The following is a 72,089-nucleotide window of genomic DNA, read 5'->3' as shown; positions in this document are numbered from 1 at the left end:
GGAGGAGATTTGGTTTGCTACCCAAAACACTCACACTTCGACAGATGGACTGCAGGAGAGCATTTTGACAGGCTACGTTCCTGTCTGGTATGTGGGGGGGGGGGGCGGGGGGGGCTACTGCACAGGATCGAAAGAAGCTGCAGAAAGTTGTAAAATAAGTCAGCACCATCTTGGATACTAGCCTCTGTAGGATCCAATACATCTTCAAGGAGCTGTGCCTCAAAAGGCGGTGTCCATCATTATGTACTGCCAGCACCCAGGACATACCCTCTTCTCATTGCTACCGTCAGGTTGGGGATACAGAAGCCTGAAAGCACACACTCAACAATTCAGGAACAGCTTCTTCCCCTCTGCCATCCCATTTCTGCATTGACATTGAACCCATGAACACTACCTCACTTTTTAAAATTATTATTTCTGTTTTTACACTATTTTTAATTTAATTATTTAATATACCCAATTTCCCTCGGGATCAATAAAGTATGTCTGTCTGATACATATATACTTACTGCAATTGATTTATTTTTATTTTCTATACTATTTTGTATTTCATTGAACTGCTGCCACTAAGTTAACAAATTTCACGAGACATGCTGGTGATAGTAAACCTGGTTCTGAATCTGATTCTATGACAGTCCCACTCCACTTGGCGTATCGGGTTCTTCTGGAGTTTCAGATCTTTCCTGCATCCTCCTCCCACTTCCTAACCAGTAGTTCCAAAACTTCTTTCTGTTTGATTATGCCATACAAATCTAAAATCCTTCAAAACAACACTCTTAGGTTTAGCCGCTCAATAAACAAAGAACTACAACTGGTCAAATGTATGAGTAATGAATAAACGTGATTTAGTTAATAAACTGTGAGACATTTATCTTAGAAATCATCTTCTCCTGTTGCCTCAGGCAGTAATTACTTGCTCCATTGAGTTTATGGTTCTGGCAAAGATACCACTTTATTTATAAACACACAAGGGAAAGAATGACTAAGTACAAAGAATAATGTTATCCTAAGGGGATATTTCTTAACAAGTTTTGCCCTTCGGATAGTTTTAGGTTGGATTATCACCGAATTACAGGTTTGAAGGAAAGAAAGAAAGCTGCAGCAGGAGGGCAGGTCCCACACGTTGACCGTCAACAAAGTGACCACGAGAATGAGGAGGAGGATAACGAGAGTTTGACAGCGGATGAGGACAAGGACGAATGAGGGAAGGAGGACGAAGACAAGCAGGATTCGGATTATCACCAGGCCAGTGATGATGAAGAAGTGGAGGAAGACAACAAAGATGAGAGTTATTGAACAGAGAGCAGCTTCAGCACTTACAGCAGTACTCCAGGAAGAAGGCGGCAGACAAGGGTCCATCAGCCATGATCGCCACTATTTGAAGGGGATGATATTATTCCTCTTGATATTCCAGAATGTCCTGATGATTTATAGGTGGCCACTGAACAGCTGATAAACATTATTGCTATATATGTGGTGTTGAGTAATTTTGAAACAGTCCTGTGACTTTCACTTTTCCGATTTGAAGACTTTTGTGCTGCTGTGGTTGGTCAGGAGCAGTGCACGTTAACTGCAGAAATGCACATTGCTTTATTAAAAGCTGTTTTACGAGAAGAGGATTCCTCTAGTACCACCTTTGGTCCTGCTGACTTAAGAGATAGCATAATTTCTACATTGTATCTTGTAGATGGAATGACATGGCCAAAACTGGTACGGGCTTATTGTGAGAGTGGCCCAGAATACCATCATGTATTGCCTTATCTGCAAAAGGATGACTACCCATATGGACCAATAGAAAATAAAATCAGTTATTAGTTCATCAGTAGTTGACAACGAACATTGCCCATGAGGAGTTAATATCTGAAGGTGTAATCCAGAACGATGGCCACTGAAGTGTTTGTCACAAGCTGGGCGATGTACTTTGCTGTGAAACATGCTCAGTAGTACACCATTTGGAATGTGTGAAATCACCAATTGAAGAGGTGCCAGAGGACAAATGGCCGTGTGAGATAAGTGTGGCACATAAAATGGTTGGGGATTTTGTTAGCGTGCCTGATATCCAGAAAAATAAACCATATGTTTGCCATGAGCCTATTGGACATGAGGGGCACAGAAGGAATTACTGGTTCCTGACAAGAAGGATTATTATTGAGGAAGATAAAGAAGATGGAAAGGCTATAAAATTGTGGTATTAAAGCTCAAAGGTAGAGCTGGCTGAACTTATTGAGTCTCTACACAGAGTACTGGAAGTATGACCTCTGCAAAGTACTGGCAGAAATGTGTGATGAAATTCATCGGCATAGGGAAATTACAGAAGACCTGACCAATAAAGTTTGTGGCAATAATAAATGTTGTCTTCCCACAGCTAATGAAGACATTTTGGAGTGGCCAAAAGCAAAAGAAGCAGAGTTGGAGGAAGTTAAGCGAAAAACAACAGATCAAGCAGAGAAAGACAAGACAAGACAGTGAGGATAACACCCGGATGGATATTGAGAGAAGCAAAGAAACATCAAAAGAGCAAGCTGAAAAGAAGGACAAAGCTAGGAAAGAGACTGAAGAAAATGTTCAGGAAAAAGGCATGGATGACCCCACATCTAGGTGAAGATAACCATAGCTTGGGAAGTTCTGAGACTTTGAAGAATGATGGCAACAGCCAAGTTCCAACTGCAAAGGAAAATAAGGCTTCCCTGTCAAAGGAGAAGGCAGAGAATGAGCTGGCAAACCCTGAAACTGAGTAACTAACAGAGGAGAAGAAATTGGAACCAGTATAGCTCACCATGGAGAGAACAGAAGACAGTGGTGAAAATTCTGCTGACTCTGCTGTCACAGCCAATAAAAACTCTTCCGCCTTTGCTGTCTTCTGATGACAGTAACAGCAAGGTGGATATGTCCATTGAGAATTCCACTCAAGGGGCCAATTACAAGATATCTGAGGATTTGGAGAATATGGAGGTGTCCTCCCAGTCTCCAGGCAATGGTCAGGAAGACCCTGAATTAATGGAGCTAGGAAGTGATAAAACTAAAAGCGAAAATGGAGGCGGAGCAAAGTTAAGATGGCATTAAACAACAACTCCTTTGCCTGCATCTTTGGAAACAGCTCTATTTCCATCTTTGACATCTTGATTTTTCCCTTTCAGGGTTCCTTTGAAGACCCTGACCTGGAGTTGCATGCTAACTACGGTTCTTTGTGGGAATGGGACCCGCTCCCGGGGTTTCAGGACTGGCTGTTGTTCGGCACACTAAGGGTTCGGCCTGAGAGTCCGGCTCAAATTCAGAAGCCTAAGATCTGGGGGCTCTGGAGATGGGAGGATCGAGGGTCAGTGTCACGACAGGAGACCTGTGTGTCATCGGGGGGGGGGGGGGGGTCAGGATATCTGCTGTGGGCCTGAAGACCCGGGATTTTTGCAATCACAGAGCTTGAAAAAAGAGACATAATAGACTTCTTAACATCGTAAACCAGCGAGTTGTTTGTTATGTCTCCCCGCTCGCTGGTCAAGTGGAGACACCTCCTTTTTCCTTATTAGGGAGAGAGAGAAAACCTGTGGGATGTCGAATGCCGGGTGAAACGCGAAGTTTTTGGGGTAACTGCAAGTCTGTGTCTTTGCTATCGCTCTGCTCACGCTTGAGTACTCCGTGGCGGTGTCGATGCTTGCTTTTTTTTGCTGGTGAGGGGAGGGGGGATTGTGCTCACTGCCACTTCCACACGGGAGGGGGGGGGGGAGCTGGGGGGGACTTTGGGCTTTTACGTTTATCTGTTGTTCATTCATTCATTGGGGCATTTCTCTATTTTTGTGGATGTTTGTGAAGAAAAAGCATTTCTGGATGTATATAGTATACATTTCTCTTACATTAAATTGGACCTTTGAACCTTTGAAATGGTGATTCTTCTGAAATGTAAAGGCTCATCTATCCTGACCGGGATGGTCAGTAGGTTACGGAATGCCGACAGCAAGCTGAATCAGCTGAAGAGCGCGTGCATAGGCTGCTGCTGCAGCGCTTGAGGCAAATAAATTACTCAAAGAAGGCAAAGAGCTCCTGGTGGTAATTACTCAAGGGCAAGTCTCTTACTTGAACATTAGGAAAGATTTGGTGATGAAGGAAATTGTGAATAACTTTTTAAAGGTAGGTCAAGAAGGGAAATATTGTGTCTACCAAAATCAATTTAGCACTAGTACCTTGGCACTCAACAAGCGTCAGCATCAAGATGACCATGAAAAACGGAGCCATCTTTTTCACAATTCTGCACGACCCCTGCAGGCGAGTTCAAATGGAGTGGTGCCGGGCATGCATCAAAATCACTCACAATATCTACTTTAAGGTTGACCATTATCCAACTGGAGAATAATATCCCATCTTCATTTCTGCATACGAACTGGGCCTCACATAGATCTAATTGGATAAAAGCTATCCAGATATGCAATAAACCAAGAGAATTTGCACTAGCTCTTGCCATCCTTCAATGTGCAATCAAAACCCTGTTGTTGTGTTTCCAGTCTGGCGAGACTCCTAGGACATACCAGCTTGCAATGGTTGACATCTGTTGAAAGAGAAGTAAAGGAAAGAAACCTCAAAAAAGCATGAGTGAAAATAGGAGGAAGAGGAAGTTTTGCCACAAGCTACCTGGGTGAAATATGACTTCCCTATCAAACATCAAGTGCGGAAACAAAAGGAGAAGAATATTGCATGAAAGGACATTGTGGTTAGATGTGGATTGGCGAAGCTTATACACATCGTTTTGAACCACAGCTACCAGGAAATACTAATATTATTTATAGATGGGCAAAGGAAGGTCTGCTGATAGGTGGATCAGGACTGAATGAAAATGAGAGTCCCTCTGGAGTGAAAACAGAATCTTAAACTTCTGAGAAACACTGTTCAAAAGAACAGAAAATTTTATCTTGTGTGATCTTGTGAATGTAAGTGAAGGGTTTCAACTGAAGACTTGGTAAAAAAGGAGAGCGAAGACATCTAAATTAAATGGATCAGTGGGTAAAAAAGTTTACAATGGAAGTGAGGTAAAGAGAAGAAAAACTGACAAGAAGCCTGAATGAAATTACCCCAAAATTAACAGAAAAATACAACTGAACCGCAGAAATCTGAGGATTTTTAAAACTAGAAGTGAATTTATAAGTGAATTTATAAACTTAAAAGTCATGTCAGAACCTGATTAATTTACAGCAAATTTTGAGTATATAAACACAATCTGCTAATACTCTCTGAATGCTTTTAAATAACCAGTCACAACCAAAATCAAAGACAACTTTTATATATTGGTGAGACCCGACACAGACTGGGAGACTGTTTCGCTGAACACCTACGCTCGGTCCGCCAGAAAAAGCAGGATCTCCCAGTGGCCACACATTTTAATTCCACATCCCATTCACATTCTGATATGTCTATCCATGGCCTCCTCTACTGTCAAAATGAATCCAAACTCAGGTTGGAGGAACAACACCTTATATACCGGCTGGGTAGCCTCCAACCTGATGGCATGAACATTGACTTCTCTAACTTCCGTTAATGCCCCTCCTCCCCTTCTTACCCCATCCCTGACATATTTAGTTGTTTGCCTGTTCTCCATCTCCCTCTGGTGCTCCCCCCACCTCCTTTCTTTCTCCTGAGGCCTCCCGTCCCATGATCCTTTCCCTTCTCCAACTCTGTATCACTTTTGCCAATCACCTTTCCAGCTCTTAGCTTCATCCCACCCCCTCCGGTCTTCTCCTATCATTTTGCATTTCCCCCTCCCCCCACTACTTTCAAATCTCTTACTATCTTTCCTTTCGGTTAGTCCTGACAAAGGGTCTCGGCCCGAAAAGTCGACAGCGCTTCTCCCTATAGCTGCTGCCTAGCCTGCTGTGTTCTACCAGCATTTTGTGTGTGTTGTTATCCCACTGCTGTTCTCCTGCAAATGTATTTATAAAAAAAGCAACAACTGATCTTAAATGGGTGACTGAACCTTAACCATAAATAGAGGACATCCTTCTGAAAAAAAAAATTGAAAACATTTTCATCAATTTACATTGGAAATGCTACACAATAATAAATGTCTGCCTTCCCAGTAGACATATTAAGCAGCAGATTGACTTTTTAAAAATTACCAATTTTTGCTGTATTTTAAGGTGCATAACACTGCACAAGATTGGAATCAAAGTCATTGTGATGCTGAGTGTAATAGCAAGAAAGCGTAATGGTGCAGTGTGTTGAACATCAAAATAACTGTATGAAATTTCCAAGTGTTTATGTGTTCATTGGTGTCTGGTTTACTGCCCTATGATGATGTGCACTCGATGGTGATATCGGAGTTGCTAATGATAAGACTGCTGGTGTGTCCAGCAGGCCAGAACACATACTGTATATCTATAGTAAAACTGAGCCAAAATAATGTCTCGCAGAAGTGGCCAGCTCCAATCCAGACAAAAAGAAAAAGTCGATATTGAGTCTTGAATGTTGTAGTGAACATTAGATATTGCTCCTCAAGCTTGCAGTAGACTTCACTGTAACAATGCAGGAGACCACAGATATGAGGGTCAGAGGGAGAGTGGGATAGAGGATTAAACTGGCTGGTGATCAGACGGAGTCACTGCAGGAGCATTGTAAAGTGAACATCCAGCCTGTACACCAGACAGAAGGAAATGCAAGTGAATTGCGACTGGATCTCTGCAAGGTGGGAAGAGAGGAGGCTGACGGACAGGCGACGCACTTCCTCTAGTTGAAAAGTTAAGTGCTGCAACAGAGCAAGTGACAGGCTGGGTAAGAAGACCATGTCAGGAACACTGTTCAGGGTCCTTACTAATTTTCAGATATCTAAATCAATTAAACTCCAACGTGGAACCAAACAAGGATGTCTGTTGAGTCCTTTGCTCTTTGATTTGGCGCTAGAACCTTTAGCAATTGCCTTTCAAGAGTCTAAAGATATCACCGGTATCTTAAGGAAAGGTGCCATTCATAAAGTCTCGCTTTATGCTGATGACCTATTGCTTTTAATATCTAATGTTACAACTTCTTTACCCTCTATGTTTTGTTTACTGACTAATTCTAGTTAGTTTTCAGGATATAAATTGACTTTACATACGAGTGAATTGTTTCCTTTAAATAATTTGATATTAACCAATATTAACCTTCCTTTTAAAATTGTAAGAAAACAATTTACATATTTGGGCATAACAATCACTAAGAATTATAAAGATCTATTCAAAGAAAACTTTTTAACCTTAATGAATTGGTGAAAAACACACTTTCTAATTGGTTGCCTCTCTCTTTATCATTGATTGGTCAAATTAATTCTATTAAAATTAATATTTTACCAAAATTTATATACCTCTTTCAAGCCATACCTGTTTTTATTCCTAAGTCTTTTTTTGATTCTCTAGATTTGATTCTTTCTTCCTACATATGGAAGAACAGAAAACCCCAATTAAATAAAGCCCACATTCAAAAAAGCAAAAGATTGGTGGCCTTGTTTTACCCCAACTTTAGGTTATATTATTGGGCAATTAACATACAAAATCTTACGTTCTAGTTATATTAATCGTGAGGATTGTGCAATATGAGTCTCTTTGGAAGCCAATTCTGTTCTGAAATTTTCTATTATTTCTTTTCTTGGATCCTCTCTTCCTTTATCTGTAAATAAATTACCTGACAATTTGGTGGTTAAACACACTTCGAGGATCTGGCTACAGTTTAGAAAACATTTTAGTTTATTGAGATTGGATATATCACATTAACCATGAGAATGGCCCAAAATGGGTTTCTTTGCAAGTTAACTCTGTTATGAAATTTTCCATTATTTCTTTACTTGGATCCTCGCTTCCTTTATCTTTAAATAAACTAGCAGACAATGTGGTGGTCAAACATACTTTGAGGATTTGGTTACAGTTTAGAAAACATTTCGGTTTATTAAGATTTTCTCTTTCCAGTCCTATTTTTTCTAATTTTTTAAAAACCATCTACGACCGATCTGATTTTTAGAGATTGGGATAGATTAGGCATTAAACGATTTCAGGATCTGTTTGTTGGAGGGAACCTCTCTTCTTTTGAGCAGCTCTCAGTGAAATATAACCTATCAAATACCCACTTTTCTCGATATCTACAGATTAGAGATTTTTTAAGATCTAAACTACATATATTTCCTACTAGCCTGGATAAGAACATAACAGATGTAATTTTTAATTTGAAACCTTTTGAAAATGGCTCAATATCTTATATTTATGGTCTGTTGTCGGAATTGGGAATGGCTCCTTCAGATAAAATTACAAAAGATTGGGAAAAGGATTTAAAGACTTCATTATCTGATGAGACCTGGATAGTTATTTTCAAAATGGTTAATTCTTCATCACTATGTGCTCGTCATTCCCTCCCACAATTTAAGGTAGTACATAGGGCTCATATGTCTAAAGACAAGCTCTCTCGCTATATTGCAGATATATCTCCTTATTGTGATAGATGTAATAATGGAGAGGCTTCATTAATTCATATGTTTTGGTCATGTTCAAGCCTTGAAAAATATTGGAAAGATGTATTCCAAACTTTTTCTGTACTATTTAAAGTTTGTTTTAAGCCCAATCCTTTAACTGCCTTATTTGGTATTGTTGAGGAAAGAGTTATAATTTTGGAGCCTTCTCATTCACAGGTACTGGCTTTTATTTCTCTTATGGCTAGGAGGATGATCTTGCTTAAATGGAAGGAGGTTGCCCCCCCCCCACACACATTCTCAATGGTTATGTGATGTTATGTCATGTTTAAATCTACAGCAGATTCATTGTTCGATTTCTGATTCTAACCAAGATTTTAAAACGTTATGGGGACCCTTTCTGAACTACTTTAAAAATCTTTGAATTACTATTAAAATATAGATCTGGGCTATTATTATAAGACACTACATGGTAAAGTACTCTTTTCTTTTTCTCTTGTTTTTTTTCAATCAACTTTGTCTTGGTAGGGAGTGTAGATTTTAAAAATAATATAATTAACCAACTAGTGTATTTCATCACTCAATTTATTTTATTTGATTGATTATAAATATGGGATACCATGATTGTATGCATTTTGTGCTATCTTATTTTGATTTATAATAAGTATCCTTATGAACTCTGTATTTGTGTATATGAAATTTAATAAAAATATTGGAAAAAGAAAAGAAAGGAACACTGTTCACTCTGAGCTGTGCAGGTGTGTGGCCAATCAGTAGTTGAAATGCTCCCATGCAAAGAACCTTTGTTGTCACTCTGCTGGAATTGTCTTTGATAGGGTCATAGAAAATACAGTCCATCAGCCCTCTTGATTTCTTTCTTGTGTTCTCTTACGTTTCTTATACTCCAAAATCACCTTATTTGTTCCTACCTGCCTATATCTGCTATGCAACTCCTTTTTTTCCTAACCAGGACCTCAATATCTCTTGAAAATCAAGATTCCTACACTTGCTATCTTTACCCTTTATTCTGATAGGCACATACGAGCTTTGTACTCTCAAAATTTCACTTTTGAAGGCCTCCCACTTACCAAGTACACTTTCGCCAGATAATAGCCCATCCCAATCCCCACTTATCAAGATCCTTTCTGATTCCATCAAATTGGCCTTTCTCCAATTTAGAATCTCAACCCATGGATCAGACCTATCTTTTTGCATACTTACTTTGAAACTAATGGCATTGTGGTCACTGGATGCAAAGTGTTCCCCTACACAAACTTCTGTCACTTGCCCTGTCTCAGTCCCTAATAGCAGATCAAGTATCACACACTCTCTCATTGGGACTTTCATGTATTAAGAAAACTTTCCTGAACACAAACTCTATCCCATCTAGTCCTTTTACAGAATGGAAATCCCAGTCAATATGTGGAAAGTTAAAATCTCCAGCTATAATAACCCTGTGTTTCTTGCTGCAATCTCTCTATAAAATTGATCCTCTAAATCAGTCAGATTGTTGGATGGTCTGTAATGTATCTCCATTAACATATAATATTAATATAATTTAACAATTTTGCTAATTTGATATCTATGTTAATATAATTGTGAAATACCCTGTAATTAACTGTGTTACTGAATGTAATCCATACATTTTCTAAATAATAAACATACCTTGACCTTTCAACTGTGGGTAAATTATTGGAAGGTATTTTAAGGCATCTTCTATATACAGTATAAGTATTTCTTTAGTATTTTTACAGTACAAGTACCAGTTTACCACATCATCATCTCAACCATTGATATAAATGAAAAACAACAACAGATCTGGCACCGATCCCTGTGGAACACCACTAGTCACAGGTCTCCAGTCGGAGACACCACCATCTACTGCACCTTTGTCTTTTCCCATGAAGCCAATGTTGAATCCAATTGACAACTTCATCCTGAATGCCAAACAACTTAACCTTCTGGACCGGCCTCCCATGTGTGACTTTGTCAGACGCCTTGCTAAAGTCCATGTGGACAATATCAATCGCCTTCCTTCATCAACCTTTCTGGTAACCTCTACAAAAAACCCCCATAAAATTCATTAGACACGACCAATCATGTACCATGTTTGCTGCCCCTGTTTAGGTCTGGATCTGAAAATTTGCAGATGACACCAAGACCGAGGGGCATAATGGACAGTGAGGAAGGCTATTGAAGCTTGCAGTGGGATTTAGACCAGCTGGAGAAGTGGGCTGAAAAATGGCAGATGGAATTTAATGCAGACAAGTGTGAGATGTTACACTTTGGGTGGACAACCAGGGTGGGTCTTACACAGTGATCGTTATGGCACTGAGGAGTGTGATAGAACAGGGGCATATGAGAATACAGACCCATCATCCCTTGAAAGTGGTGTCACAGGTAGACAGGGCCATAAAGAAAGCTTTCAGCACATTGGTCTTCATAGATCAGAGCTTTGAGTACAGGGGTTGGAATGTTATGCTGAAGCTGCACAAGACATTGGTGAGGCAGATTTGGAGCATCATGTGTAGTTCTGATTATCTACCTACAGGAATTGTACTAATAAACATTAAAGAGTACAGAGAAAATTTACAAGGATGTTCCTGGGACTTGATCTGAGTTATAGGAATAGGCAAGGACTTTATTCCCTGGAGGACAGGAAAGTGAGCAGAGATCTTGTGCAGGTATACAAAATTGAGGGGTATAGATAGGGTGAATATAAACAGGCTTTCCCCTCAAAATTACGCGAGATTAGAACTAGAGGTCATTAGTTTACGGCGTAAATTGAAATATTTAAGGGGAATCTGAGTGAAATTCCTCACTGGGAAGATGGTGCAAGTGTGTAAACAGCTGCCAGCAGAATGGTAAATGCAGGTTCATCTGTAATTTTCAAGAGAAGTTTGGATAGGTATATGGGCAAGTGGGCTATGGTCTAGGTGCAGGGAGGTGGATCTATGCAGAATACCAGCTTGGTATGGATATGAAGATTGTAGTGCCATCTGAGTGAGGGTGGTGAAAACTTGTTAATGACTGTTGATCTCCGTGACGGAACAGAAAGCAACAGAAAAATCTGTTCTAATCTCTGCTGCCCTCCGACTCTTCGACCACGTACTCACCCACCTATCACCGTCTAGCTAGTCCGTCTTCCCCTCCTCCACCTTTCATTCTTCCAGCCCTGGAGAAGGGTCTCGGCAAGAAACGTCGACTATTTTTTTCATTTTCACACATGCTGATTGACCTGCTGAGCTCCTCCAGCATTTTGCGTGTGTGTGTTGTGCTGGAATTTTTGTGTAAAAAGTTGGTCGCAGGAAATCTGAAATAAAAGTACACTGTATACTGGTCAGGCAACGTCTGCCGTGAACAAAAAAATGAATCACCTTGAGAATTAGTTTTGATGCAAACTGATGCTGGTTATTGTTCTCAGGGCCCGCCCGGATCTCTACCTCTTAAATTTATCTTTGATACATAGTTTTCCAAGCCCTGAAAAGCCTTCGACCTAAAACAATTGCTTTTGTCTTGGGCAAATTGAATTATGCAGCCCGATCTTAATACTGCGAACGCGTATGAAAATGTCACTGTGGTGACAGACTGGCTGGTGCTCCGCGTGGAGTTCCCTAGGCGTGCACTGTCACGGTGCAACACGGTATCACTTTCCCTTTGTTGGCTGGGATCGGTCCCTCCTCCTGGCGGGGCAGTTGGCGAGAGCCGGGGAGATCCGGAAGTGCGGCTCATGGAAATAAAGTCCGAGCCGGTACACGTGAAAGTTAAAGGCCGAGGTGCTGCTGAGTGCGGGCAGCGACAAGGAGCCGCATCGGATCCGGACCATGCCCAGAGCAGGGAAGCAGGAACCCTGGCTGTCCTGACGCTCCGCGCTGAACAGGGACACGACAATGAGCTCGGTTCTTTAGCTGAAGACAGCTCCCTATTTTTCCCCGTGAAGCGAGGTGATGGCCATCACACACGCTGCGGCGGAGTACGTCTTCTCGGACTTTCTCCTCAAGGAGCCGGCCGACTCCAGACTGAAACCGGTGAGGCTGGAGCTGGCCGTGGACAAGCTGGTGACCCTGGTCTCGGCTGGCCTGCCTCTGCTGCTGATCTCCCTGGCCTTCGCGCAAGAGATCTCCGTAGGTAAGGCTTCCACCGCGCCCAGAGCTGGTCACGGCGATGCCCGGGGGCTTCTGCCGCCGCGCAGCCATTCGTGTTGTCTTTTGTTTTGTGGATGGAATCGGAGGAAGGCGAACGACAGACTGGAGGACGGGGGTATCTCCCTCTTCGCCCGGAATCGATCCAGACCTCCGGGCGGACTAAAAGCGTAAGCCCGGCCCCTATGGGCGCCTGCCTTGCAGGCCTGAATGTTTTTAAGGGAGATTATTACCAGCAGAAAACAAATCGGTGCGAATTAGTTCCCCCCAACTAATGCTTAAATGAACTCGAGAGTTGTCGAGTTTAGTTTGACTCTGCTGTAGCTAAGCGAGGGCGATCGCCGGCATTGGGCGCTTGGAATGGGGGTCAGAGGGCGCCTCTCCATCATCAATGCCGTTAGAATTCAGCCAAGTCCGGGGCAGGAACACTGGTCAATGTGCGCACTTAGCCGCTGCCTTACTGTATTACCCAAACACCCATGCCTGGCTTGCACATGTGGGCTCGCTGTTCTGTCAAATACACCGTCATTAACACAAGGGATTCTGCAGATGCTGGAAATCCAGAGCAACGCAAACAGTCGACAGGTCTCGGCCTGAAACGTCGACTGTTTATCCCTTTCCATAGATTTCACCTGACCTGCTGCGTTCCTGTAAAAATTTGTGTTATAATCGTCGTTTGCGTCGGAGGGCGATGCAGGCGATCTGCATTTTGTAGATGCCATATCGATTTTAAACACACTTGTGACACTACCGTCAGTGACGATTAAACATCTACATGTGCCAGACGGGCATGGCCGTTTGGATAATGCAGCCAGGCGGCCGCTAACTACGTAATCTCATTGACGTAGTTTTCCTAGAAGATATTGAGTTTGAGATACTGAAATATTGTACTTGCCAGTTATTTCATTACTCTCACCTCTGACAGTTGAGGGTTCACTATCAGTTTTGTGTATCTGAGGTAAATTAACTAGAATAATTGAGCATGAGCTTTTGAACGGCTTTTATATCTCCCGAAACGGAAATTTGGGATTTTGTAGCTACCATAGAAATGTATTATTTTATTAGTAAGACCCAAGATCCAAATTCCACAGGTGTTATGGTAGAATTTGATCTCCGGTCTCCAGATGGTTCGTCCATCCCCCGGATTACTATTTTAATTGCTGTGCCATCTCTGAGGCTGGATTTATTTCGGGCACCCCTCGCGTTTAGTGGTAAATTACCAATTTAATGGCCAGTGCTTGCTTCATTTGTGGTGTTGACATGTGCGCTGGTGAGAAATTGAACTTTCACTGGCTGCTGGGGCTTAGCTAGGAGATGATCTGCCAGTTGCAAATTATGTGAAGCAGATGGTCCTCAATAGAGAGAGTGCTCTCAAACCTAACCATCCTTTCTAAACAGCGTGTTTCAGCACCTTAAATAGAATTTAGAAAGGCCAATTGGTTGCAGTAATCTCCCATCTCTGACAGATTTTCTGACACATCACGGTGAATGTAGCAAAATTAGATCAAGTTGAGTACACCAGCCACTCTGTAGTTGGGTTGTAATCATCAGTACTTTGTGAATAAATTGAACATTAATTATACAGCATATGAATGGATCCTTGGGTCATGATGTGCTGAACTAATTAAATAATGACACCTACCTAAACTAATCCTTCTGCCTGCACGTGCTCCATATCCCTCCATTCTCTGCATTCTCATGTGCTTGTTTGAGAGCTTTTCAAATGCCTCTATTGTATCTGCCTCCATCACCACCTTCCCAGCAGCAGTGAATTACAGGTACTCACCGTCCTGTTAAAAAAATACTGCCCCTTTGAATTTGCCTGCTCAACTTAAATTTATGCCCTTCATTGTTAGACATTTTGGCCCAGAGAAAAATATACCAGTTGTCAATCAATGCCTCTCATAAATTTATAAACTTTTCTCAGGTCTCCTCTCAGCTTCCTCTGCTCCAGATAAAATGACCCTAGTTTACTCAATGCAAACAAAATGCTGGAGGAACTCAGCAAGTCAGGCGGCATATATGAAGGGGAATGAACAGTTGATGTTTCAGTTTGTTCATCTGCCCTCTAATGATAGATAGATAGATAGATAGATACTTTATTTATCCCCATGGGGAAATTCAGTTTTTTTCCAATGTCCCATACACTTGTTGTAGCAAAACTAATTACATACAATACTTAACTCAGTAAAAAATATGATATGCATCTAAATCACTATCTCAAAAAGCATTTATAATAGCTTTTAAAAAGTTCTTAAGTCCTGGCGGTAGAATTGTAAAGCCTAATGGCATTGGGGAGTATTGACCTCTTCATCCTGTCTGAGGAGCATTGCATCGATAGTAACCTGTCGCTGAAACTGCTTCTCTGTCTCTGGATGGTGCTATGTAGAGGATGTTCAGAGTTATCCATAATTGACCGTAGCCTACTCAGCGCCCTTCGCTCAGCTACCGAAGTTAAACTCTCGAGTACTTTGCCCACGACAGAGCCCGCCTTCCTTACCAGCTTATTAAGACGTGAGGCATCCCTCTTCTTAATGCTTCCTCCCCAACACGCCACCACAAAGAAGAGGGCGCTCTCCACAACTGACCTATAGAACATGTTCAGCATCTCACTACAGACATTGAATGACGCCAACCTTCTTAGGAAGTACAGTCGACTCTGTGCCTTCCTGCACAAGGCATCTGTGTTGGCAGTCCAGTCTAGCTTCTCGTCTAACTGTACTCCCAGATACTTGTAGGTCTTAACCTGCTCCACACATTCTCCATTAATGATCACTGGCTCCATATGAGGCCTAGATCTCCTAAAGTCCACCACCATCTCCTTGGTCTTGGTGATATTGAGACGCAGGTAGTTTGAGTTGCACCATATCACAAAGTCCTGTATCAGTTTCCTATACTCCTCCTCCTGTCCATTCCTGACACACCCCACTATGGCCGTGTCATCAGCGAACTTCTGCACATGGCAGGACTCCGAGTTATATTGGAAGTCTGATGTGTACAGGGTGAACAGGACCGGAGAGAGTACGGTTCCCTGCGGCGCCCCTGTGCTGCTGACCACCGTGTCAGACCTACAGTCTCCCAACCGCACATACTGAGGTCTATCTGTCAAGTAGTCCACTATCCAATCCACCATGTGAGAGTCTACTCCCATCTCCGTTAGTTTGTGCCTTAAGATCTTGGGCTGGATGGTGTTAAAGGCACTAGAGAAGTCAAGGAATGTAATCCTCACAGCACAACTGGCCCCATCTAGGTGAGAGAGTGATTTGTGCAGCAAATACGTGATAGCATCCTCCACTCCCACCTTCTCCTTATACGCAAACTGAAGAGGATCCTGGGCGTGCCTGGTTTGTGGCCTCAGATTCTGTATTATCAGCCGCTCCATGGTCTTCATAACGTGCGACGTCAAGGCAACAGGTCTGAAGTCATTCAACTCCTTTGGTTGTGGTTTCTTCGGTACCGGGACAATACAGGATGTTTTCCACTGTCTGGGTACTCTTCTCTGCTCCAGGCTCATGTTGAAGATGCGCTGTAGTGGTTCTCCCAGCTCAGTCGCACAGGCCCTCAGTAATCGTGGGGAAACTCCATCCGGTCCAGCCGCCTTGCTGGTACAGATCTTCCTCAGTTGACCTTCCACCTGTGCAGCCGTAATAGCACCAGTCTTGCACCCTCACAAAGTCTTCATGTGTTTCCAATGTTGGGGCCGACCAAAATGGAATGCCGTATTCTAGATGTGGCCCAAGCTGGGAGTTTTATATGGCTACAACTATAGAGTGACATTCTATATCTCTACAGATGATATCCAAGAAAGTGAAGTATTTCTATGATAGCTTTCATGATCTTATGCCATTCCAAAGCACCTTTAAGACGAGCACAATACCGTGCCACAGTCTTAGGCACATACCCGAGGGTGCCCAAGATATTTTTTGCACAGTACTGTAGTCATTTTATGCATTGTGCTATACTGCTGCCACAAAGAAAAAAACATATTTCATGACACATGAGTGATGATAAACCTGATTCTTATATGGATCTTTATTGTGGACTGACAGTAACAAGGAGGCAGGGAGAGGGGAATCATGGTTGGAAACAGGGGAAGGGAGTGGGAAGCACCAGAGAGTTATTCTGAAATGATCGACAAGCCAATTGTTTGGAATCAAATGACCCTGCCTTGTGTCTCAGGGTTGGGTGTGTCTGCACCTGCACCACCCCCTACCCTGGCATTCCTCCTCTACCACCTTTCCACACCCTTCCCACAGTGCTCCACCCTTGCAATTTCAAACATTCCTTGTTCCCGCCAGATTTACAAATTTGTTGTCTACTCCACGTTGACAAATACAGTACTGCGCTAAAGCCTTAGGAACCCTAGATATATGTCTGTGTGGCTAAGACTTTTGCATAGTGCTGCAATTCTGATTTATTTCATTTAGTTTCCTGTTTTCCTTCAAGCTATGAGCTCATGCTGTTATTTGTTATATTATTCATGGGAGAGCTTCTTTCTCCTTTTGTCAGCTGCCACCTAATTAGCTTGACAGATTTCTTCCTGATTTGAATTTGAATATCTATTGATAACACTGATTTTGAAGCAGGGCGAGGCATAGGGTTGTGCTCATGGTGAATAGTCCGTTATATAGCCACTAAAGTGAGTCTACCCAAGAGACTAAAAGAGCATTAGGAAAATAATTTATCTGAAACCATTGTAACTTTTTTTCAATAAAAGTAAAAATGTGGTGAGCAGTTAACTAGAATATGCATTAATCATCACCTTGCGTTTCTCTGCACGGATTTCAGAGAACCATAGTGTTCTCCAGTATTGTTCATTCACCATACGGAGAAGTACCCACTGTAGCTACGTTTTCCACAGTTACAGCACTGCATTGGGGCTAGTTAGAATTAGCTACTCTACATAGGTCATCTAGTTCAGGTTTGCTTCTCTACATAGGTCATCTAGTTCAGGTTTGCTTGCCCCTGTACTGAGCGCTGAAGTACAGAGCATGCTGGAGTTTGCTGCTGTTCCTCTCCGCATCTGGTGGCACATTGGGCAGCAGACTTGCCATTTCTTTAGCATTTGTCTGTTTATTTTAATGAGACTCGACGCTCAGCACGGATTGGAAGTGTGCAAGCAGCTGGTTGGATTTGAACCACACCACTGGCCAGCTATGCTGGAGTTTTGTAGTAGGTGTATTTGGCTTTCAACTCTGACCTTCACCTTGCACATGAGTCTGTGGACCTGAGCTGCAGCACCTAACTATAATTTGTATCCAGCCCCTCAAATCTAAACTTGCTTGGCACATCTAGCATTCCCTGAATTAAGTCACAGACCTTAACTGAAAATGGGAAACATTTTTAAAATTTTGATTTGATGAATGATTAATAAAGGTTTTAATGTTCTTCAAACATTGCTTTTTAAATTTTAGATATCTTCCAACTATCTCTGTCTATCTCTGGTTGTAGACTTTGCAAATAGAGGGATCACATGGTCCACAAGTGGGACCCTAGTTTGGTTTGCTTGAGATCTATTCACATCTTGGGTTCTTCGAGTCATAAGGCTACAAAATGTCAGGGGCTATGACTGTGTTCTGTTCAGTGTGATCTGGCCCTTCCTTAAGTAGCAAAATTAATCATCCTTCTCAGCAGAATATAGAAGGCATGTGTCAGGCAGTGCTAGTTACTATCATTCATGTACAGTGGATTCCAGTTATTTGGGGCAGCCGTTTATTTGCAACAATTCTTAAAGGACAAAAACTAATATAGAAAATCGTCTTTCGTCTATTTGATACACTATGTCACTTAACTGGGCAGGAGACTGTTGCAGAACAGTTTCTAGCTAGCGCCAGTCGTGTGCACTTGTGTGGCTGTTAGACAATACTGTGTACATAAATACGTCTGAGTGAGGGAAGAATTTTGGTAAATATCGAGGGTTAAATGTAGTTGCATCTGACTGTGATGCAGATTTCTTGCATGACTTGAAAGGAAAGCATTAGCAAAAACTTGTCATTTGTCATCTGAACCAAAGTTTCCTGCTTTTATTTCCTGTAATTGCAAGATAATTTGCATATCAATATCATTTTAGGAGTTTCAATTTCAAAATGATTGCTTTACTGTAATAATATACATACAAATTGTTTTTTGGAAATTTGTATTCTTTTTTACTTCTAAAGATTTCACTGCACTGATATTGCATAAGTGTTTCTGAAGCAAGTGTTTGGCCGATAACGTGTGCATGAAGTTGTTGGAAGTAGGGGAGGTACTTAATGAATACTTTGCTTCAGTTTTCACTACGGAAAAGGATCTTGGTGATTGTAGGGATGACTGAGATGCTTGAGCATATAGATATTAAGGAAGAGGATGTGCTGGAACTTTTGAAAATCGTTAGGTTAGATAAGTCAGCGGGACTGGATGAGATGTACCCGAGGCTACTTGCGATGATCTTTGCATCATCAATAGGGATGGGAGAAGTACCAGAGGATTGGGGGATTGCAAATGTTGCTCCCTTGTTCAAGAAAGGGAGTAGAGATAACCCAGGAAATTATAGACCAGTGAGTCTGACTTCAGTGGTGGGCAAGTTGTTGGAGATGATCCTGAGAGGCAGGATTTATGAACATTTGGAGAGGCATAATCTGATTAGGGATGGCTTTGACAAGGGCAGGTTGTACTTTAGGGGCCTGACTGAATTCTTTGAGGTTGTGATAAAACACATTGATGAAGGTAGAGCAGTGAATGTAGTGTATATGGATTTAAGCAAGGCATTTGTTAAGGTTCCCCATGCAATGCTCATTCAGAAAATAAGGAGGCATGGGAGCCAAGGAGACCTTGCTTTGTGAATCCGGAACTGGCTTTCCCACAGAAGGCAATGGGTGGCTGTAGATGGTTTGTATTCTGCATGGAGGTCGGTGACCAGTGGAGTTCCACAGGGATTTGTTCTGGGAATGGACCCATCTTCTTTGTGATTTTTATAAATGACCTGGATGAAGAAGTAGAAGGGTGGGTTAGTAAGTTTGGGGGTGTTGTGAACAGTCTGGAGGGTTGTTAGAGGTTACAGCGAGACGTCAGTAGGATGCAGAACTGGGCTGAGAAGTGGCAGATGGAGTTCAACCCAGGTAAATGTGAAGTGGTTCATTTTATTAGGTCCAATTTGAAGACAGAATATAATATTAACAGTAAGACTCTTGGCAGTGTGATCTTGGGGTCCATGTCCATAGGACTCTCAAAGCTGCTGTGTAGGTTGACAGTGTTGTTAAGAAGGCATATGGTGTGATAGCATTCATCAGCCGTGGGATTGAGTTCAAGAGCTGTGAGGTAATGTTACAGCTATATAAGACTTTGGCCAGACCCCCTTGGGAGAACTGTGTTCAGTTATGGTCACCTCACTACAGGAAGGATGTGGACACGAAGTACACTGCAGATGCTGTGGTTAAATCAACACGTATAAACAAGCTGGAGGAACTCAGCAGGTCGGGCAGCATCTGTTGAAATGAGCAGTCAACGTTTCGGGCCGAGACCCTTCATCAGCACTGAAAAAGGAGGGGACAGGGGCCCTATAAAGAAGGTGGGGGGGGGAAGGGGAAGGTGCCAGGTGAAAAACCAATCAGGGGATAGATCAAGGGGTGGGGGAGGGGAAGCATGGAGGGGATAGGCAAGAAAGGTGAAGAAGGAATGTAAGGGGAAAGCACTATAGCCACCCACTTCAACTCTACTTCACATTCCCATTGGAATATACATGGCGCTCTACTGCCATGATGAGGCCAAACTCAGGTTGGAGGAGCAACACTTCATATACTATCTGGGTAGTCTCCAGCCCCTTGGTATGAACATCAAATTCTCCAACTTCCGGTAATTCCCTCCCTCTCCCTTCCCCCATCCCACTTTCACTCTGCCTCCTCTTTCAGCTGCCTATCACCTCTCTCATGATTCTGCCTTCTACTATCCATAGTGCTTTCCCCTTACATTCCTTCTTCACCTTTCCTGCCTATCTCCTCCCTGCTTCCCCTCCCCCACCCCTTGATCTTTCCTCTGATTGGTTTTTCACCTGGCACCTTCCCCCCTCCCCCCACCTTCTTTATAGGGCCCCTGCACCCTCCTTTATCAGTCCTGACGAAGGGTCTCGGCCCAAAACGTTGACTGCATGTTTCATCGGATGCTGCCCGACCTGCTGAGGAATGATGTGGATACTGTAGAGAGAGTACAGAGGAGATTTACAAGGATGTAGTCTGGATTGGAGAGCATACCTTATAGGTTGAGTGAACTCGGCCTTTTCTCCTTGGAGTGACGGAGGATGAGAGGTAATCTGATAGAGGTGTATAAAATAATGAGGGGCATCGATCGTGTGGATAGCCAGAGGCTTTTTCCCAGGGCTGAAATGGCTAACATGAGGGGTATAGTCTTAAGGTGCTTGGAAGTAGGTACAGAGGAGATGTCAGGGGTAAGTTCTTCATGCAGAGAATGGTAGGAGCATGGAATGCACTGCCAACGGCAGTGGTGGAAGTGGAAACAATAGGGCCTTTTAAGAGCCTCTTAGATAGGTACATGGAGCTTAGAAAATTAGAGAGCTAGGTGCTAGGGAAATTCCAGGCAGTTTCCAGAGTAGGTTACAACATTGTAGGCCATAGATTTCTATATTCTATGCCTGTAATAACTTGCCTTGTTTCCAGACAAGATGCACAAATGACAGTTAAAATATCTTTGTAGGGTCCTGAAGAAGGGTCTTGGCCCAAAACATCAACTGTTTATTCATTTCCATAGATGCTGCCTGACCTGCTGAGTTCCTCCAGCATTTGGTGTGTATTGCTACGGATTTCCAGCATTTGCAGAATTTCTTGTGTTCATAGTGATGTTTTGCTGCCTGAACTACACATCATAGGTGACATTGTTTTAAAATGCTGCACCCTGTATTCGTATTTGTTTTTCTAAGAGCTTTAACATATTAAAACTATTCCACAGTAAACTATACAACACTGACTCTAACTTGTGGTCTGTCAAAATTATTTCCGGTTGGTTTCATATGATTTGGAAATAATTCCTCATTTCTTGCATTGTCTGTAAATAATAATGTGATAATAATAATAATAATAATAATAAATAACGTACGGTGGCGTGAACTGTTTAATGCAGGCAGATGTGCTACTCCAATATGATGAAAAGAGGGCCAACTAAATTCTGCATATCGACTATTTAGGGAATACTTCAGATTGAGAGGTCGCAGAATGGCATGAAGGATAGCCAGAGACAGTAATAATAAATCTGAAAGTGCCATTGGACAAGTACTGTGGCATCTGGAGAGAGGAAAGCAGACTATAGTTTAGGTCAACGACTTTTGGATGGCTGAGGTTCTAACGAAAAGTCATTGACTTGAAAATGTTGAGAACTTTACAGCATTTTAACAGTTTTCAATGTGTTAAGTATTTTGCTTTCAAACAAGTCATATCCCAATGGTGGAGATCAGCCAAAGAAAATGGAGGTATGATTTTGACTCTATTTACCCTCAGATTTGGGAGCAAGGAGTTAGCTTTGGGCTTTTCTTTGGTAAATTAACAGTTCAAGCATAACATGGTGGATTGGTGGATTGTGTGGTAGTCAATCACCCCTGAGTACCAGGTCCTGGAGATGTAGCACCATCACAAACTTGGGTAGAATCCGGCTGCGGGGCCTGAAAGTTCTGAGATTTCCATCTCAGCACTTTCAATAGGAGGCAATAAAGTCATTCTTCTACCTTATTTTAACCATTTTGTAGTATTTGAATGGCTTTCTAATTTGTATTATGTGAAGTGCAAACACCATTGTTAAGAGCAATTTAAAGTTTATTTTTACCATACTCTGTTTTAAATATATCAGAGACATATAAAATCTATTGCAAAATTCTTCCAGCTTTGGCACGATGTAAGCCTGTGCCCTCAGCTTTGCCTTCTGTCAAGACCTGTTCAGGGGGGTGGACCCCATGGTCTTAAATCTTAGTGTTTGGCTCCCAGCTCTCTCTACAACCACGGTAAGTGTGGCTACAGGTGGACAGCAGATCTGGACATCATACTCGATACATCTATGAAAACCAAGGGATGGCCAATATTTCAGATTGTGATTCTACAAAGGTCCTGTAATGTGTGGCACCCCTTTGTCTCATGGTTGCTGATTGACCTGTTTGAGCTCCTGCAGCAAGTTTTTTTTGTTCCATTTTCCAGAATCTGTAGAACTGAACATCTCGCTGGCAGTCATCACCAGTACACCTCAAGGGTGCACGCCTAACACCCAACTCTACCCCCTACACTTATGACTGTATGGCCAGGCACAGCTCAGGGTCCATCCATGAAGTTGCTAAAGACACCACTGTTGGCAGAATCTCATATGGTGATGAGGAGATGCACAGGAGTAAGATGGATCAGTTGGTTGAGTGATTTTGCAACAACCTTGTATTCGGTGTCGGTGAGATCAGGGAATTGATTGTGGGCTTCAGGAAGGGTGATGTTTCGGCAACTCATTAGTGTTCATTAAGGGATCAGCAGTGGAAAGAGTGAGCAGCTTCAAGTTCCTGGACATCAACCTTTCAAATGATCTGTCCTGTGCCCAACATATTGATGCAGTAATGTACTTCATTAGTAGTTGAGGAGATTTGGTATGTCACCAAAATCTAGCCAACTTCTGCCGATGTACTGTGAAGGCTGGTAGCGTCAGTGTTTGGTGTAGAGGCCTTAGTGCACAGGATTGAAGAAGCTGCAGAGGGTTGTAGATTCTGCCAGCTCCATCATGGGCACAATGCCCCCACATCAAAGACGTCTTCAGAAGGCGGTGTCTCAAGAAGGTGACATCCATCATTCAGGACCTCCACCATCTGGGACATGCCATCTTCTCATTGCTGTCATCAGGGAGGAGGTACAGGAGCCTGAAGATGTACACTCAGTTTCTACCCCTCTGTCATCAAATTTCTGAATAGTCCATGAACGCTACCCTGCTATTTATTTTTTGCACTTTTTCTTATTGTAACTTATTTTGTCTTGTGGTACACTGCTGCTGCAAAACAAATCTCACGACATGTCTGTAATAATAAACTGGATTCTGATCCTCTCCTGTATCTCCATGCTCAGTCAAATTCAGTCAGGCTCAATGTTCATGTTCTTGTTGACTAATTTGTTCTAAAGTAGGTCATGAAATCAAAGAACCTTAGACTGATATAGCATTCAGAAAGTCCATTCTGCTCAACACAAATAATGCTCATGCTGAACACATTCGACAGGTCGGGAAGAAACAATGTTCAAGAAATGGAAAGGAAAGTGCCATTCAAATCATGTCTGAGGTGGCTTTGCAAATAGCTGATCTCTTTAAATATTTATTTAATTTCCATTTGAAACCTGTTCCAGATTTTGTAATCTGTCATTTACAAATGTATGTGATATTAGTCTCAGTCCATGTAACTGACATCAATTTGCAAATGTAGAAGTCCTAGTAACAATGATTCCCCTTTGCATAGCAAGAGAGCTGGAAGTTGAGGTAGTTTCTTATGTTCTGGGGAACTTGACCAATGATCCTTTGCCAGATTAGAGTAGGTGTGAGGAGATAAGGCATCTAAGAGACTTGGATAAGTATAATTTCATTTTTTTAATATATATTGGTCTAAAACATCTGAAGTTGTTCTTGAATGTTTCAATGATTCACAAACTTTCAACGTTCAAAAAAAGTTTAGTCATTAATCTTATGGTGTCAGTTTGTTTTCCCATTTAAAGTGCCTTGTCTCTGATTAATGAGTCGGTCCCAGCAACCTTGTTTCATTAAGACCCTCATTCCCTATGCAAAGTTGCTTGGGGAACAATTATTGTAGAGTGAATCCTGTCATTTTTGTTGTGTGTTCTTGTGGTGGGAATTGTTTTAGATAAGCTTGTGTTCATTTCAAAGTAAGCAGCGGGCAGCGAATAAATTCTGCTGCACATTTGAGCTTTCCTCCTCATGTGTTTCCTGATTAACACTCTCAAAATGCTGGAGGAACCTTGTAGGCCAGGCGGCATCTCTGGAAAGGAGTAAACCATTGCTGTTTTGGGATGAGACCCTTCATCAGGACTCATTTCCTGATATTTTGTTTGAAGAGAAAGAAAGGTTCCTTGTGCCAATCCGGATTATTACAGCAATTGGGAATGTTGTGTTTCCCTCTCGATCTTGACCCTCCTTTCAATGGGAACAGCATCTTTCATTGTATTTTCTCTCCACCCTTGATTTTAAACACTTAGATTTCCTTGCAATCTACCTGTTGAGAAATAACAAAACTCTCCTATTCCATATGACCAAGGTACCTCATCACTGGAATCATTTAAAGCATATGCTTTTTGCACGCTTTGCATCATTCTGAAAGTCTGGATTTTGAACTGGCCATAATATTCCTCATGTGACCAAACCAGTGTTTTATAATGGTTCGGTATAATTTCCTCACCCTTATAGTCTGCCTTTATTTATGTCTTTTTCTTGTTACTTGTAATGAACTACGTACATTCACTCTTGTACCCATTTTTGAATTTTGGAATTAGAAAAGCAATAGTCTTAATACCAACTCCCTGTGTACTCTGTTGCAGACCTTCCAGTTTGGGGGAAAAGAGCCTTTTATTATTTCCTATTGCTTAATTAATTTTATAATCATGTTACAGCTCCTTTTGTTCTGGGAGCTTCAGTCTTGATGTCAGGTTACTGCTTGACAAGCCATCATCTTATAAATTGGCAGAGCTGACTACAGGGACTTGTGCACTATATTCATATGTTTATATCACAAGGACATTCGTGGCTCTTTATCAACCACATTTTTGAAGTACATATCAGATAACTTAATTCTGTTCGATCACCTGTCTGTTATTTCAGATCAATTGGACACACTTTGACTTTTAACGAACTTATACTGGATTTTTGTAATCCATCCACATTTCATTGATATGACTCTTGCAGTTTATTGTTTTAATGAGGAATTGAGAAACAGAACGTGGGCCTCTGTACCTCCCTCTGCAATTGGATCCTCAACTTCCTAACTGGAAGATCACAGCCTATGCAGGTTGGTGATAATATCTCCTCCTCACTTACAATGAACACTGGTGCACCTCAGGGGTGTGTGCTTAGCCCACTGCTCTACTCTCTCTATACCCATGACTGTGTGGCTAGTATAGCTCAAATACCATCTTTAAATTTACTGATGATATGAGCATTGTTGGTAGTATCTCGGATGGAGATAAGAGGGTGTACAGGAGTGAGATATACCAGCTAGTGGAGTGGTGTCGCAGCAACAACCTGGCACTCAATGTCAGTAAGATAAAAGAGCTGATTGTGGACTTCATGAAGGGTAAGACAAGGGAACATGAACCAGCTCTCATAGAGGGATCAGAAGTGGAGAGAGTGAGCAGTTTCAAGCTCCTGGGTGTCAAAATCTCTGAGGACCTAACCTGGTCCCGACATATCATTGCAGCTATAAAGAAGACAAGACAGCAGCTATACTTCATTAGGAGTTTGAAGAGATTTGGTTTGTCAACTAAAACACTCAAAAAATTCTATAGTTGCATTGTGGAGAGCCTTCTGACAGGCTGCGTCACTGTCTGATATGGAGGGGCTACTGCACAGGACTGAAAAAAGCTACAGAAGGTTGTAAATTTAGTCAGCTTCATCTTGGGCACTAGCCTACAAAGTACCCAGGACATCTTCAGGGAGAGACATCTCAGACATCTTCCTCAGAAAGGCAGCGTCCATTATTAAGGACCTCCAGCACCCAGGGCATGCCCTTTTCTCACTGTTACCATCAGGTAGGAGGTACAGAAGCCTGAAGGCACACACTCAGCGATTCAGGAACAGCTTCTTCCCCTCTGCCATCCAATTCCTAAATGGACATTGAACCCATGAATAGTACCCCACTTTTCTTTTAAATACAGTCGGCCCTCCTTATCCGTGGGGGATTGGTTCCAGGATCCCCCGTGGATACCAAAATTCATGGATGCTCAAGTCCCTTATTTAACATGTATCAGTGCGGTGGTCTTTCGGACCTGGCGGCGCAGCTCTGAATCCGCAATGTTTCTGTTCACAAAAATAATCACGATCGCAATTGAAAATAATGTGGAAGTAATAAAGCAATTGGAAAGAGGTGAAATGCCATCGGTCATTGGAAAAGCGTTAGGCTACAGTCGGTCAATGATCGGAACAATTTTAATGAAGCATGTGAAAGGCCCTGCCTCGTTGAAAGCTACAATTATGACTAAGCAACGCAGTGGTTTAATTATTGAAATATGTATGTTTCTTAAGTGTTTTATATGCATAGAAAGGTAAAATATGTTCTAAAATATGTACTAAGAAAAATGTTTGACTGACTGATGCTAAATAATACCGGATGTACCTGTTCCGACTTCAAATCCAACTTAAAGACGGACACAGGAACGGAACTCATTCATAACCCTGGGACTGCCTGTACTTTTAAGTCATTTCTAGATTACATAATACCTAATACAATGTAACTGCTATGTAAATAGTTGTTATACTGTATTGTTTAGGGAATAATGACAAGAAAAATAGTCTGTACATGTTCAAACGAGTGCTGGAGAGAGAACTTCCGGGTTTTCCTGATCCGTGGTTGGTTGAATCCGTGCATGCGGAATCCGCAGATAAGGAGTGCTGACTGTATATATTATTTCTGTTTTTGCACTTTTTAATCTATTCAATAAATAAATATATAATATATTTTCTGTAATTTATTTATTCTTTCTATATTATCATATACTGCATTGAACTGCTGCTGCTAACTTAACAAATTTCACGACACATGCTGGTGATAACAAACCTGATTCTGATTCTGAGGGAACTGTTCAGGAGCCAAATGAAAAGCAACTGGAATAGGACTGATAGAACTATATGAATATTTTGCATTATAATTTACCAAGGACAAAGACTATTCCAAAGCTATTGAAAATAATGAAGTAGTTGAGATATTGGATGGGCAAGAGATGTGTGAAAACCCAGTAATTCATTGGGTAGTCAAGTCACATTTTCTAAAGTTACTTGGGGAACTAAGATTAGAAATTGTTTCGATTTTGACCACAATCTTCAGTTCTTTCTCCATGGATGCAAGGGTTATGCCAAAGTACGTTCCGCCCTTGTTGAATGAAGCAAGAAAGGTAGAATTCAATGTTGATAGTGGGAAAGGTTCAAGAACAACTTATGAAAGAATATTAGCATTCACTTAAGCCAGCGTGGGCTAATGAAGGAGATTCAGTGCAGCTTTCTTACAGCAATGCTCTTCAAACATTTGGTGTGGACATGGCGAGTGGTGTTGATATAATGCACATGAACTAGTGTTTAATAAAATATCTTGGTCTTATGAAGAGGTAGTACACTTATGGATACAAATTGTATATTTTTAAAATCTGAAAGCCGGAGATCAGCGGTGAATGGGTGTTTTCCAGACTGGAGCAAGAAAAGAATGGGATTCCTGAAGGTTTATCCATTATTTTTTTAATTTAGCAATGTAGCATGGAGTGGACCCTGCTGGCCCTTCAAGCCACGCTGCCTCAGCAAACTTTGACAAACCCGGTTAATTCTAACCTAATCACAGATAATTTACAATGACCAGTTAACTTACCCGGTTTGTCTTTGGACCATGGGAGGAAACGAGAACACCTGGGGAAAACCCATGCAACCCACAGGGAGGATGTACAGACTGCACTGGAATTGAACTCAGATCTCCGGAACGCCCCGAGCTGTAACAGCATCACACTAGCCACAACACTACTGTGGTGTAGTATTGAATTGAGCTGACTTTATTACTTACATCCTTCATGTACATGAGAGTAACAATCTTTACGTTATGTCTCCGTCTAAATGTGCATTGTGCAATTTATAGTAATTTATAATAAATAGTATGTGCAACAGGACAGTGACTATAACATAAAAATACAATTGTATCAGCGTGAATTAATCAGTCTGATGGCCTGGTGGAATGCGCTGGGCTGTCCGCACCACTCTCTGCAGAGTCCTGCGATCAAGGGAGGTACAGTTCCCATACCAGGCAGTGATGCAGCCAGTCAGGATGCTCTCAACCTGGTAGAAAGTCCTTAGGAGCATATCTCCTTAGAAATTAGGAGTTCTAAGTACCACAGTGTCCCTGCTGATTTTTGGTAACAGTTCCAAAGATGTTTGGGTTAGTAGGTTAATCAGTCAGATGAGTGTAATTGGGCAATGCAGACTTGTTGGGCTGGGAGAGCCTATTACTGCGCTGTAAGAAAAGCTAAAATATTACACTGTGAATGTATAAAATTTGCTCATCCTGTCCCCCCTTCCTACCCATGGAGCATTTTGTCTGTTTCTGACATCACATGACATGAGCATTTGGAGATGGCAGAGGGAGTAAGTTTTGTGGAGGGACTGAAGAAGCAAACAATAATCTTTCCAGTAGAGAAGGCTATAAGGAGTGGTGTTTAAAATCACAAGTAATTTAGAGAGAATTACAAAAGATGACTGAAGGGTTGAAATTTAAGGCAGTTGACAAGGAATACTTTTTTTAACCAAATATTTTAGGGTTTGGATTGTATTCTGATTAGAATGTAATGTTGATCTAGTAGTAGCTTTAAAGGGAATTAAATATTTGACAGAGAGATTGAGGAGCGGTTAAGTGGGATTAACTGTAGACATTGAGCAGCTCACCATGGAGACAGACCCATCGACCCATCCCCAGTTCCCACAGCTAGTCCCAGTTTCCTATGTTCGGCTGATTATCCATCTAAACCCTGCCCTGCCAGCCATGGTAGCTATCCACGTGTTTCTTCAGTGATGCTACTGTGCCTGTCTCAACCACTTCCTCTAGCTGTTCATTCCCTATACTCACTACCTTCCGCATGGAAAGAGTTGCCTCTCATGTCCCTTTAATATTGCTTTTACCCAAACCAATGCTCCCTCGTTTTGGACTCTCCGATGCTGGGCAAAGGACTATTACCATCAGCCTATTCCTCTCTTTCTTCCACATTCCAAGGAACAAGGACACAGCCTGGCCAATCACTTCCTATAGCTCAGCCCCTGGGCTTCAAGCCATCATTGTAAATCTTCTCTGCACTCCAGTTTAACCACATCTTTTCTCTAACAGGGTAACCATACTGTACACAATACTCCAAGTACAACCTCATCCCCTACACAACTGTGCAAAGGTCTTAAGGCACATATATAGCTCGGGTTCTTAAGACTTTTGCATAGTACTTCTCAGTGTGGAGCTGAGAGCTAGTTTGTAAGTCTGGCGGGAGCAAAGGATGTTGGGAATGGTGAGGGTGGGACGCCATGGGAGGGGTGTGCACCAGATGGCAGAGGAGTGCCAAGGGCAAGAGGTGGCATGGGTGCCAACACACCAAGCAAGGTCATTTGATTCTCTGGTGCTTCCTGCTCTCTCCCCTTTTCTGAACAATGATTCCTGCTCCATTCCCGCTCTCAGTCCACAATAGAGAATCAGGTTTACCATTATTCACATATGTCATTGTGAATCATCATTCACATGTGTCATTGTCACACTGGGTTTTGGTGAGGGTGACGTGCCCCCATGAAGGTGTGGATTTTAAAGATCAGGTGGCAGGCCACAATCGCTCATTCAGTGCAATGGTGCTTATTGTGTGCCAGAGGTAAAAGAAAAAAAATTAGAAAAAAGTGCAGAAGTATTTACAGTGAAAACAAATGGCAAAATTACATGAAAGAAAATACAGAGATTTACCATCAAATCTTTAGGACTATAGCTCCAAACATCAGTCTGAAGAAGCACGCCACGCCACAGTTGTCCACAAATACATTCATCACAGTGACCTTGTGCAACAAAAGCAATCAAGAACTCACCATTTTCCAGGAGCCAGCACTCTCCCCATCCCCCAGAATAAATTCTTCCAGTGAGCCAGCGCAGTGCAAACAGGGATTCGCCCCACCCATCACTCGGGTTCCCCTCCCTGAAACTGGAACCAACAGCAAACAGGATGTGTCGAAGTATACCACTGTAGCGGATTGTGCACCTGATAAGAATAACGCCAGTACTGCCGGACAGGGAGAATGAGAATTACGGGGCCGCTGGGGCGGGTCGGAGGGAAGAAATTGTTTGTGGCAGACCCACTCTGTCACGTTACCCTCCCCTCTCTACTGGTTTACTCAAGTAGGGTAAACAGGAGTAATAACCAGCGGTGACATTCCGGCTGGGCCGCCCCTCACCGGGCATTCGGGAACTGTGGAGCCAGCTGGACTACAGCTGAGCCATCTGCAGGCTCACGTTCCTGTACCCATGTACGGACATCTCCTGGCTGGGCTACTTAGCTGGCTCTTCAGTACGCGAATGTGGGGGGTGGGGGTGGGTTCTGGCCAGTTTCAACCCAGCCACGGCAACAGAGGACAGCAGCTGTGAGTAAATGTACACTCAATTCGAGACAGCCCCCGCCACGCCCAGCCCCGCCCATCAAGTCAGGCCTTGGACTGGTTGGATGGTTTTAGTGTTTCATACCACAGTTTGCTAAGAGTGGCAACTCCTCTGACCAATTTAATCTTAAAGTCCGGAAGAATCCTTTACATTGGACAGAGGAGTGTGAACGGGCTTTTGCAACTTTAAAGGGGGCACTCTGTGAAGAACCGGTACACATTAGTCCTGATTTGAATACATTCTTCCTGGTACAAATGGACACTTCTGGAGTAGGGATCTGTCCTGGCCCCAAGAGAAGAGGGTAATAAGAGGCCTGTCTTATACCTGAGTAGGAAGCTGCCACCCTGGGAAACTCGGTTGAGAAAGAGGCACTGGCTATCAAGTGGGCCCTAGACAATTACATGGCCAGGAGTTCATTTTGGAGACAGACCACCATGCCTTGCCCTGGATCCAGACCATGAAGGATCAAAATGCTTGCCTTACCTGATGGTATCTAGCCCTGCAGCCCTCCCACTTCACACCCGTCACAGAGCGGGCAGCTCAAGTATCACTGTGGACTATCACTCCCGACTTGGGTAAACCAGAAGAGAGGGGAGGGTAACGTGACAGAGTGGATCTGCCATAAGTAGTCTGCCTATCGTTTCATTTTCTGTATCAAACGTATATATGTTCACATATATTTCTTCTTTTGTGATAGGTACCCAAATCAGTTGTTTCTCTCCAAGTTCATTCTCCTGGCGACAAGCAGCTTATGTTGATGCTTACTGCTGGGCCTCACTGCATCAGCCTTCCCATAAGAATGATTCGGAGCATTTACCACTGTGGCTTCATAAGGTACAATGTTTATTTCAAAGCTTTGTCTTTTAATAAAATTGCGTTTTATTTTGGAATGGCTTTGGTGGACAGACATTACTCAATGTATAAGTTCTCTTGAGAAATCCAAATATTATTTGACTAGTCAGTTTATATATTGGTGAGACCCGACGCAGACTGGGAGACCGTTTTGCTGAACACCTATGCTCTGTCCGCCAGAGAAAGCAGGATCTCCCAGAGGCCACACATTTTAATTCCACATCCCATTCCCATTCTGATATGTCTATCCATGGCCTCCTCTACTGTCAAGATGAAGCCACACTCAGGTTGGAGGAACAACACCTTATATACTGGCTGGGTAGCCTTCAACCTGATGGCATGAACATTGACTTCTCTAACTTCCGTTAATGCCCCTCCTCCCCTTCTTACCCCATCCCTGACACATTTAGTTTTTTTTCTCTCTGCCCATCACTCCGCCTGTTCTCTATCTCCCTCTGGTGCTCCCCTCCCCCTTTCTTTCTCCCTAGGCCTTCCGTCCCATGATCCTTTCCCTTCTCCAGCTCTGTATCACTTTCACCAATCACCTTTCCAGCTCTTAGCTTCATCCCACCCCCTCTGGTCTTCTCCTGTCATTTTGCATTTCCCCCTCCCCCCACTACTTTCAGATCTCTTAGTATCTCTCCTTTCAGATAGTCCTGACGAAGGGTCTCAGCCCGAAACGTCGACAGTGTTTCTCATATAGATGCTGCCTGGCCTGCTGTGTTCCACCAGCATTTTGTGTGTGTTGTTTGAATTTCCAGCATCTGCAGATTTCCTCGTGTCAGTCTTACTCGTTCTGTTTGGCTTCTATCTGCCTTAGAGAACTAGATGTGCATGGATTTGGTCAGTTAAGGGCCAATCCTGCTATCATTTGTAGCAGGACAGCCTTAGGATGATGTACTTGTTTCTTTTTAAAATGGAATTTTAGATGTAGACTGTCCCTCTTTTTCTTGCATTTTAATTGTGGACTTGACTGCTGAAGAACAAGCCACTCCAGAGTTTCTTTAAAATTCCAATCTGGATTAGCAACCAGCTGCTGTCACTTCTTTTAGTATGACTATGATAAACACAAAATTCCTAGCAACTGTTGCCCAGGTAAGCAATGGTTTTTTTAAACAGAGTCAATCTATCTCTTCATGGGTGAAAGCAAACTTCTCTGGACTTTGTTTGGAGCAAACTAAACATTTGAATCTGACCTTACTAACAGAAGTGCAATCGCTATCCTGCTTTACTAGCAGTACAGCTTTGACCTTAACCATTTTCAATTCACGTTGGGCCATTCTACACACTTCTGATTAATAGCTTCCTCACTTGCCTTCTGATAGATCATCTTGTGCCCTAAGTCTTAAATCTGAATGATCACTCTTGCCATCGACACTTTCCAGTTACTCACTGCAGCAGCAATGCATTGAATGCAGAGTATCAGTTCTGGTTGTGAGATTATACAATGTGCCTGTGTCCTTTCAGAGCTGCGGTTTTGCAGTTACACTATTCTGCATGGAAAAACAGTCCATGCAATTGTTTGAAATTCCTCCTACTTTGACGTTAACTAAGGCATTGGCTTGTTTAAAATCCATAGGTGGGTACTGCAATTAATATAACTGTGAGTAACATCGGGTTCATACACCAGTACGGTTGAGCTGTGCAATTTGTTTTTGAGAGGTTTATATCCTAGAGAATTTTAACCCAGCAGTGTTAACAGAAATTGCACACTCTGGTATAATACTGATGTATTAATTTTTTAATGGTGTCTTGCTTAGTACGATTCGAATCAAAGGGCATTCCCCATCTCAAAGATTAATTCCGTGCACCATACATGTTCCTGAGTTTATTCTAACTGTGCGGATCATTTCCCTTTTGGTTTCCATTCACTTACATTGCATCTTCCACTAATTTCATCATCAGGTTGATAAATATTTCATTCTGGAACTCTTTTTGTGTGCTGTAACTGAGGAATAATGCGAGCAAGCTCCTCGGATAATGTGGTCAACATGAACCAATTCCATTATAAAATGTTGCAGTATTTGGAATAACATTTTGATGATATGTCAGTGATGCTGATTAAAAGCAAGGATGTAATGTTGAGAGTTTATAAGGCACCGGTGAGGCCTCACTTTGAGTATTGTGAGCCCTATATTTTAGAAAGGATGTGCTGAAACTGAAGAGGATTCACAAAAATGATTCCAGGATTAAACAGTTTGTCATTTGAAGAGCGTTTGATGGCTCTGGGCCTGTATTTACTGGAGTTCAGAAGAATGAGGGGTGACCTGATTGAAACCTATCGAATGTTGAAAGGCCTTGGTAGAGTGGATGTGGAGAGTTGTTTCCTGTAGTGGGGGAGTCTAAGACCAGAGGACATACTCTCAGAATAGAGGAATTTCTTTAGCCAGGGAGCGGTGAATCTATGGAATTTGTGGCCACAGGCTGCTGTGGAGTCCAAGTCTTTATGTATATTTAAGGCAGAGGTTGATAGATTCTTGAATGGTCAGGGCATGAAGAGATACGGAGGGAAGGCAGGAGATTAGAGCTGAAAGGAACAGCCATGGTGACTCAATGGGCCAAATGGCTTAATTCTGCTCCTTTATCTAATGGTCTTATTAAGCTTGGAATCTCAGATCTAGACTGTCCCTCTCTTTCTTTCTGTTCTTTGCCCTTTAATTATGGAACTGTGGTCTTGACTGCTGAAAAAACAAACTTGCCCAGAGTTCTTTTCTTAATTCATATCTGGATTAGCAGCAGCTGCTGTCACTTCTTCTAGTATGACTAAGATAAGCACAAAATTGCTAGCAACTGTTGCCCAGGTAAACAATGTTTTAGGCATGGTTGCATCATTTTCTTTTTGTCAGATATGTCAAATGGACTCCGCATTTCCTGGATGACTTTTAGTTTGTGTGATCTTTAAATGCGGCAGTGATAGTTTTGGGAATGTTTGGAATCTTGCTGCTTGTCTGAAGTATCCACCAGTTTTACATGCTGCAACATTTTCATTTTTGACTTAATAGAATGTAAGCATTTGGAAGCTTGTGCAATGGATCAGTGATGCATATCACTGCTAAAATTCAATTTTATGCCTTAGCTTCTACTATAAGATTGAAGATATTCTGCTATAAGATACGAGATCTTTTACTGTAAGATTATAAGATCTTCTAATATAAGATATAGTCGTGGGTAGTAATGGGGACAAGGTCCCACTACCTATTAAATACTCCCAATGGCGTGCGCCTCAAATAGCCTCTGACAACCAAGTCCAGCTCCTGGCCTTCACGTGGCTTAGCTACTGAGCCCGGCAGAACCATTTCTACTGACAGGAGAAGGGGCAAAGGCGGGTTACTGGCATTTGTTTCCGGCAGATGGGGCGCATCAGCTGTGGTTGGCAGCTCAGCTAGGAGAAGAAAAACTCTGGTCTCAAATTTCTGCTGCCTTGTGGCTATACCCACTCATGGAGAAGGCTTCGGGAGTAAACCCCAAGGGAAAAATCCAGAACTGGAGTCCTAAGGCAGTCCTACATTGAGTTCAATGCTGACTGACAACTCCTGTGACGCTGCTGGTACCCAACTGTATCAGTCTCTGCCATTCCTTTGGGTTAATCAGATGCGAGGAGAGGAGAGCTTGCTACATGGGCAACAGCTTGCTCTCCATATTGTACTGCCCAGATTTGTGTATCTAGACAGCTAGGACGCAATATCCATGGTCAACACTGACCGATAGAGGCTCTCACTATAAGATATGAGTAAACCTGAATATAACCTCTGCATTGAGGAAGAAAAAGCCTTAATTATATGTTTTGTTTTGTGGCATTGTTGTCCACGTAGGATTCAGAAAATCTTAGATCAGTTGCATTACCATTCTAAATCTTTTTAATTTTGTTAAATGAAGCAAATGTATATTCATATGGCAAAATATAGATCAATATTACTCTTGCTTGGTAACTTTTTTTTGCTCTATGACCACTGGATTGCAGTGGTCTTGTTTGAATGCTTGCTGTACATATGAGCAATTTTGCCTCTACCGTGCTTCACATTATAATGCTTGATTTTTTAAGTAAGGGAAGGTTCTTCATCTACTCCGATCCTTTGACCACTCTACCTTGATGTTATTTATCCTCTTGAGCAGATGAGCAGAATACTCGTAGGAAGCAAGTAGAAGTCCTTACTCAATTCCTTCCTCACCTCAGGAAGCTGGCTGGGCCACACAACCCTGTTCATATCAGTGGTGCTGAGGTGGAGATGGATGGAAGTTTCAGGATCCAAGGTGTAAGCATCACCGATAACTTCTCATGATCCAACCAAGTAATTGCCATAGCCGAGGAACTGCACCAGTGTTTCTGCTTCTCAGAAGGCGAAGTAAATTCGGCCTGTTTCCATTGACCCTCACCAATTTTTATAGGAAGCGTCCTGTCTGAATACATCACAGCTTGGTATGGCAGTTGCTCTGTCCAGGATCACAGGAAATTGCAGAAAGTTGTGGGTGCAGCGTAGCCCATAGTAGAACCCAGCCTTCCCTATACACTTCACACTGCCACAGAAAAGCAGCCAGCATACTCAAAGGCCCCGCCCACTTCAGACATTCTCTCTTCTCCTGGAACGGTCAAAGATCTATCTCATTCTGTCACGTCTGGGTGTGGCAGAAAATTGCTGAGATAGTAATTACTATGGGTTCCTCTTTCAGCACTGTCATTCTACTTCTCCCAGAAATGTGTATGGGTAATACTTTTAAAGCCAGCTGAGAACCTGTTTAGTGGAATTCCCGTTGGATTGGACACTTGTTCCTATTAATACACCCTACTGAGCACAGAGCATCCAGCAAGCATGTGCTTCTCAGTAGAAACACAGACGGCACTTTGTAAGGGAGCACAGACAGATCAGATCCTAAACTATCACTGCAGCCACCCAAATGCATACAGGAAGTGCTGTATCAAAACTTTGTTCCAAAGAGCAGAGACACACTGCAGCACAGCAGAACTAAAGGATAAAGAGGAGAAATATCTCTTTATAATATTTGCACAAAATAGATACCCATAGCCCCTCATATGAAGATGCCTACAAAGTTGACAGTTCAGTAACCAAGAAGCCATCAAATGGGTTGGCCTTCCATACATTTGAAGTATCTTGGAAATGATGGCCTGATTGCTCCAAGAACATAGAATTTTGGTTATGCGTAAGCCAACAGCAACTTTAAGGAGAGTACTTTGCAGACCAAAAGACGAACCTAGCTATTGGACAAGACCAGTGTGGTCTACAAAATCCATTGCGGGGACTGCAGCAAATATTACGCCAGCCAAACTGGGAGAAAACTATCCTCAAGGATCCATGAACATCAACTGGCTCAAGTGGCATGACCAACACTCCCTAGTCTCTACCTGTGGAGGTCGAGAGGGGTACAAATTTAACTGGGCATCTGTGAAGGTCATGGGGCAAGCAAACACGTGGCATGCAAGAGAGTTCCTGGAAGCATGGTTTTCCGTGAACGAATCCGTAAACAGACATAAACTGCGATCCTATTTATGAGCCAATGCGGGCAAAATTCCTGAGCACAACGCACAAAGTTCACCATGCAACCAATCAGCAATGAGATCTCTGCCCTACAGCACAATCAGGATTCAGCAATGACGAACAATCAGCTGATTGATAAGTGTATAATGGCCAAGCATTTGGAGGACACACCATGATTAACAGAGCACTGATTATGTCTCTTCGTATGGTGACAAAACGTTTGCAAGTAAGTTGCCAAGATGTGTGGTGGGAGTGTGGAATGAGCTGCCAGATGAAGTGGTGAATGAGGGCTCACTTTTGACATTTAAGAAAAACTTGGACAGGTATATGGATGAGAGGGGTTTGGAAGGGAGATGGCCCATGTGCAGGTCAGTGGGACTAGGCAGAAAAATGGTTCGGCACAGCCAAGAAGGGCCAAAAGGCCTGTTTCTGTACTGTAATGTTCTGTGGTTCTATGAGAGAACAACTCAAACCAGCCATTGACCACGCAAACCACACATTTTCGGAAATAAATTCACATCCAGCAAAGTTTATCCATTTCTACTAGTACTCAATTTCCATCAAAGGATTTGTGTGTGGACTTCCGGTTGGCAGCCAAATGGAGTAGTCACAGAGAACGTGCGCTGTGTCCTGTTTTCTATTTTCACACTCCTTCTTCCCCCTGTTCTCATACCAAGCTGTTGGACTTTTTTGCCATTCCCCCTGCCTATGACTTCACTCTCTCCACAATGACCTCAGAGTACTAAATCCGGGAAAAAAGATGATTTTGTGGCTGGCTTGACAGTAGAGGCTATCTTCATGCTACTAGACCAACAGTGCGTGGCGTTAGCAGCCAAATTTAAATCTTCTTTCAGCCTGCTGGAAACAAAACTTGATCAAATCCAATGTAAAGTGGAGGACCATGGCCATCGTTTATCCTCTCTCGAGCTCGCTATGGACAACTTGAACCAGTGCGTCAGTGAACTGGAAAACATCTGTTTCAGCTTATGTGAAAACAATACCAAGCTAATGGCTAAAGTTACTAACTTGGAGGGTCGGAGGAGACGGCAGAACCTACGCATCATGGGCTGCCCGAATCTATTGAAGGCAGGCGTCCTGCTGAATTTTTTCCAGTCTGCTTTGTGAGATCTTTGGGAAGGAGAAGCTCCCATCCCCTCCAGAGAATGATAGAGTCCACCGTTCACCAGCAGCTAAACCAGCCCCAGGACAGAGACCATGCCTGGTTATTCTTCGACTTCACCACTACCAGATTAAAGGTCTCCTGGTTAGGGTGGCCCAGCGGAGAGGGAAGTTAGAATACCGCGGGCAGCAGATTCGGGTTGTGGAGGACTATTTTCCCGAAGTTTTGAGCCTGTGAGCCGATGACAGAGAAGTAATAATGGAGCTATACAACTGAGAATTCAGGCCTTCCCTTCTCTACCCTGCACATCTCCACATTACACTTCCCATCGGTGATGAGAAGTGGCTATGCCCAGTAGATGAAGCATGGAAATACATCAATAGCATCCCCACTACACTGGATTCTTCATAAAATATTTTTCCCCATACCCTCTGCCAGGTAACGTTTGCAGTGCTTGGATGGTGAGGTCTGGTCTGACTTGGTCGTGTTAGGTACTGGCTACCATGATAGGTGGAATAATACTCAGTCAGTCTGCTCTTTCTCAAGAGTATTTCCTTTTACCTCCAACTCAGTGAACTCTACAAACTTTCGTGGGAAGAGCACTGGGTAAAGTCTGGTTACTTTTTTCAAATATCAGTTTATATTTCTGTTTTATGGTTCAATTTTTAGAGCCATGTCTAATAAAACTTTTGGGAATTGTTTTATCTCTCAATAAGCACATTGTCAGTTTAGGAGTGTTAAATACTTACTGTTTCCTTTAAATAACAATAACGGAGTTGAATATGCTACGCATGACAGGAAGTTGTACTGTGGGATGATTATTGTTCTTAAGCACTTGCTGCTAGGTTCTGTGGCAGCTGTCTTGTGGGTTGGGAGTGAGGGGAGGGTACTCCAATGCTTGTTTTGTTTTAAGAACCCTGAGAAGTCCTTGTTATACAGGATTTACTTCTGCCCTGTTTCTCTTTGTATTACACTTTTGCCTTAGAGCTGATACCCAAAAACGTGACACCGCTTATGCCTATCAACCTGTATCCCTTTTAAAGGAGAATGGTTAGTCCGTTAAATTTTGTGAGCTGGAATGTCAAGAGGATGAATCTTCCTGTTAAAAGAAGGAAGGTGTTGTCACATCTCAAACAGTTTAATACAGCAGTTGCATTTCCACAAGAAACGCACATTCACAGTTCAGATATTTCCGATGGGCAGGGCAGCACTTTCACTCCAATTTTCAGCCTAAAGCCAGGGAGGATCTCAATTCTCATAAATCAAAACGTTTCCTTCGAGCTCCACAACAAAATATCAGATACAAACGGCTGTTTTGTTATTGCCTCGAGGAAATTATATAACACACTGGTGGTGTTGTTGGCTAACATATATGCTCCTAACTTGGATGATGTGGACTTCTTTGAATGTTTTTTTCTGCGCTGCCTGATGAGTTCATACTCTCTCATACTAGGCGGAGACTTCAACTGATGGTTAGATCCAGTGCTGGATTGAACGTCTCCTATTCCCAGAGTTCTAAGCAAATTTGCCTCATTAATTCAGTCCTCCCTCTCCAACTATGGCATCTCTGATGTATGGCGCTTTCTCCACCCAAGTAACAGAGAATATTCTTTCTTCTCACACGTTCATCACACCTTTTCTAGAGCTGACTACTTTCTAATTGATAATCCGCTGATTCCATCGGTCCGTTCCTGTGTTATTCAGAGCATAGTGATATCAGACCATGCTCCAGTTGTCCTGTCTATAATTCTTACTGGCCTTCCTCAAATAAATAAGCATTGGCATTTTAATTCGACCTTACTGTCAGATAATGACTTTGTAAAATTTATGGAGGACCAGATAATCTTCTTCTTTAAAACCAATACGTCACCTGAAACCTCAAGCCTGGTTGTTTGGGACACTTTGAAAGCATAGCTTAGGGGGTCAAATAATTTCCTACACTGCGGATATGAAAAGAAAGAACCATAAAGAATGACTTGACCTGATCAATCAAATTAAAGAAATAGACCAACAATATGCTCAAATTAAAAATCCGGAGCTGTAAAAAAAAAACCAAGTAGAACTCCAAACTAAATTTGATCTTATTTCCACTCACCCAATTGAACGCCAAATCTTGAAGAGCAAGACACACAAAATGCTGGTGGAACACAGCAGTCCTGACGAAGGGTCTCGGCCCAAAACGTCGACAGTGCTTCTCATTATAGTTGCTGCCTAGCCTGCTGTGTTCCACCAGCATTTTGTGTGTTTTGTCTGATTTTCCAGCATCTGCAGATTTTCTTGTGTTTGCTCTTGAAGAGCACGAGCCGGTTCTTTATTCATGGTGACAAATCTGGTAAATTTTTAGCCAACTAATTAAGTGGCTTCAAAGCCAAACAACAGATCACAAAAATTCGAATGGAAAATGGAAGCATCACCTTGAATCATTCTGAAAGCAACGACACATTCAGGAACTTTTACTCCCGACTTTACACCTGAATCCCCAAATGATAACATTTTGGTCGAGAATTTTTTAAATAGCTTAAATATCCCTACGCTCTCTTGTGATCTCTAAATGAGACAATATCGTTAGAGGAAATATCCTCAGCCATCTCATCACTGCAGACTAATAAATTTCCAGGACCCGATGGGATCCCTGTAGAGTTCTTTAAATCACTTTTGTCACTGCTCTTACCTCAATTAACCTTGGTTCCATTTGATTTATTTAAACAAAGTAAACTACCAGCATCATTTAAAGAGGCATACATCATTCTTCTAGTGAAGAGAGACAAAGGTCTAACAGAGTGCTCCTCATACAGGCCAATCTCTCTGTTAAATGTTGATGTCAAAATCTTAGCTAAAGTTCTGGCCCATTGATTGGAGAATTTCCTACCATCTATTATTTCTGAAGACCAAACCAGTTTTGTCAAAAACCACCTCCCCTTTTTTAACGTATGCCGTCTTTTAAATATCTTATACTCAGCTTCAGTTGGGATCCCTGAATGTGTCATTTCCTTAGACGCAGAGAAAGCGTTCGACCATGTGGAATGGAATTACCTCTTTGCGGTTTTAGAAAATTTTTATTTTAGACCAAGTTTTATCACGTGGATTACACTGTTATATTTGTGTCCCACTGCCTCTGTTTTGACCAACTCTCAGCAATCCCAACCTTTCAATCTCAAACGTGGAACCGGCCAAGCCTGTTACTTTTCAATCTGGCCATAGAGCCACTGGTGATTGCATTCCGCAGTTGTGCAGATCTGAAGGGAGGGAGTTAAGCACAAAGTCTCCCTTTATGCTGACAATCGTTTGTTTTTATATCAAACCTGATCACCTCCTTACGCCCCCCATGTTCTCACTCCTGAACAAATTTAGTCTGTTTTCAGGATATAAACTTAATTTACACAAGAGTGAACTTTTTCCAATAAATGGAGAAGCACAAGCATCAAAGTTCCATAACCTCCCTTTTAAGGTAGTGAATAACCAATTTACTTACTTTGGCATTACAGTAACAAAGAGTTATAAGCATCTTTTTGGAGAAAATTTCACTAATTTGTTAAATCAAACAAAACAGAGCCCAGCACAGTGGTCACCCCTGTCCATGTCCCTGATGGGCCGAATTAATGTTCTCAAAATGAACATCCTTCCTAAATTCTCATACCTTTTTCAATCCATACCAGTTTTCATTCCTAAAGTCTTCTTTGACTCTCTAGACTCAGTCATATCATCCTACTTACAGAAAGCAAGCGTCCCCGACTGAATAAAGTCCATCTTCAAAAATCTAAAAGTGTTGGGGGCATGGCTCTGTCCAGTTTCTGCTTATATTACTGGGCAGCTAACCTACGCTATCTCATCTCTTGGTCTCATTTCCACAACCAATCTGACTGCCCAATATGGGTGGCAATGGAGCTGAAATCTATTAAGAATTTCTCTGTTTCTGCACTTCTTGGATCTGCACTCCCTTTTCTTATGCCTAAACCAATTGCTAATCCTGTTATCTGGTACACCTTGAGAGTATGGGTTCAGTTCAGAAAGTATAGTGGTATCTATGGCTTCTCTCTTTCAAGTCCTATTCTACATAATCACCTCTTCCAGCCTTCTATACATGATCCAACATTTCAAGACTGGTATAGAAAGGGCATCAGGTGCTTTAAAGATTTTTTTATAGACAACTGCTTTGCATCATTTGAACAATTGTCTGCAAAGTTTAACTTACCCAACACTCATTTCTTCAGATATTTGCAAATTAGACATTTTATCAACCCTTTGTTATCAAACTTCCCTGAGGCACCTAACACAAACGTCATTGATACGTTTCTCTGCATGAATCCATTGCGCAAAGGTCTAATATCTACTATTTGTGACAAGCTAGAGGTTCTGAGGCGAGCTCCCCCTTGACAAAATTAAAAATGCTTGGGGGCAAGATTTAAATTTTTCACTGTCAGACGATGTACGGGATTCAGTTCTTAAGTTTAAGTCAACCTCTTTATGTGCCTGCCACCGCCTGTTACAGTTCAGGGTCGTACACAGGGCCCATATGTCTAAAACTAAATTATCTCTCATTTACCCAGATGCGAATCCTGCTGTAACAAATGCAAAAGGGGCAAAGCTTCCCTTATTCACATGTACTGGACATGCCCTAGCTTGGAAAAATACTGGAAAGATGTTTTCCAAACTGTATCCCAAGTACTTAATTACAATCTGGAACCTAACCCTTTGATTGCTCTTTTCAGCATCTCTGGAAAAGGGGACACGCACCTAAGTCTGACCAAACGTCGCACACTGTCTTTTGCCTCTCTTTTGGCCAGGCGCGCAGACTTGCTCAGGTGGAGGGATGCTGCCCTGCCCGCCCATGCTCAGTGGCTTAGGGACATCATGTCCAGTCTATACTTTGAGAAGATCCATTATTCAACTCTCAATTCAGACATAAAGTTCCAAAAAGCGTGGGGACCCTTTCTTGAATTCTTTCAGAATTCCCAGCTAAACTAAAGTTTCATCCCTTCTTCCTTTCCTCTGCACACAACTCCCTGACTTTCAGCATTTTCTGGTAAAACTCTACAAACTCAGACGCATAAACATACAACAGTTTATGTGTTAGGAAAATACACCTTCTCTATACCAATGCAGCTCTGTGGGGATAAAGGTTCTGTTTAATCCTTTTTGCTAATGCAATGATGGCTTGGAGATGGGAATTGGGAGGGGTAGGTCGGGGCAGGGAGGCAACCAAAGGATGATTGTACTATGGGTGCATCTCTTTCATAGATGTGAATTGTACATTTGTTACATTTGTCATGTACTGCACAAACCTCCTTTGTACTATGCTTTCTTGATTTAAAAAAAACAATAAAAATATTGCTGAGAAAAAAGATTTGTGTGGTTTGGGATGAGTCTAAACACTGTTCTTCATGGATTCACTAGTCAAGTCACAATTTATTTGACTGAACATATGATAAAATAATACTGATGAATTATTGTATCTTTCCTGGTTAAAAAATCCCATTTTGATGATTATCCTAAACAATGACTTTATATGCTGTTTAATTTAGGCCAGGTAAAAGGACCTGGAGTCCATAGTAAAAGACTAAATTTAAAGTAGCAAAAGAATCTGAAAAGAGTTTTTCTAATATAGAGTGGGTTTACTATAATGTGTATAAATGTGCAGTTATCCAGTTTGGTTCTGAATTCAGAAAGATGCACACATTCAGGTGCAGCAGCTCGTTAGCAATGCAAATTGCATATTAGTCTTCATTACAGGTCATTGCTGCAGCTCCACAAGGCCTTTGTGAAATTCCATCTGGATGTTTCTTTGTATATTCCATCTCATTTGTTGAAGAATGGTGTTCTCGTGCAACCAAGGTTTATAGGATCAGTTCCTGGGATGGTAGGACTGACGTGAGAAGAAATTGGATTTATATTACGTCGAGAACAGAAGAATGAGAAAGGATCACCTAGAAACCTGTAACATCGATTCTCTAAGATAGCTTGTACTAGTTTACCTTACCCACCCTCCCCCCCCCCACCACCTTCTGGTTTCTGCCTCCTACCTTTCCAGTGTTGATGAAGGGTCTTGGCCTGAAATATCAGCTGTTTATTCCTGTCTGTAAACATAATGGAGGTGTTTCTTAGACTCATGAATGTGTAGAAAATGGAGGCATTTGAACATTGTGTAGGTAGAAGGGATTAGATTAGTTAGGCACTTGATCAATGATTTAATTAGTTTGACCTGGACAACATCATAGCCAAAGGGTTGTTACTGCACTGTACTGTTCTATGCTTTATCTCCCATGTAAAGAACAGGACACAATTCTAAAGGGAGAGGGGGTAAATTTGTATAGTGCATTGAAATTGGCAGAGCAGTTTAAGAAATGGTTAAAAAACATGGTCTTTATAAAATAAAGTATGGAAGGCAAGAACTGGGGTATCATGTCCATTTCTGGGAACCATCCTTTTAAAAAAGATATGAAGTGCAGAAAAGTTTTACTGGATTGCAGGAATGAAGGAGTTGTGTTAGGTTGATAAACTGAAGAAGCTGGTTGTTATTGTTGGACCAAAAGAGTCAAAAGGCGAATCTGATAGATACAGTTATGAAGCATTCACTGCAAAGAACTGTTCTAATTGGTGGCAGGGTCAAAAGTCAGAGAACACAGGATGAAGGTGAATGGTGAAAGAAAGTGACGAGAAAATAATTTTTTCCATAAAGCAAATGGTTAGGGTCCAGAATACATGACACGGCAAGTGGTAGAGGCGGATTCAATCATTGAACCATTGAATTCAAAGGGGACTTTGGTAAGGAAAGTAACTTGTGAAGAGTGCTCTAGAGCATGACTAGTAGGATTGTTTTTGGTATAGAGCTAGCACAGGTTCAATCTGCTGAATGGTGACTATCCAGATGGTAATCTTTCTGTGAGCCTGTCAAGGTTTTGATTTCTTTTTCTGCTCAATCCTTTAACTCAGTATTTACTTTAATTTTATAAATTGTAAACTTGGTGAATTAGACTTCTGATGCAGAAGGTTTTCAGAGCCTTTGAAGAGCTTTTTTTTTCTCATTTTCACTGCTTTGTTCTTTAAAAAAAACTGTAGAATTTTTAGTAAGTGTGAGGCAGCTGACAAATGCAGATTGGACTACTTCTAGCAGACCACCATTAATCTGAAGTGTTTACTCCTGTTGTGCTCCCTAACCTCCTGAGTATTTCCATCATTATCTGCTTTTATTTGCAAACTTCCACCATTTGTAGTTTGCATTTGAAATGTTTTCACACTCACAAAGTTTTTTCTTGCTCTGGTTGTAGGTTTTTCCATATGTACTCCTGCTGGTGGCTATTCTCATGTATGTTCCAGCCATGTTCTGGAGGTTTACTGTGGCACCTCATCTGTATGGTGACTTGACCTTTATCATAGAGGAGCTTGACAAGGCCTATAACCGTGGAATCAGATTAGCACAGCACATTGTCAACACCAGTGGATCAGACACCCTCAGCTGCTTTGAATCCTTTGGAGAACAAAGTGGGTATGTATATAAACATTTATATGGTTGTAAATGTTACAGTTATCCAATGCCTGTGGATTGTCCACCAGAAGCTTTTTCTGTAGTATATATTTTATGAATAATTACATTAATTATTCCTATTTCATACTGAATTGCATGCAAGAGAAAAAATAAATCTCAAAATTTATTTTTCCCCCTGTGGCTTTGTCCTGTTAATAGTTGCTCACATCTCACTGTAGAATTGTAAAAGTCTTGAAACACGTAATTTTATTGTCAAGGACAGAAGAGAAGTAACCAATTGATACAACCTTAGTAATGATCAGCTGATGCTCTTAATGAAACCTTTAAAAGAAAAAATGTGAGCAGCAGCAAATAATTTGGTTGAAGAGCTCCACATTTTAAAAAAATATAAATCCAGCCCAATGTCAACAGGCTGCACAGGTGGGGTGGTTTTTGCGGTGGTCCTTCATTTAGCCCAGGAAGCATTGTAGCCTTTGTTCCCAACATTAATCTGGAGCCTCGCATTACCAAAGAGGCAAATAACATGTATGCTGCATGTTTTGTTAGAAGAGGCAGCCAGAGTTAAAGTAGTACAGAACCTTGAAAACCTGGCTGAAGCTTTTGGAGGCAAGTTAAGATTAGTGATGCAGTAGGTGGCCTCACCTGATTTTTCTCCCCCCAACTGCAGTGATAACAATGTTTTTACGATTGCAATGGGAATGAAGGTATTGAAACATTTCCGAATGTCTCTTGGTTGACGGCCTTGACTTTCACATGCAGAAAATATATTAGAAGTTCAAATTATACCATTTAAAACCTCCTCTGTTCCAATAATAGACAGTTGACTTTGTAAATCACATTACAGGCTACATTTAATTGTTTTCTAGAAATATTTTTAATTAAGAAAGAAAGCATGAGGTGATTCAAGTTGTTAAATATATAATTTAGCAATAGGAGCTCTGAAGCTATTGAACTGATATTATAAATCTTGTTCTTCACTGCATTAGTGCCAGCCGGATCATTAGCCCATTATAAAATCAATCTGGTTTTCTATTGTAATTTGGTGAATTGTTTAACGAAGAATTATTCCATCAAGTTACTGATCCTGAGGTGGTCTCAAACTTACTAACAGGATTCCAGTCCCTGTTGGTTTAATAAAAATACCAAGACTCTGATTGGTGAAGGTAGGATAGAAGAAAGCAGAGTTCTAGATGTTGTTCACATGGATTTCGATAAAGAGTGTGACAAGGTGCCTGATGGTAAGCTCATCTGGAAGATTACGATCCATGGTGACGTAGCCATTTGGATTCAGAATTAGCTTGCCCATCGATGACTGAGGCAATGCAAGGCAAGTTTATTTGTATAGTACTTTTCAGACACAAGGCAGTTCAAGGTGCTTTACATAGAACAAGATATAAAAATCAAACATTACATTTCAAACAATATAAAGAGAATAAAATCACACAAAAATAAAGAAATAAAAGTTACAGTGCAGGAAATTCTAATTAAAAGTTACAGCAAAAAGTAACGTTTTAAGCTCTGATTTAAAAGAGCTTAAAGCTGGGGCAGACTTTAGATCCTCTGGAAGGTTGTTCCAGATACGTGGACCACAGTAACTAAAAGCTGTTTCACCATGTTTAATTTTGACCTTGGGACGGTCAGCAGACCCACCCCAGACAACCTGAGAGCTCAGGAAGGTTCATAACGCAGCAAGAGATCGGAGATGTATTTTGGCCCTTGATTATTCAGCGCTTTATAAACCAGGAGTAATAATTTAAAGTATGGGCTGAGCACCTTTAGCCGAAATCCTTGCAGCTAGAACTGTTTTGGATTATGGATTTTGGAATATATAATGAGATGACTTGGGATCTCATTTCAGACTCTGAATTTCTGTGGTACCAGTGAGCAACCTTTGTCTTACACTTGTTCATTACACATATGTACCTGACAGTAGAAGTTATTACATACCATTAAGATATTGAAAATATAATGTGTGCAGGATGACAAAAACAGCATCAGAAGATTACCTGGATCAGCTGTTAAGCAACAACAAACGGCAGGCTTTCAGTCTCCACCTATGATACCATGTTTTGATTTAAAAGTTCCAATACATATCTGTATTTTACTTTTTTTAATGTTTTATGTAAGGTATAAAAACAATCAGTATCGTAGACTTACTCTGGTGTTAGATTTTCCTGATCAGCAGACGCTTTCAAAATTTAATGCTGTGCCTTTTCTTAAATTTCTGCAACCAGCCTGCTGAATATTCACAATTATCCTGAATTTTCAGTTTGTCGTGTTAGACCTGTGCTTGTTTCACAGTGACGTGTTCACTCTAATGCTGATACTGCATGATTCAGACCTCCATTTTTCATTTTATGCAGTTTTTTTCTATCTTTCATTAACTTCTGTTCATTGCAAATGTGAGGTCAGTTCTCAGAACCGTCTGTGTCGTGCAGAGATCTGCACATTGCCTGGGAACCTTCCCAGCATATAGTGATTTTGCATTTATGACATCATGTCGGTGCTCAAAAACAATTCAGATTTTATAGGTTTTTGGATTTTAGAATTTCGGGTAAGGAGTATTCAACCTGTATTTTGCACTGAGAGGAATGGGTGCCCAGACTGTGAGCTAGGCATGGTAGTGGACATTAATATGGTAGAGATGCATAAGAAGCTCTTAGATAGGTGCGGGTATCTTCAGAGAATGGAGGGAAATGGAAATTGAAGGTATCGGGAATTAGTTTAGTTAGCCGTTTAATTAGTTTGGCATAATATCATATGCCAAAAGGTCTGTTCCTGTTCTGTGTTTGACTATAGTTGACCAAAACATTCTGACTAAGGTGCAGTTCAGTTCTGTGATGGAATGCCCTCTGCTTGTCTGGATAAGTGCTGCTTTAACAGCTCTTAATTGGATAGTACTATTTTTCAGCATGAGTCTTTTGGAAATTGCTCTTTTCTTCTACAATGAAACCTAATAATGACCATTTCAGATCCCTTTACATCACTTTGAAATTTCGAACAGGGTGACCTGTGGAACCTGGACCACATTGTTCTGGGGTGTGTACTGTACACCCAATGGCCCTGGCACAACAATGGTCTTTCACCTGTACTAAATGGGAGGTGAATATTTCTCATCACCACCTGTCATTGTCCCGATTTCTCTAATGCATTGGTGACCTCTCCCATAGCACTCTAATGGTCATCATAAATCCCCATTTCTGCAGCATGCAGCCTGGGTACAAACCCACCCTTTGGCATAACTCCCCTTCAGAATAGTTCTGCTCATTCCTGTGGCTAACAAATTCCCAAACCACCTGTAGGATAGGTAGCCTGCATGGCACATTTTTTTCCAAGGTGATCATTGGTGCCTTGTGTTTGCATTATTCTATCTCATTTCAATGGGGGGAATTCTTGACATTCGCAGGGCATTATTTATCTTGATGGAAATAATATTTATACAAAATGTTTATACCGTCGCACCTGAGTAATACCTTATCCTGTATTGATACATTGCTTGCCAAAGGAAATAGTATGTCTAGTATCTCACAAATGTAAAGAACACTGTAATTTATTTTAAGTGATCTTTTATTTTTTTTTAAATAGTTCCAAGGAGAAGAGAGAGAATTTTTTTCAGTTTCCAGTTGTGGAGCGTTATTTGAAATCGAAAGAAGATTCCTGCAGCATGTTGACAATGTATCTTATACGCAAAGGCCTCGCTCTCACTTTTCTTGTCTTTGCTTGTATCTACTTGGGATATTACATCTCTCTGACCTTCCTTACGGATGAATTCAAATGTTCAATCAAAACAGGCATTTTGGGAAATGAAACAAGCGTACCAGAATTTTTTCAGTGTAAGCTTATTTCAGTTGGAATATTTCAACTTCTGAGTATTGTTAACATTGCTGTGTATATCATCCTCATCCCAGTCACAATGTACAGTATGTCTTTTCCTCTAAGAAACAACCTCACTTTTCTTAAGGTCTACGAGCTTCTACCACAGTTTGAGGTGATCATGGTTCCTAAAAGTTGTTGGAATGACTTAAACCTCTACCTTCTATTTTTGGAAGAAAACATTAGTGAAGTGAAATCTCATAAGTGTCTCAAAGTATTGGAACTCATAAAAACAAAGGAATTGCTGGAGCCTCAATCAGTAATGGAGGCAATGTTGCGTTTAATAGCCCTGGGACAAATCAAGTCAGATATGATAGATGGCTTGTTCAAAACTAAGAAAGCTCCGAGGAAATCAGAGTCTGATGCAGATCTGAATGCAACACAACTGAAAGGTAAGTTTATATTCTCTCTATTCTCCCTCTTAGATGAAGTGTGTGGATTAAAATGGTAGTGTAATCTAGTAACAATACATTAATCATTCATGCAGGAATATGTTTTTATTCCCCACTCTGATCTTTTACCTCTTATTACCTGACTCTTCCTTCCCCTGGGTCCCCATCTCTTTCCCTTTCTCCATTCTTCTTTCTTCTCCAGCCCTTGACCTTTCCCATCCTCCTGGCTTCAATCATCACCTTCCAGCTAGCCTTCTTATCCCCCCCCCCTCAACATTTTTATTCTGACAGCTTCCCCTTCCAGCTCAGTCCTGAAGAAGGGTCTTGGCCTGAAACGTCGACCATCTCTTCATTTCCACAGATGCTGCCTGATCTAAAGAGTTCCTCTAGGAATGTGTGTGTATGGCTTTGGACTTTTATTTGTTGAGGAGCATCTCAAGTTCCTTCATTATTCATATGTGGGGTGTGCTTTCATCCAATTGCCCAAAAGAAGCTGCCAGTGAGCCACAACTTGGAACCATTGCAGTCTATGTGGTGAAGAACTCCTACCATACTAGCGGATGGATAGGGAGTTCCTGCCTTTTGTTCTAGTGACCGTGTACGAATGACAGTGTGTGACTTGTGTTCTCATGTGAGAGCTCCTTCTGTAACGCTGATGGTGATAGAAATAGAGTGACCACTTTTGTGACCACAATATGGGGAAAAAATTAGATTGAGTTTGAAAATGTAATTCAATGCTAAAGCAGGATCCTAAATCTAAACAAGAACTGTAGATGACTGAGTTGGGAGTTGGCTGTTGTTGATTAGAGACCTACAGTGAAAGGTATAACATTGAATAGGCCATGTCTGGTACTTAGAGTTATAAAGCACAGAAACAGGATTTTAGATCCAAGTGGTCCATGCTGACAAAGATACCTATAGAAGTAATAGCGTAGAATAAAATCACTCTGTAAGAGTTTATATTAGTATGTACAAAGGAAAAGACTACCTAGGATAAAAATTTAAACTATCTTCTATGGACATGAAAGTTTTCTTTTGGAGTTTTAATCCCAGAGGCCAATCTATAGCATCAGATCAGGGGTACAGGCAGACTGGACTGGCAGGTGTTTGCCCCTCAGATATTTAAAGATAGGGGATCTCATTGAAACATTCCGAAATGTTGAAAGGCCTGAACAGATTAGATATGGCAAACTTATTTTCCATGATAGGGGATTCTAGGACAAGAAGGCAGGACTTCAGGATTGAAAGATGTCCATTTAGAATTGAGATGCGGAGAAATTACTTTAGTCACAGGGTGGTAAATCTGTGGAATTTGTTACCACGAGAGGCTGTGGAGGCCAAGTCATTGGGTGTATTTAAGGCAGAGATGGATAGCTTCTTGATTAGCCAGGGCATCGAAGGGAATGGGGAGAAGGCAGGAGAGTGGGGATGACTGGAAGAATCGGATCAGTCCATGATTGAATGGTGGAGCAGACTTGATGAGCCAAATGGCCTACTTCTGCTCCTTTATCTTATGGTCTTATATGCTATTGGATTTCTTACAGAGGTGGGTGGAGCTCTGCTGATGTTTCTAATGATGGCAGGCCACTTTGAGACAATTTAATGAGATTGGAGGGGTGAACTGGGCTCCTCACCTCATTTCTCTGTTACTTACTTATTAGGAATGGTAGGACAGAGGTCCCAGAAATAGAAGACACCATGGCTTTTGGTAAACTTGCAGTGCTTTTATCTGCGATTCAGTCTGTGGTAAGCCAGAGGCTTCCTGGTAGGGCTGGAGCATGAAGTCATTTGCAGAACCTTTCTTCTTCTCTTGTTACTCTGTGAATGATTCAGAGAGAGAAATTGTGGTCATGGGACATAGTAAGAGTAGGCCAGCATGCATGCCCTGCTTCATTCTAACACCATCCTGTCATCACCCGGGACTATCCCAAATAACTTAGACATTTTGCATTACAGTTAAATTGTGACAAGTGATACAATATTGAGAATTTATTGCTGGGTAAAATTAATTAATATACTTTGAATTAAAGGAATAGATCCTTTGTAGCAGAAAATGGTGATGAGGGCTATTGAAACATAACTGTTTCACAATTCAGTCTAAAATGTTTTAAAATCTATGCAAGATGATATAAATGTGTATTGCAGGATCATTTATGCCTTTTTGTATTTGGCACTTTAAATGATCATGTCATTAATAGGAATAGGTTTTCATTTACATAGAAACATAGAAAGCCTACAGCACAATACAGCCCTTTGGCCCTCAAAGCTGTGCCGAACATGTCCTTACCTTAGAAATCACTAGGCTTACCCATAGCCCTCTATTTTTCTAAGTTCCATGTACCTATCCAGGAGTCTCTTAAAAGACCCTATCACATCCGCCTCCACCACTGTCACCAGCAGCACATTCCACGCACTCACCACTCTCTGCGTTTTTAAAAAAAAACTTACCCCTGAAATCTCCTCTGTACCTACTTCATATATGTAAATATATATTTACATATATATTTTTATGAATTAACCTGAACTCTACACATTAGCCACCTGATGGCCCTGCAGTAGCATTTTACTTTGCCAGGATTTGCCAATTTAATGAATGAAATTTTGGCAGAGTCTGGACAGGATCTTCTAATCTCACTAAAGGTACTGCTGAAAAGTATTTGATAGGCCAGGCACAGTCCAGCATACCAGAATAGAATTTTTTTTCTCTCTCCGTTGTGGATTATTAACTTCTTTCATTGGAAGTGCTGTTAATTTCAAGTGTTTTTGTCTGAGAAACAATTTGGGAACATGCCATTAAGTCCTTACTTGTGCCACTAACCTATTTACTGTTCTAATGGTTCTGGTGGAATCTATTACACTGCCCTTTCCCACTCTCCTAGATACAAATACCAGTTGCTTTTCCTTCTCTCCCTCATCCTTGGCTGTACTTTGCCACACACCGATCTGGAGTACATTATTCATTTCACAACATACCCGTGTTTTGCTGCGCATCCTCTGTAGGGTTAGGCTCAACTGTGATGAGAAACAGTTGATGTTTCTGATCGATAATGCTACATCAGAACTTGACCTAAGAGGCAGTCAACACCCTGTCAAGAGAAAGGAGTGGAGGTTTTCCAAGAATGAATTTCCGAGAAGAGAAATGTCAACAAATTTGATTGTACGGTGTAAAAAAATAACTGCAAATGTTGAAAACATGAAACAAAGTCAGAAACTGCAGGAAATGTACAATGTACATTGTGGTGGAGGGAGAAACAGCTTATGTTCCAGGGGTGCCCATATTCAAGCACAGCTTCTGCCCCCAAGATAGAATCATAGAGCCTTAGATCTCTCTTTGTCGTTCACCTTGTTCTGATGAAAGACTATGGACATGAAGTGATTTTTTTTTTGTTTCTCTTTCCACGGAGGTTTCCTGACTTGAATGTTTTTAGTGTTTTCTTTTAATTTTAGATCATCAAAAGGCTTCATTTTCTTTACTTTTCTAATCATGTGCTTCCTAACCATCGAAAAAATTCATTGGTTTCTACACAAATTTGTTTTTTTTTTCCTAGATGCTTATGCCTTTTTACAATGTGTTTAGATTTTATGTGCAATGGATCTAATCTTATAGTGGCCAGTAGCTTTTTCAATGGACTCCTAAAATTTGTGTAGCGCACCTTGTCTTAAGTAATTGCAAGGCATCTTTCCTTAATTAACACACATTTTTAATTACTTACAATTTTACATTGATTTATGGATTTAAAGAATTGCAAAGAATTATTTAAGTCTAAGATAGATTAAACTCTAGTTCCCTGGATACGTATTAATTGACCCAGGTATCATGTCAAGTAAAAACTGTCTGATGAATGGGGACCTAAGTGGCACACCCAAGGGTTGCTTGAGGAGCAGAAACCATTAATATTGAAAGAGAAAAGTGTAAATGAAGTGTCTAAAATTGAACCATGTTTATCTTTTGAGGAGTTTTTTAAAAATTTGTTATACAGCAAAGTAAAGAGGACTTTTTTCTCTCCCAAATATTTCTAGTTATAACCAAGCCGGATTCTATAGATGATGGCACCAGATCTACTGATGAAGAACGGGATGAGCCCTCAGCTGTAAGGCAAAGACCTCTGGAATCTCAGACCTACAGTTCAAATTGTTAAGATGTATGGGATTTGCCTGTGTGCATTCTTTTGCAAAAAAACATACTCACCTCATTCGTTTGTGACTATTAGCAAACTGAGTATTTATTGGAGGTTTAATATGCTGTAACTTTATTCCAGTATTTAATTTAATTGTTTACCTGGGAGTGTGTTCATTCTTAAAATAGATGTTTTGTTATTTTTGTATTTCCGTCATTTTTATAAGTTTGTGATGTCAATGTTACAGTAAGAATATTGAGGAAGCTGAAAAGATAACCTGGTTAAAGTTTGCCAGGAAATCGAGAACTTAATTCAACGCAGGCAATGTAACATTTAAAAATGTTTTGATTTTTTAAAAGTTTACTGACATGAATGAAATTATATCATCTCTAATTTCTGAGAATACTTGATAGATGGTGAGTGTTTGGTTTAGAGGTAGAGCACCTACCACAAGTAAAGGTGAACAATTGAATAACTATTACTAAAAAAATGAAACCATATGGATTTTGAACTCTTTTGTTGTAAGTGGCTAAAGGATCTCTCCCATAAAACACTTAAGTTACAGTCTTCCTAGGAAAGGCAATAATAAAGGAACTACCTTGTTAATAATGTAGAAAAACAAACTTTAGAGGCCAAATATAACTTGCATACTGGGAGAATTTTGACAACATCTCACTAAATTACAGGGATATATGAAAACTTACGTGTCTAGTCATGAAGTAAAACTTTATTGTAACACTGCAAGATCTATACAAGTTCATACAGTTCAGTTTCCACTTTTCCTGAACAAATTATTATTATTTTTGAAATTTCACATGCACACATTCCCCAGAGCTTTATTCCCACTCTGATGTTTGCTGGACTATGATTCATCTATTGATTATTGTGAATAGCAGGAAAATATCTGACTCTTACTACAGAATGAAATACCGTCTTGTCAGTAAATTCTGGTTGGATTGGAACTTCCCCATGGATAATTTTTCCATGGAATTTCTATTTCATATAGTGTCTATTTTTTTGTGGATAAGGTTTATAATCAATGTTTTGGAGCCAATTGAATAATTTACAAAGTAGCTAGCAGTGGGCCTTTCCCACTGACAGACTTGCACAGGTTGAGATAATAAAAAACTAAAAAAATGCTCGATTAATTTAGGAAATCGGCATTTAAAGAAAGGTTGTTCTGAAATTTTAGGGCCATTATACACCACAGATCTGTTTCACCAGTATTCCTGTCTTTTATAAATACAGATTTGCAGTTTTTTCCTTTTATTTTTCAAACATTAGGGATTATTATAGTGAATTTTCATGATATTTACTGCAGAATTGAAGAAAAATGTGCCAGTGGTTTTCTATTAAAATTATTTCAAATTCTGCCGGCATATTTTCCAGCTTTGTATTTATTTGTTTCCATAAGATTGTAACTTCCAATTGTAACAATGCCTATGTGACAAAACACGCACAGTTTCTCTAATTTATTGTTTAACTCTGAAGCAAAGATCGGCATTTTTAACTATTTAAAAATGTACCAATCTGCTTGCAACAAACACCCAAATTCTTATTTTGCAACAACATTAGTGTTCTATTCAGCCTGTTATTTCTGTTTTCTTGTACAAATAAACCACAGCTTAGTGGTACCTCTTTTCACTTCCCTGCTTTTATTCCATATATTTTTATTCCTACACATGAGCCAAACTTTTAAGGTGCTTGGAGGGTAGAAATTCCCCACTTCCCTTTCACTTTTTGAAAATTAGTTCCTGATTTCACTTGCAACTAAAATTTGTGATGCAGTTGGGTCCTATACCCAAAGTGTTCTGTAGAAATGCCTGGCTCTGCTACTGCTTTCCTGGTACCATGGATGTGGGACTACAATAAATAAAGATAGTCTGTAATCCTAACTCGTCGGACCATCGGCATTTGAGGAATAGCAATTCAGGGAGCTTTTTTTTTGGGAGTTATCATATTCCCTTTGATCAGCAGGTGAATTACAGATGTTGCAGCACTAGATGAGATGTTGTGGTCCATTTTCTTGGGAGAGAAACCCTGGAGTGTGAAGAGCTAATATGATGAAAAACTGGTTTATTCATTTAATTTGTCTTACAAAGGCAGTGAAGAGAACACTGGTGGCTTCTGCCCATGGAAAGGTGCAAGCATGCCTGGCCCACAATATATATTCTTCAAGGGAGACCAAAGTGAATTCCTAATGGTGCTTGGATGAGGGATTTCAGTGAAGAGACCCCAGAATCTTACAAATCATGCCTGGATAATTTCTTACATTAGGATAGTAATGACCTTTAACTCTCCTCTTCCCCCATTACTTGACCCAACCACCCCCTCCCCATGCCATAAAATCTTGGTTGTTTTCCAACCTGATGGCATGAATATCGATTTCTCCTTTTAATAAAGCATTTTCCCTCTTCCTCTATTCCCCACTCTGATCTTTTACTTCTTCTCACCTTATCTATTACATCCCCCTAACTCCCCCCTTCCCTTTCGCCTATCATCAACTCTCGTTTCCTATCAGATTCCTCCTTCTCCAGCCCTTTTCCCACCCCTGGCTTCACCTATCACCTTACAGCTATCCACTTCCTCTGCCCCTCCCCTTTTTATTCTGGTATCTTCCCCCTTCCTTCTCAGTCCAGAAGAAGGGTCTCAGCCCAAAACATCAACTGCTTATTCATTTCCATAGATGCTGCCTGACCTGCCGAGTTCCTCCAGCATTTTGTGTATGCTGCTGCGATAAACATTTGTATGTTGTAATTAATTTCAATTGAATAAATAATGAATGTAGCTTGCTGTGGAGCACTTCTGTAATAGTTAATTCTGTTTTGCAATCAAAATTGATAAAGTGTAATGTTCTTGTGTCAGGCTTTTACATCATGTGATGATATTTTGGAAGAATATTGCTCATACTGCAGTTGGGATCATTTAGTTTTCCCAGGCCGTTCTGTTTTTTCAGTGTACACTTCATCCTGCTTGGCTGAAGTCTGCTGCTGCAAATAAAATGTAATAATTTACATCACAAACGCACGTTTTTGAACATATTCTAATAATCAGCACAAGAACTCTTTATGCAAATAGTTTTGATGAGGATGAATTTTACATTTTTTAAGTTCATTGTATATGTCCTACAGGAAGTTGGTTTTAGCATTCTCAAAAAATGCACCACTGATGTTTTTTCATGGATTTGTCTGTTGTATCATGACACAAATTAAATACAACAATTATCTGTGTTGGTTAATGTAGACCTCTGGCAATGAATTTGTGACTGTCTGGTAATAACCCTGGTGGTGTGCATTTGTGTGATGATCTCATTAGATTCATCTATACCTCTGCCAGTAATCAGCATGCGTAATCATAGTTGTTTCCGATAATGATCAAGCTTGTGGGGTTTTTGGGCAACTGGTCCATTATGCACACTCAGCCTTTCAAATGATGGGTAGAATCACATCACAAGTAATTTGTAATTTTTATAGACCATCTGGAGTAAAATAAGGTTTTCAAAAATATTGCTGGATTCTGAATTATTAAGTAAAATGATTATATTTAAAAGCTTTTATTTCCAGTAGGCATTATAACCCTTTCTGATATATATGTCCATTACAACCAGCACTATTAGGGCAATGTGTTGGCCATCTGTATACTAAAGTACAAAGTGAATGATTTTAAACTTCAGATGATTGAATCACAGTAAATCTTTTACAATGGAACTGCTAACGCAACAATGAATCCTGAAAACTTGCATTGTATAAAAGTTTTAATTATTAAAATTGTCATTCATTTGGTGTTTTACTTTTTGTGGTAAGTGGGATTTTCACATTCATCATTGCCTTCTGATGTAAATCTGGGCAGGAGAATTACATACATGTAACACTCTGGTTAAGATTTTTACTGCTATGCTGCAGGTATTTCATTTTAGCTGTTCTATAAGAGCAGTCGGTTTTGCTTTCAGCATGTGTGGGTTTGAGCTAAAAATAAGAGGCTTAGGACTGTAGTGTCAGACAATCAGGATGGTGGAATTGGGAGAAGGTCCTAGAGAATACTGGGCGGAGAGTTTTTTTTTGTGACGGACACTGGTGTGGGTCGAGTTTTTTTGGTGGGAGCTGGGAGGAGACAGGAGGGAAGATGGCTGAAGATACTGTCCCTGTTGCACAAGGTGCTTTGTGCAGATGAATGGCTTCTGGGAGGAAGGACCAGTACTTCCGTGGGAAATCCCGTTTGTTCGAGATGGATTTCAAGTGACGTTCAGAAGGTGATGTGTGCTTTCACACAGACCGAGGGTCCAGTGAGTAAGTTAAAGAAAACTGCAAGATGACCACCAACTTATGTGCACATTTGACTGTTCAGTTACGACGGGCCCTTGTGTTTTTTTCCCCTTTCTCTTCTTTAATAACTGTTTGGATAAGTTAACATTCTTAAATCTACTTTCTATATAACTGTATGCAGTGTACGAGCTGTTATTTCTTGCTGATGGGCAATTGCCGGGGGAAGAAAACCACGCGGGCATTCACACAAACCGGGGTTTGGGTGGGCGAGACAGCCCAACCTCACGGATTTGGCAGGGCCAGAGTTGTATACATCCTAGACGTACGAGGAACCCTGAGGAAGGTGGGTTCCATGCTGCTGAGTCCAGTGGCTGTTAGTGAGGGTCTAACCAGCTGCATTTCCAGAGACGCATGGTAAAAATGGGGTTCATGCATGTTTTGCCTTTTTTTTTTAAAAAGGCCATAAATTTCCAAACTGCTGTTTCTAACAAGCTAAAATGTAAAATGAAGTAATAGGGGAAAATCACTAATTAAGGAAGTATACAGTATACAGAGGATTACAGTGCAATAGAATCATTCAAGATACTCTTGGATAGGTACATGGAGCTTAGAAAAATAGAGGGCTATGGGTAACTCTAGGTAATTTCTAGAGTAAGTACATGCTTGGCACAGCATTGTGGGCTGAAGGGCCTGTATTGTGCTGTAGATTTTCTGTGTTTCTAGAATATGCAGCTTGGGAGATGGTGCACGTGTATTACTGAGATATTTTCTGGAGAAGATGAGACAGACTGGTCTGGAAGTATTGTTCTTGGTGATACTAGTAGTGTTGGGGATTTGAACCAACGTGGCCAAGGAATGGGAAGCTGAGCAACTATCCAAAAGGAAGGAAATTCAGAAATGGAATTGAAAGATGATAGTTTCAAAGTCAGGGGACGTTATGGTTAAAGATGTTTGCTGTGCTTATGATAAATACCTAACCATAAGGAATCTAGTGAATGAGGGGGTTGAGTTGAGGGTACTTGTAGACAGATGGATCGTTGGATATACTATTGAATCTTGGCTTAGTGGGCAGGATTGGCAGCTTTCAGATGTGCTGTAGAGTGTTATAAAGAAAGTAGTAATATTGTAAAATATTACAGTGATGTCAGCGGTTGATGTAACAGACAGTGAGGCTATATAAACTGAACTACGGAACAAATCGGGTGAATGACAGGGGTGCATCTTTGCTCTCTTGGCAGATGGATAATTCTCCAGGCCTGAAAACATGTATCCCAGGTTGTTAAAGGAAGGAAGTTGCATAGCCTCTGATTAAAATGTTCAGTCTAGCTACAAGAGCACTGGCAGAGGATGGAAGGACCTCTGACATTGAACCTTCGCTGAAGAAATAACTAGTACCATGCCAAGTAGTTACAGGCCAGCTAGTTTAACTTCTGTGATGGGAAAATCGATGGAATCCATTTTAAGGAATATTATAAGCCTGCATTTAGAATGGCACTGATTAATAAGAGGCAGAATGGATATTGATTGAAATTTTTGAAGCCGCAAGAATGAGGGTAGTGTGTTTGATGTAGTCTGCGTGGATTACAGAAAAGGGTTTTGACAGCTTTGCAAAGTAGGAACTCCTGGGATTCAAGTATGAATAGCATCTTGGATCCAAAATGTAAGTGGCAGGAAGCAAGGGGGTAATGGATGATGGGTGATTTTGTGATTTCAAAGCTGTTGCCAGTTGAGTTCCACAGGGCGTGAGTTCTGAGCCCTTGCTATCTAGTACATACTGTATTAATAATTTAATGTAGAAGGCTTAATCAAGAGTTCTGTGGATAACAGAAGAATTGGCTCCATGTTTAATGGCAAGGAAGCATAATTTTGATCTGCAGCAAGACAAACTGTAGATGGCATGACGACTTGGCAGGAAGAAAATGGCAAATGCTATTTAATATAGAGAAATGTGAGGTAATATATATGAAACAATGCACCAAGGCAAGGGAATAAATAATAAAACCATGTTAGATTGTGTGAAGGATTAACAGGATGAAAATCAATGAAGTGGATAAAATGACACAAAAGGTACAATTCTTTATTAGCAAAGACAAAATGCAGAAGGAAATAAATTATGCTGGGAAGTGTACAGACCCAGAACACATACTGAATGCAGCATGGAGTTTGGGTCATCTTATAGAGGAGACACTTCCGTGGTGGACAACTTGCAGTTGATGATTCTGTTGCAACAGGAAAAATGAATGCTATTAGGAAAATTTGGATAAGCTGAATGAGATGTTCTCTTTGGAAGAGTGAGGACCAAGAAGAGTGGAGTACCTAGATAGGATAGTAGAAACAAAAAGGCTTGTCTTGTTTACATAGTACTTAAATACTTCATCTGGCATGGGCACGATGGGCTGAGTGGTGTACTGTGTCATAGATTTTGTGTAATAGAAGGCTGATCAGTAAGGAGGGGGAAATGCTGAATTTCTCTACGTGATCAAAATTATTCCTATAGATCACATTACGTGTATCCATCTCGTACAACAGTCCTGACCAAGGGTCTCGGCCCAAAACGTTAACTGCTCTTTTCCATGGATGCTGCCCGACCTGCTGAGTTCCTCCAGCGTGTTGTACGTGTTACTTTAACCACAGCATCAGCAGTGTACTTTGTGTTTATATGTATCCATCTGTTCCATGGCACCACCTCAGTAAGAAATGTTTGGCTTGCTGTTGAGGGATGCAGCAAATCAGTGGTTGCTACAGAAGGTGGTGCTGTTGTACTGACTAATGTTTCTCAGAACAGAGTCATTGAAAACAGTTTTGCCCTTGCATAAGTTAGTCAGTTGAAATAATTGATTCATGAAGAGAAGATCAAATATTTTCATTATATCATAAATGTAAGTTAAATTAACACCATGTCTACACTTCTGGGAGCATAGTAGTCCAGCTCTGAGGCTTTCCAGGGAGTTGGGATGTTTTAGACTGTAAGTTAATCATGTTCCTTACAAACTGGTTCCAGCACTAGACTTCAACACCTGCATTGCACCAGGCACTTCTAAGTTTAATATGACTTGAAAAACATTAAGACATCAGCAGGCTGACAGTACAGCTTCTTGGGCATTCCCTTGGGATCAGTATGTGAGCTACAAGGAAGTACCTGGCGAATGGGCTCGGGGTGGAGGTGTGGATGTAATTTGCTGAGATTCATTGGTGATATTTTTCCAGTGACTTGAGATGTCTGCTGTAGATAGCGCAGGCCTGAGAAGCATATAGGAATCATTATTTCCCAGTAGATTGTGAGTCTGAGGTCTTCATTTTCAAACACCCCTTTCCTCACTGTCCTTTTGTTTATTCCCTTGCTTTGTAGCATTGTCCCAAATATATTACCTTTTTTTTTCCTGGATTAAATTCCATTTGACCAGTGCTGAATTTCATCATCCATGCTTGCCTTCTCTGGAGAACGGCCCCCAGGATCTGGAAATAGTCCACATTTTACAGTGACCCACCATAAACCTTCATGGTCAGCGGGCAGTGTGGTTCAGCAGGGGCACGTTGGTAGATCTCTCTGTCTTGTGGATTTTACTTGCAAGATCCACCCTCATGTATGTGCCAGTGATGGTTTGGAGCCGAGACTCTGATCACGTGCAAACACAATTATTGTCTGCATTGTTACTTCATGTTCTACAAAAGTTATGCAACTCATGTCGCATGGAGTTCCTTTTCTGGCTGGAAAGTCGGTCCATTTAGTTTCTTTATCGTTCATTTTTCTTTGTACTGCACTGCTTGTTACATGAATTTTCATAACAGGTCGAGGAATTAGAGTCAATAATGACACATTAGAAACGTTTCCACCACCATATTGTGCTCCTGACTCTGTGTCAGAGATGGTCACGTTTCCAAAATTATTCTGATAAATTCCTGATGACAAATGGAATTGGACGAGGTAGCACAGTGCTAAGTTCTGCTATGTACCTCACAGTTCAGGGGAACTGGGTTTGATTCTAACTTCGAGGGTTGTCTGCATGAAATTTGCACTGTTTCTCTGTGATGTAGGTTTCCCCTTGTTCCCTCTCACTTCCCAGAGATGTGATGATGATTAACTGGCTGCTGTAAATTACCTTGGCACCAGTTAATGGTAAAAAGAGCATAGGTAGGCATGTGTGAGTGAGAACACTTTGCAAGGATAATGGAAATAGTGAGATTGACACCCTGGCAGTCCTGATGGATGCAGTGGGCTGAATGCTCTCCTCTGTTAAGTACTTGTTTAAGAAAAATCAATCTGAAATCTAAATTCTTTGCTATTGAAATTCATGAAACCAGTGATGGGCATTTGAGCCATCAGGTGGATGTTTACAAAGAGCAATCCAATCTGTTGCTGTTTTCCACTTCTTGGTTGTGAAAGTGTATTGTGCCTTCTGCCACCACTGCCCCTTTAACTAGTGAATTTCAAATCTCAACAGCTTCAAGGGGTGAAAATGTTCTCAGCTCTTCTTAATTTCTTCTACCAAATCCTCAAAGCTATGCACTTTGTTTTTTTTTTCCTCTGTCATTCGGGAAATAGTTCCTTTCCCTTCAGCCCACCTAGGCATTGTTAAATTTTATGTATCTCACTTAAGTCTCCCATGACCCTCGTCAGCTCCAGTCAGTATTAATGAACCCAGTTCTTGTTCAAAGCTGAAGTTTTCCAGCACTGCAAATTTATCATGAGTCACCTGATAAAGAAGAGTATGGCTTCACAACCGTACCGAATGGCAGGGAATGTTGATATACACTCTTTCTGGTTTCTCTGTACTTATTTATTAAGTAAGTATTTTTGGTTGATATAATTTTCACATACCACTGGATTGAATTCTTCTGCCCACTTGATCATTTTATTGACAAACTCCTACACTTCAGCTTTCTTTCTCAATGTAAAACAAGTTTTTTTATATATCAGCTGCAGTCTTCTAAATCATACGCTGTATACTTAGGTCAGAATCATTGATTTGCATCTTGAAAATAAGCCTCACCAGGGTTAAAGAATGTGACTCACTACTACCTTCTCAAGGGCAATTTGAACTAACCAATCAATGGTGAGCTTGCCTACAGGGCCTAAATCCCACAAGTGATTTTTAAAAAAAAGAAAATCTCACATAAACTTTCATTCAACTTAGTGTAGTTACTATCAACCTAGCAGATTAAGTCAGATTTGAGATCTGGAATCTCCTATTACTCTCTGTGGTACGATGGACTGAACACCTGAGAAAATTCTGTAAACATGGAGGAGCACCAGATCAGAAATAGACATGCTGAGAAAATTGATGTACTGGGGAGTCTGTTCCACCATGAGAGGTAGAAGCAGAATTGGGCCATTCAAGTCTGTTCCACTATTTCATCATGGCCGATCCATTTTCTCCCTCAACCCCAATCTCCTGTCTTCTCCCTGTAATCTTTCACGCCCTAACTAATCAAGATCCTATCAACCTCTGCCTTAAATACATCCAACAAGCTGGCTTCAACAGCTGTCTGTGGCGATGAGCTCCACAGATTTACCATGCTCTGTCTAAAGAAATATCTCCTCATCTCAGTTCTAAATTGACGTCCCTCTATTCTGAGGCTGTGTCCTCTGGTCCTTGACTCCTTCACTATAGAAACAGTCTCAAGATCTACTCTACCTTCAACATTTGATAGGTGTCAATGGGAATCTTCTCCACCCCCCCCCCATTCTTCTAAACTCCAGTGTGTATATGTCCAGAGCCATCAAGTACTCATACGATAACCAATTCATTCCCACAGTCGTTCATATGAAACTCTTCTGAACCCTCTCCAATGTCAGCACATCCTTTCTTAGATAAGGGGCCCAAAACTGCTCATAATAATCCAAATGGGACCTCACCATGCCTTATAAAGCCTTAGCATTACACCCTTGCTTGTACATTCTAGTCCTTGCAAAATGAATGCTAACATTGCATTTTCCTTCCTCACACTGAATCTACCTGCAAGTTAACCTTTAGGGAATGCTGCATGAGGACTCCCAAGTCCCCTTGCATCTCATATTTTTGAATTTTCTGTCCATTTAGAAAATAAGCTATGGTTTTGTTCCTTCTACCTAAGTACATGGCTGTACATTTTCTGGCACTGTATTCCATACGCTACTTCTTCACCCATTCACGTAGTCTTCCTTCTGCTGCCTCGCTGCTTCCTCAACACTACCTTCCCCTTCCATCAATCTTTGTCTCATCCACAAACTTGGCTACAAAGCCGTCAATTTCATCATCCAAATCATTGACATATAACGTAAAAAGAAGTGGCCCCAACACCTACGGAACACCTCTAGTCCTCAGCAGCCAATCAGAAAAGGCTCCCTTTATTCCCACGCTTTGCCTCCTGCCAGTCAGCCAAACTTCTATCCATGCTAGTATCTTTCCTGTAATACTATGGGTTTTTATCTTGATAAGCAGCTTCACATGTGACACCTTGTCAAAGACCTTCTGAAAATCAAAATACACAACATCCACCAATTCTCCTTTGTCTATCCTGCTTGTTATTTCCTCAAGCAAGATTAAGGAATTCATGCTGACTTTGGCCTATTTTATCATCAGCCCCCAAGACCCCTGATACCACTCTTAACAATCGTTTCCAATATCTTTCCAGCCACAGAGGTCTGGCTAACTGGCCTACAATTTCCTTTCTTCTGTCTTCCTTCCTTCTTGAGGAATGGAGTGACATTTGCAATTTTCCAGTTCTCTGGAACCGTGTCAGAATGTAGTGATTATTGAAAAATCATTCCTAATGCCTCCACTATCTCTTCAGCTACCTCTTTCAGAAACTAAGGTGTAGTTCATCTAATCTAGGTGACTTATCTACCTTCACATCTTTCAGCATCCCAATCACCTTCTCCCGAGTAATAGCAACTGCTCTCACTTCTACGCCCTGACACATTCGAACTTCCAGCATTCTGCTAGTGCCTTCCATTTATTCCCCCCCCCCCATTACTACCTCTCCAGTGGTCTGATATCTACTCTCATCTCTTTTACTCTTTATATACCTGGGGGAAAAAATGTTGGTATCCTCTTTGATATTATTGGCTAGCTTACCTTTATATTTTATCTTTTCTCCCCTAAAGGCTTTCTTAGTTGTCCAACGTATAATTCTCCGTAACTTCCGCCACCTCCAACGGGATCCCACTACCAAGCACATCTTTCCCTCCCCCCCTTTCTGCTTTCCGCAGGGATCGCTCCCTACGCGACTCCTTAGTCCATTCGTACCCCCAACCCTTCCCACCGATCTCCCTCCTGCCACTTATCCTTGTAAGTGGAACAAGTGCTACACCTGCCCTTACAGTTCCTCCCTCACCACCATTCAGGGCCCCAGACAGTCCTTCCAGGTGAGGCGACACTTCACCTGTGAGTCAGCTGGTGTGGTATACTGTGTCCGGTGCTCCCGGTGTGGCCTTTTATATATTGGTGAGACCGGACGCAGACTGGGAGACTGTTTCGCTGAACACCTACACTCTGTCCGCCAGAGAAAGCAGGATCTCCCAGTGGCCACACATTTTAATTCCACGTCCCATCCCCATTCTGATATGTCTACCCATGGCCTCCTGTACCGTCAAGATGAAGTCACACTCAGGTTGGAGGAACAACACCTTATATACTGGCTGGGTAGCCTCCAACCTGATGGCATGAACAATGACTTCTCTAACTTCCGTTAATGCCCCTCCTCCCCTTCTTACTCCATTCATGATATATTTAGTTTTTCCCCCCTCCCTTTTTTTCCTCTTTCTGCCCATCACTCTGCCTGTTCTCTATTTCCCTCTGGTGCTCCCCTCCCCCTTTCTTTCTCCCGAGGCCTCCCGTCCCATGATCCTTTCCCTTCTCCAGCTCTGTATCCCTTTTGCCAATCACCTTTCCAGCTCTCAGCTTCACCCCACTCCCTCTGGTCTTCGCCTATCATTTTGCATTTTCCCCTCCCCCTCCTACTTTCAAATCTCTTACTATCTTTCCTTTCAGTTAGTCCTGGCGAAGGGTCTCGGCCTGAAACGTCGACAGTGCTTCTCCTTATAGATGCTGCCTGGCCTGCTGCGTTCCATCAACATTTGTGTTGCTTGAATTTCCAGCATCTGCAGATTTCCTCATGTTTGCTTAATTGCCTTCTGTTGGCTTTTAAAAGCTTCCCAATCTGCTACCTTCCCATTAATTTTTGCTCTATTATATGCCGTCTCTTTTGCTTTCATGTTGCTTTTGACTTCTTTTGTCAGCCGCAATTTCATCATCCTGCCTTTAGAATAGCTCTTCTTTGGGGTGCATCTATCCTGCGCCTTCTAAATTTCTCCCTGAAACTCCAGCCATTGCTGTTCTGCCATCATCCCTGTTAGTATTTCCTTCTAGTCAATTTTGGCCAATCCCGCTGTCATACCTCTGTAATTCCCTTTATTCCACTGACATACTGAAACAGCTGACCTTAGCTTCTCCCCCTCAAATTATCGGATGAAGTCTAACATTTTATAATCACTTTCTCCTGAAGGTTCCTTTGCCTTAAGCTCCTTAATCAAACCCGGTTCATCACACAACACCCAATCCAGAATAGCCTTTCCCTAATGGGCTCACCCACGAGCTGCTCTAGAAAGCCATCTTGTAGGCATGCTAGAAATTCTCTCTCGGGATCCAGCACCAACCTGATTCTTCCACTCTACCTGCATATTGAAATTCCTCATGGAGATCGTAACATTGTCCTTTTGACATGTGTTTTATATCTCCCATTGTAATTTGTGGCCTGCACCCTGGCTGCTGTTCAGGGGTTTATATATAACTCCTATCAGGGTCTTTTTATCCTTGCATTTTCTTAACGCTACCCACAAGGATTCTACATTTTCCTGTCCTATGTCTCGTCTTTCTAAGGATTTGATTTCTTTTTTTTAAAAAACCAACAGAGCTACCCCAACCTCCTCTGCAATTTTGCCCTGTCCTTCCTGACCATCTCACTACACACAGCATCTATTTGTATACGACATGGCCCATCCTCAGCCCTATCACTCTGGTTCCCATTTCCCTGTCAATTTAGATTAAGCCCTCCTCAACAGTTCTAGCAATCCTGCCCACAAGGATATTTGCCCCCCTCGGGTTCAGGTAAAATACACCCTTTTTGTACAGGTCATACTTTCTCCAGAAGAGATCCCAATGATCCAGAAATCTGAAACCCTGTCCCCTGCATCAGTTCCTCAGCCACACATTCATCTGCCAAATCGCCCTTCTTACCCTCACTAGTGTGTGGCACGGGCAGCAATCCAGAGATTACTACCCTAGAGGTCCTGTTTCTCAGCTTTCTACCTAGCTCCCTAAATTCGCTCTTCCTCCCTTTTCCTACTTTTGTCATTGGTGACAATATGTACCAAGAGTTCTGGCTGCTCACCCTCCCTCTTTAAAATTACGTAGACCTGATCCGATCGGAGTCAAGTATTATAGGGTACAGGCAAGAAAGTACAATCAAATCATCCATTTTTTTTAGCACCTGTATTGCCCACTTCAGCTCCTATTTATATTATTCTCATTTTCAGCATGGAACAGAATAAGTGGCGAAATTCACAACTATAGCAGACAGAAGATGCAACGTTGGCATAAAAGGCACCGGGAGGCCTGATTTGTCAGAGAGTTCTGAGTATTGTGAATGCAGCCCAGTCTGTCATGCAAGCTGTCTACTCTTGTCACAGCCTCAGAAAAGCAACTAACTAAATCAAGGATCTCTCTCCCTCTCTTCTCCGCTTCCCCACTGTGCAAAAGATACAAAAGTTTGAAAGGACTCAAGGACAGCTTCTATGTCCCTCTTATCAGACTTTGAACAGATCTCCCATATGTTAAAGCGGAACTCTTGATCTCTCATTCTACCTGCATTGTAGAATGTCCATTCTGTCCATTCTAATTTTCTTTTTACTACCTCAAAACTTCCTTTTGTCAGGAAAACGTAGAGGAGGCTTGACCCAGAAGCAGAGCAGCAGAGATGATTTAGCAGTAAATGATATGTTACTAATAAACTGCAAAGTAACAAGCTGCAAGGGGCTACAAAACAAGAGAGAAGGGAAAAGAGAATATCCCAGGCTGGAGGGTCATGGCTGGCAGTTGGCCTGGCAGCAGTAGGCATGGTTGACAGCAAAGATGGCCCTCTGTGCCTGCTTCCAAGCATTCTGGCAGTGGCAAATCAAGGCCTTGGTGAAGGGGATGTCAACTGTTGACTCCTCCATGGGGAACAATGGGGATTGGTAGCCATGAAGCTCTTCAAAGGGATATATACTGTACCTGTGGCAGAGGGGCTGTGTAGACTGCCGGACAGTTCCGCCCACAGCAGACACTTCCCCCCATGTGAAGAGCACCGCAGCTTCTTCTCCTCTTGCAGATTGGCTCATTCTGACTGACCGTTGGCCTGCGGGTGATAGCCAGAGGACAAATTCCCCAAGCTGTGGAGGAGAGAGCAGAAGGCTTGTCAGAGCAGGAGATGAATTGTGGGCACCAATCCGACACATCGTCCTGAGGGAAATTGTGGAGGTGGACTATATGTTGGAGAAGCAGATCCTCCGTCTCAATGGCTGATGGAAGTTAGGGGAGGACAGTAAAGTGGGCCGCCATGTATCGGAGCTCTGGTAGAGGCCATAGGAATCCACAAGACCTCTGGTTGGAGGAATTGGACTGGGTATAACGATGGCAGGCAGCAAAGAACTGACATCAGGTGGGCCATCAGAACTAGAGTCCCTCGTGCACCTGGATGACCAGAGAGGGGTGAGAAGTGGGTCTAGTGGAGTGCCTCAGTGCACAAGACCACTGGCACATACATACAGTTCTCAGGTTTGTCAGCCAGAGGAGGTTCATGGTATAGGATTGGCATATCTAATTCTCAGGATCCTAGACAATCAGGTCGAGGATCTGCAAGAATAGAATGGTGGGCTGAGGGTTGATATCCATATCAGCTGGGTCAAACAGTCAAGACAGGGTGTCTGCCTTAGTGTTCTTTAAACTGAAGAACTTCCTGAAGGTGAAGTTGTGTTGCTCAAAGAGGGTCCAGAGAACCTGACATGGGTTGAGTTGGCGGGTCTGTTGTATGGTATGGGCCTTCGGTGCTCAGTCCAGATCAGGTGTTTCCCATCAGCCAATGTCTCCATTCCTCCAAGCCCCATTTAATGGCAAGTAGATCCTTGTCTCCTACTCCATAACAGCACAATGTAGAGATGAATGTGCATGAGAAGAAGACACAAAGGTGCCATCCATCCAGTCCTTGCTGGGAGAGGGTGGTACCCAGTGCCCACGTCAGATGCGTCCCGCTCTACCATAAAAGCTCCAGAGGGGTTCAGGTGGCAGCGAATGGGAGCAGTGTGGGGAGAGGGTAACAGTTCTTAATGGTAACTAATGCGGGGATGGAGATGAGTGTGGGGTGAGTCATTAAGGAAGAATTGGATGGACTCGTAGTGCTCCATGATGCTCATGTGTATAGGCTGTATGCATACTCTGACCATCCCAAACCCCAATGGACAGCCATCAACGGCTGTGGTGCAAAAATGGTGAGAGGTAGGCTTGGTAGCGAGTCCAGGTGCACACACAGAGTCTGATCTAGAAAGTTGCCTGCTGCATCGGAATCCATCAGAGCCTCCTGTGCACATAGAGCTGTTGGTGTGTGAGGGAGGACAGAGAGAGTGAGTCGGGGTATGGTGCTGGAACAGGGGTAGGGGGCTTACCCAGTAGAAGGCCCTTGTCTCTATCTGTGGTGCCATTTCCTAGACGCGGTGGGCATTTGATGTGTGGATGATCGGCTGCTCCACAGTAAACACACAAGTTCTTCCATTGATGCTCATGCTTCCGTCCCATTTAGCAGTAACTCAGGTCAGAGCTCACCCAAACAAGAGACAGAAACGATGGAGGCAATCTTTGCTTGGTCTGTAGAATGCAGAAATGGCTGGAGCTCTGAGTGGAAGATACATTGGGACAGGAAGTTGTAGCAATGGGTTGGAGATCCGTCAAAGCATTCAGGCACCAGAATCTGGGGCTCCGAGGCAAGAGGTTGACTGGCACAGGGTTGCAGTAATAAGATGGAGAGTGGAAGGGGGATGGTCAATGGTTTCATCCTACTTTTGGATCATACGCTCTTGTCAACCAATGAGGTCCTTTACTCAACCAAACTCTGCTGGGTCAATCACAGTTTCACCCATCCTGTCAGGAAACATAGAGGAGGCAGAGCAGCAGATCCAATTTAGCAGTAAACAATACTTCGCTGATTAACTGCAAAATAGCAAGCCATGAGGGCCTCCAAACAACAGAGAACAGATACTTAACCCAACAGGCAACAAGAGAACTGAAGGCTAGGAGTAACTGCTTGAGGCTGGCTGGTTCAATGGTGAACAAGGACTGTGAATGTGAGTAGGTGATGAGTTGGAAACAAATGGCAGGTGACTCCTGTTAGCTGAGAGGTGCCTCCTTGTGCAGGCTTGACAATTTATTGCTTGATCTGATTGGAGGGTACAACTAAAGCTTTCCATCGCATCTCAGTACGTGACAATAATAAGCGAATTAACAAAATTTAAATAAGGTCATAGGTGAAGACTTCCAGACACAACTTTGAGAAAGCAGTTACTGTTTACATTTTAAAAGAGCTTCACGAGCTGTAAAGTACACTGGGATAGCGTGAGCAATGAAAGGCTTCTTATAAAGGTGTGTCTTCCTGTCTGGCTAGAATGAATAAAGGTTTTGTAAAAAAGAAAGGAATGCAAAGCTCTAACATTTAGGTCGTGATCTATAAATAGGAAATTCTCACATCTGAGCTGAGGCTGCTGTGATCCAGAGTTAAAGCTGATGGTTCACTTCCATTTTGCTTCTTGAGCCATACGTCAACAGCCATCTTAGGATTGGTTGTGTAGTATTAGGCTGCATTTGAGGTGGTTAAAGCATTATTGATACACAGTTTCAAACTCCACCCATTTTCCTGTTGCAGATGTCAATGAAAATGATGGTCTACTGGAAGACACAACCATCTTTTTTCTCACTGGGTGGATGAGAGTAAAACTGGTGATTTGTTTTTATTTTATTCTCGACTCCACTTCCACTACATTCCTCAACAGTCCATCCATTCCCTGCCTCCAGGATCACTGTTCTCCCTTGGATATTATATCTGACAATTTAGATCTTCCACTAGGCAAGACATGAAGGCGTGCATTTTTTCAAATCATTATAGCACAGTAAATGTTGACTGACAGAAATGGAGCTTCATCGTGACCATACTGTGTCAGGAAAGAAAGCAAGCGTATCACTATATAGAATATGTACACGACGCTGGAAGAACTCAGCAGGTCAGGCAGCATCCATGAGAAAAGAGTAGCCAATGTTTCGGGCCGAGACCTTTCATCAGGAAGTGTATCACTATCTTGGCCATCAATCGATACACCTGCTTGACCTGAATCCCAGTCTCAGCAGATGTGTACAAAAGTGTTAGAGAGTTCATGTAATCGGTGAAAACCAATTCTGCTTCAGCACCTGTGGGTTTTCTGTCTGCATTTGCTTGCTAATTCCAGCTGTTGTTTTCAAACCAATTTCCACCGGCTCTTAAATATCATCTAGAGTATATTCAGTTTTTACATGTCTCTGG

At 41.6% G+C, this 72,089-nt stretch overlaps 1 protein-coding gene across 1 annotated transcript; it reads left to right on the top strand.

The window, feature by feature from the left end:
* Positions 1-12,026: 12,026 nt before the first annotated feature.
* panx1a (pannexin 1a) lies at positions 12,027-55,623 on the top strand. The gene is made up of 5 exons (XM_073043328.1): positions 12,027-12,538; positions 31,614-31,750; positions 45,646-45,863; positions 49,449-50,128; positions 54,149-55,623. The coding sequence occupies exons 1-5, from the start codon at positions 12,358-12,360 to the stop codon at positions 54,265-54,267; spliced, it is 1,335 nt and encodes a 444-aa protein (XP_072899429.1). The 5' UTR covers positions 12,027-12,357; the 3' UTR covers positions 54,268-55,623.
* Positions 55,624-72,089: the final 16,466 nt, after the last annotated feature.

The sequence above is a fragment of the Hemitrygon akajei genome, chromosome 4 (genome assembly GCF_048418815.1).
Source record: "Hemitrygon akajei chromosome 4, sHemAka1.3, whole genome shotgun sequence".
Classification (NCBI taxonomy): domain Eukaryota; kingdom Metazoa; phylum Chordata; class Chondrichthyes; order Myliobatiformes; family Dasyatidae; genus Hemitrygon; species Hemitrygon akajei.
This window is presented reverse-complemented; position numbering and strand designations above follow the sequence as displayed.

Bases quoted from the DNA above. Each gene is read 5' to 3' on its own strand.
- panx1a (XM_073043328.1), top strand. From the start codon at position 12,358: ATGGCCATCACACACGCTGCGGCGGAGTACGTCTTCTCGGACTTTCTC. The intron at 45,864-49,448 runs GTATGTATATAA...TTTTTTAAATAG, and splicing joins TCCTTTGGAGAACAAAGTGG to TTCCAAGGAGAAGAGAGAGA. The intron at 50,129-54,148 runs GTAAGTTTATAT...AAATATTTCTAG, and splicing joins GAATGCAACACAACTGAAAG to TTATAACCAAGCCGGATTCT.